This window comes from Cryptomeria japonica, chromosome 11, assembly GCF_030272615.1.
Source record: "Cryptomeria japonica chromosome 11, Sugi_1.0, whole genome shotgun sequence".
NCBI lineage: Eukaryota > Viridiplantae > Streptophyta > Pinopsida > Cupressales > Cupressaceae > Cryptomeria > Cryptomeria japonica.
Window position 1 is genome coordinate 649,768,970 of NC_081415.1, and position 72,089 is coordinate 649,841,058.

At 35.9% G+C, this 72,089-nt stretch overlaps 2 protein-coding genes across 2 annotated transcripts; both read right to left on the reverse strand.

Annotated features, from left to right (window-relative positions):
- Positions 1-14,155: 14,155 nt before the first annotated feature.
- On the reverse strand, positions 14,156-14,686 carry LOC131039953 (RING-H2 finger protein ATL5-like). Its single transcript, XM_057972805.2, has one exon. It carries the CDS (start codon positions 14,684-14,686, stop codon positions 14,156-14,158), a length of 531 nt encoding a protein of 176 aa, XP_057828788.2.
- Positions 14,687-17,725: 3,039 nt separating this feature from the next.
- On the reverse strand, positions 17,726-47,394 carry LOC131860382 (RING-H2 finger protein ATL57-like). The gene is made up of 2 exons (XM_059214787.1): positions 47,186-47,394; positions 17,726-18,230 (listed from the first exon to the last, which is right to left on the reverse strand). Exons 1-2 carry the CDS (start codon positions 47,392-47,394, stop codon positions 17,726-17,728), a joined length of 714 nt encoding a protein of 237 aa, XP_059070770.1.
- Positions 47,395-72,089: the final 24,695 nt, after the last annotated feature.

A 72,089-nucleotide genomic window follows, 5' to 3' on the forward strand; every position in this document is an offset into this window, starting at 1 on the left:
CACTGATTCAGATCCCTCTTAGTGGTACATTGTGTCTAACAAACCATTGGTCCCAACACCCCTAGTTAGGAATTATTACCTTAGTAATTATCCTATTTTAACCCCCTTGGTCAAATGCTCAGGGTCATACCCTATCAACATCATCCCTTGAGTGCCCTAAGTGCAAAAAATTGTCGAAATTTGAAAGACTATATCTCAAAACCTATGGCACCTATGAATGATTTGTTTGAACCTACAAGGTCATGTGAGGGCTACCTACAGTAGCCTATCTCATATTTTCAAGATTTGAAATATTTTTCATAGGAAAATGTTTTTTTGGTTGACGAAAAAATTGTTAATTTCATTCAATGAAAAGTTTCCATGGAGCCAATTTATTATTTTTCTCATCATGGGAATGAATAGTCAGTCCCAACACCTCTAGTTAGGCATTCTTACCCTAGGCATGCTCATGTTTTACCTTCCCTCAGTCAAACGCTATGGGCCATACCCTACTAGTGTCGTCCCTTGAGTGTCCTAAGTACGAAAAATTGTCAAACAAGCCTATATTAAATGATAATGAGGATGGAAAGGATAAATATAGACTAACAAGCCTATATTAAGTTGTAATGAATTTAGGAAAGCAGTAATGATCATGATCATCAATATTTGCATATATTGTAGACACATAATTACCATTAGACTTACATGTGACATCCTTGAACATACATAAGTGGACCATACACATAAGATTTGTTAGTCTATGCATCTTTTTTCATCATTATCAATACAACTACACCAATGTATTCATGTACAAATACATTGTATATCATGAATACAACTAAACCGGTTTACTTATGTACAAATACATTATATATCATCAATACAACTACACCAACGTGCTCATAAGTACAAATATATCATATATCGTTGTAACAAAGTTGCATCAATGTACTTATATACAAATACAATATCCCACTTCATGTGCATCAGTTATCCTCATGTCCTAAGAGAAAAGCTTATGTAGGGCAATACCTACATATAAAGACCAACATAAGCAACGTGAACAACATAAAAAAGACCTACATTTTCAAGAATTGTTAATTTATATATTAAAAAACATGATATTAAATGGAGAGGTGGGATTATATCGAGTTTACCCACTATGTTGATGCAAAAATCATGATGCAATAGTATTGTATATCATCAAAAAGACCTATATTTTTAAGAATTGTTAATCTACACATAAAAAGTATGAACATAAATATTTTATGATCATTATTTGAAATGAAATGTATGATAATAAATGGAGAGGTGGCATTATATACCATGAAGATACATCCCTTTGAATTATATTGAGTGTACCCACTATGTCGATGCATTATTATTGTATATGATCGAAAAGACTTGCATTTTTAAGAATTGTTAATCTACATTAAAAAAAAGCATGAACATAAAGGTTTTAAGATCATTGTTTGAAATGAAAAGCATGACAATAAATGAAGAGGTCAAATTAATGAAGAGTTAGGATTATATAAATTATATCGAGTGTACCCACTATGTTGATGCAAAAATCGTGATGCAATAGTATTGTTCATCAAAAAGGACCTGCATTTTTAAGAATCCTTAATATACACATAAAAAACTTGAACTTAAAGTTTTTCTGATATTATTTGAGATGAAATGCATGATATAAAATAAGAGATAATAAAGACCTACTACTCAAGTGTGCTTGAAGGGTCATCTCTTAGCTTAAGAATATCTAGTATTGCTTTATGATCAACACTACTCACTATCCATAGTTCTTTTGTCTTCAGTCTTGCTTCATGCTTTAATAACTTGATATTTGTAGCTATAATAAGGTGCAAATACATGAGAATGGTTTTGTGTTTCTCGTAGTATTTAAATGTAGGTATGTCATTCTTTCTAATCATGTATGTTTGCAACCAAGTTCCCACAACAACAACTGGACCTATAGGATACGTGAACCCATCATCATTTGTCACCAACTGTGTTATCTTTTTCTCTCCTTGTACACACCATTCCAACCAATATTTTGATCTCCCTTCATTCCCCTACGATGCGATGCAACCACTATAAAAATATGTCTTGGATATACAAGGTCCGAAAGATGGTCATACTCAACTGAACTTTCCATGTCATCATTTGACATTGATATTATTTGAGATAAAGGAGTTAGCTATTATGGAACCCACATATCAACCCACTCACTTGACTCGTACTGATCCCAACCACACTGAACACAACTTTGACAAAAACAAGCCAATTCTCATGTCCAAATGGTCCATGTACTTGCATCTGAGCTACAAAATGAATGCATCTTGGAAGATCTTTAATTGTTTGACAATCTTATTTGTCTCACATTGTGCCCTCCTCAACCAACCAAAAGAATCTACACATTGTTGAATCAAGAGTCCCTCCCTGTCACATTGTTGTATTACACCAATCAATAATCGAATGTGCATCAAAGAAATTTGTACCTGAAATCCTTAATTTATCCTTAACTAGAACTCTCTTCAAACATTTACATTATCCATCATTCTCCCCCTTCCCATGTCCTTCTTAAAAAAAACTCCAAATATGAGGTACACACCTCTCTACAAGCATTATACTCAACCAATAAAACATACCAGCATTCTTGAATTGACCCGTGTAGTTATCTGACCATATGAGATATCGTTGTATTGCAATACCTTTCTCTTGCAAGAACTAAAACAAATTCCCAAATCAATGGTGCACATACTTAGAGAAGTGAGATCTATCATCACTCATATAAAAGTGACACTCCCTAATTATCTTCTTGTCCTCTTCTATACTATCAGAGGTGTGTCTATATGCTTAGTGAACAAAAACAACAATCTCAATTGAATTACAATACTGAGCCTGTACCTAATTTTGTGGTTGAAATGTATAGTTTTCTGCAAAATCGACCACTGATATAATAGTGCCAAAGGGAAAGAGTTCTTACATATCTTGAACTGCTAATCCAACCACCGAGACCTATGTGTATCCCTTGCATACTTGTAGAAAATATTTTCCTTAAAATACAAAATAAAATCAGCAACACTAATTTCTCTAGAGACCAACTTGCATCTAGAACCTTCACCTCGACTCTTCAAAGTTTATTTCACTATCTCATCTTTTTTTCTCAACAATATTCTTTCCAAACTCATTTTCGCTGCCCTCATGAAAACACAAATCAAACTTTGACAAATCACCACATTGTGAGAACTTCTCATTCAAATAATCATTTTTATAGAAAAAAACATACATCATCTATAGGACACAAAAATAGATCTAGCAAGTCTCTTGATGATCTTAGAAATTGCATTACAGTGCACTCCTACAACATATCATTAGTATGCATCATAGAATGAGTATAGCATAAAAGTTCATGGTAAATTGAAAAATCCACATGGTATTTGCAATAAGTATTACAAATCTTAAGACGTACACAATAAAATGGCTTCAAATATTCAAAGGCCCTTTGCGATATTTGCAAAGTTGGATGTGTTTCACAAAATATTTTGTACAACATTGTTTGGCTTGATTCCAAGAAATGTTTGGGATGCGGTGTGTGGTCTCAATTGCCAATTATTAACTTCAAAACATCCTTTACATTGGGTGATACTGTAAAATTAGATTGCCAAAATTGTTGAATTTCCTCCTTCACATTGTCGATCAACTTTTAATCAATGCGTGGAAGCCTCCCACCAAAAGCCCATGTATCATGTAGAAGGGGGTCATCAAGTCTTTCTCTTCTTGCAAATGCTATATCCAAAGTTTTACAGTTTATGTTCAAATCAACACAAGTTTGTCTCATAAAATGAGCCTTCCTCAATTGATGGCTTACTAAGGAGGTTGTAATCACTCTTTGAGTGTCTCTATTATCTTTTTCCTTTCTATTCTTTCTAATAGAATTGAGAACACTAAATAGATTTTTGACAATAATATAACTTTTTTCCATTTCTTGTTCATACAAATCTTCAATTTGGTTAGCAATGGTCTCATCTTTAGCAATTGAACAAAAAATTGGCATTGCTCGGTCAATGTCTTATTGCTAAAATATTGGTTGAAAAGTTGTGTAGTCCACAATCGAATGGTTTGTGTTGACCTCTTGCCTTCAAGATTGGTAATAATTTTCTCATCAATTTCAAGTAACTATTTTTGAGTTCTTGAAGGTCTTGAATTTGGAATTTGTCTTTCATCCATGAGAGAGTTTTCATTTCTCATGTAATTTGTTGTTATATACTTTTCACTTGGTTGAGCCACTTGAAGAGTGATTACAACCTCCTTAGTAAATATGTTAGGATTAAGGTTCTATTTACCTTATAATTTTATGTATAATATTTCTCCAACACTCTTGTAATGTATAATTGAAAATTAAATTACAACTGAAATTCCCTAAAAATCTTGGCATTAGTTGTCATATGCATTCATGAAGTAGTTACAAATTGTGGTAGCTATAGATGACTTTGGACTCATTTATTGCGCTTTGCCAATTTTAGGTGCTAAAATTAAGAAATGAAGAATCTTATATGATGGGTCTAGTACTTGCATGAGTTCTGATTAAGTAAAATGGGATAGGACCCAAACCCTTACATAACAGACAACCAGGTGGAAAAGAGGGATCTCGTGACTAGTGAGACATGAAAACCCTTACATAATAGCCAACCAGGTGGAAAAGAGGGATCACATGACCAGTGAGACAACCAAAAACCAAAACAATATAGGCACTTTTTTGAAAGAGAGGCTTTTGACTAGAGCAACAAATTGGCTAAAAGAAGAGTGAAACTCATGAGAGGATAGAATGAGAAGGAGGAGTAGAATATCACGGGAGCTTTTGACTGGAGCTAGGAATTGGTAGGAGACAAGGGCATCGATCCTAAGAAATAAAAATCTCTTTCACCTACCTTGAAAGAGTAAGGGGAGGAAGAGAAGGACCTTTCAAACATCGACAAACAACCATCCAAGAAATACTATCATCCAAAACCCCAATAGCAGGTGACATAAGAGGTGATTCCACAACTGGACGACTAACAACAACTAATGTAGGGGTAACAAGAGAACAAGGAAAATCAGCAACCATCAGAGAAGATGGTAGCTAGGATGGAGTAATCTAAATATAAAGAGATGGGCAAGGAACAAGACGAGGCTCCAAACAAATACCAGGAATTGCCAACGTGACATCTGGGAATGGAAGGGACACACCCAAATCATGATGCTTAATAGTAACGTGGTCGAAGATCACCTCAAAGGAACCCTCAATAGTTAAGTGATCTTCCTTAGCATCCTTCCACCAAGTAATAGTAGATTTCCAACATGTCAAAGACCAATCCAAAGACAAATGACCAATAGCGAAGCAACAATAACAACAAAAGGGGAGGCCCTCATAATCCAGCGGTTGTGACCAAATCCTATCCCCAAGAATCAAAACCACTTCCCTGTCAAGAGGTTTTGAGATGTAGATATTGTAGAGAATGCATGTAAATGTGGGATGACCCAAGAGGGGAGTGGAATCATCAACCATCAAAAAACTGCCAAGAGAGTTTTTGATTCCTCATAATAGGAATCCACCCAAAATTAGACAGAAAGGTTAGGCATTCTAACCCAAATCAAACACACCAAAAGAGGCTCAATAAGGGTTAAGAGTCTAAGGTTTGACAAAAAGAAAATGCTCTCCCCAAGCCCAAGGAAAACCTAGCACAATATTTTGATCCCTATTCAAGAAAAACTCAACAATGAAAAAACCTTTTACATAGAGAAGGTGTTTGATCTTAACTGAAACCAAAGGATTCCAAGAGGTTAGAAACTAGCTATGCAAGTTAGGAAGAGAAGGCCGAAGGGAGGGGAAATGATACACCAATCCACAACTCTAGAAGAATTTTTTGTTTTTAGCAACTTCATCACCATAGATAATTATTTGAGAGAGGATTTCACACAAGATATGAGTCTAAATGTGTGCAGGAAGTGAGGAGGACCAAAACTAGACCAAGAAATATGTTCATAACTGTAGTTCTTAGCAGAGGAATGTCCAAGGCAAGCCCTAAGATACATGATAAACAACCTTGACTCACCCTAACCTAGACCACGCCTAGTAGAGTTCATGAGCACTGACTCAACACAACTAGGAGCCTCCCCATTGAAAACCTCCTTCACACCACAGGAAACCTCCCCATCCAACCAAGTAGTGGGAGAAATAGATAAGGCAACATTCTCAAATGTTCTAACAACATCACCTATAAACTCAAACTGGGCATGAGGAATAAGTTGGAAGGGAATTTCAAATGTGGTCGAATTCATCTATTTTTTCAACAAAGTTTAGTACTGGCATGAGTTGGCCACTCTATTGTGAAGTGATGTACTTTGGGTTATGATTCATTGAGGATGATGGTACCAAAGATGCTTTTTGTTACATTTACTATTTTAAGAGGCTAATTGATTACACCCATGTGATTTTCATGTGAAATTATTAATGCATTTATGTAGTTTCTATTCTTAGAACATGCTCTCCAATATGAGCATTGGGTTTTTGCATGATAACATGGTTTTTGTATCTAATATTTTGGAAAATCATATATGGTTGTGTCCTCATTCCTTGTCTATATATTAAGAATATGAGATGGTAGTTTTATGTGAGATTATTTTTAAAGTACACAGGTGGTGTTGTAGTGTTCCCAGAGTGAAGGAAGTGTTAATGTATTTGATGCATCAATCATGTTTCTTGTGCAGAGTTTTTTTCCAAAAAAGTTTCTTCATGTAAATCTTGTGTTGATAAAATTTGCTGATTTATTTTGCATTGTTGATTTTATACAATCACATCATGCAAAAGCTATCTTTTGAAAAGAAAAAGTATATGAGAAAGAACAAACAAAGATCGCATGCCTGCTAATTGAAACTCAATGATTTCTTGCTCATTGTATTCATATTTATAGACAAAATACATGATTTTTCAATTCTAATTAATTTATTATAACATCTATAAGTTAAACTATTATAGAGAGGAAGAACCAATCAGTAATGAGTAATCATATCTGTCCCAATTATATCATAAAACCAATACATGATAATCCCCTAAAACAATCATACCTCTATAAACCTAAACCTCGGTACAGTGAAAAACTTTGGTAGCCTGTTGTAATCAACATTTATTTTCATTTCCTTTTCAATCAGGAAAGATTTCTGGTGCTGGGCCCTGGCGGATTCAGCGCCTTAATCACGTCCAATCTTTCTATCAATGCAATGCACTTTCTAGCTCCAATTACATCCCCTGGTGAGATTTGTATGGTGGGATGCCTTGCATCTACCTTACCCCTGCTTGTCATTTTCTAGTCTATCTCTACTTTCCTAAAGCATTTTTGCTTAAGAAGCGCAATCTGCTTATGTCCTTGTATCCTTTTTCCTTGGAAAGATACAAGGCCTTTCGTAGAGACTCTGGAAAGGTCTTGTATCCTCTTTCTTTTGAGCACCCAATACAGCCTGCTTATGTCTGCACCCGATGCTCAGTACGGTCAAATTAACATACACCAAGACTAACATTGTACTATCTCTCTCGAAGCGAGAAAATTCAATGAGGATAGATGATCGTATACGGGGGCATTTATTCAAGTATCCCAGGAAGGAAGCAGGACGATCAAGGGATAGTTTATATGTCTTAGCGCGAGAGCTTTCGATGCATTCAATGATCATTTCAGTGGGGTACGTTCAAATGCTATGATGGATTTGGAAATCATAGCTATAGAGGAATTTATGGGGATGGGTTTATCAGATAGACCAATATGTTTTTAACTATGAAGAGACCCAATCGGTCAGGTTGAAGCAAGAACAAATCTCTCAAGAAGAAAGGCAGTTCTCAAAGTGGCAGCACAACTCAAATTGTACAATTTTTTCCTACTTTGTTCGGGGTATGATGTATTTATAGGCTGCCTTGATGTTTGGGCTCGAGCAGAGATTTTCAATAGCTATAGTAGCAATGACGTAGAAGATGGCCTGGACTGTCAAATTGAACTGAAATTGCAATACCTACCAACGACTTTCAGGCTTTTGATAGATCTGTCTGTGAAAGTGTCAATCCAAAGCAAGCGAACAGATAGTGATCCACTTTATTTCAAGCCAATGGTGTTAGGATGAAGAAATGGAATTGAAAACAGCAGATAAACACAACTAAATATACACAACACAAACAACAAGAACACATAGATTTATCGTGGTTCGGCAATTGCCTACATCCACATTTGAAGCAGGGGAATCACTTTATTATTCACCAATCTAGTTTACATCTACACAGCTGCAATCAGCTCTGGCAATCAACTTTAGAAAATGAATTACAATCAGCTCTTAAAGAGCTTCTAGGAAGAATATGAATAGCCAAGAGTTTTGGCGGCAAACAGGGAAGGAGTCCGTTGGACTTCAACTTCCAACAATCTCCCACTAAAGGCCAATGAACTGCTGCAACAAGTAAATTCCCCCACTTAGTTCTGCTATCAGTTATTGGAAAGACTGAGAGAAGCTCGACAGAAATCGAACTTCTCCCACTTAACTACTTTAGTGAGTACATCAGCTGGATTCAGATTGGTATGAATCTTGTCTACATGAAACTTGCCTTCTTCAACCATATGGCAAACATAATGACTATGAACATCAACATGTTTTGACCTCAGTTGAGATGTTTGATGTTTAGTCATAAAAATTGCACTGTTGTTATCACAAAACAAAGCAAAATCTGATTGCTTCAAACCCAACTCACTAAACAAGAGTTGCAACCATACCATCTCTTTTGCTCCTTCAGAAAGAGCTATATATTCAGCCTTCGCGGTTGATTGAGCAACTGTATGTTGCAATTTTGAAGCCCAACTAATCGCTGCCCCGACAAATGTGAAAGCATAACCAGAAGTAGACTTTCTTTTGTCTAAGTCACTGGCAAAATCTGAATCGGTAAACCCTTGCAAAACTGCCTTGTCCTTTCCAAACCATAAACAAAAATCAGAAGTACCTTTGAGATATCTCAAGATATACTTAACCGCCTCCCAATGTGATTTGCTTGGATTAGCCATAAATCTACTCACCAATCCGATGGCATGAGCAATGTCCGGTCGAGTAGACACCATAGCATACATGAGGCTTCCAACTGCAGATTTGTATGGAATTTTATCCATAAACTCCTTATCTTCTTGTGTTTTAGGACACAAATGAGAAGACAACTAAAAATGAGAGGCTAAAGGTACACAAACAGATTTAGCATCTGCCATACCAGATCTATCCAAAACTTTTTTAATGTAGTCTTGCTGAGATAGTTTGAGTTCTCTCTTTTTTCTATCCCAAAAAATAGTCATTCCTAAGATTTTCTTTGCTGCCGCTAAATCTTTCATGGCAAATTCCTTTGCTAAATGAGTCTTAAGTTCACTCACAATCCTCATGCTTGTGCCAACTACGAGCATATCATCCACATAAAGGAGAAGAATGACAAATTCGCCATCAGGAAGCTTCTTGTAATAAATACAAGGATCAGATTCGCTGCGAGTAAACTTGTGATCAATCATGAATTTGTCAAATTTAAGATACCACTGCCAGGGGGCTTGCTTAAGCCCGTACAAACTGCGTTTCAATCTGCAATAAAGGTGTTCCTACCCCTTTTTAATGAACCCTTCTGGCTGATGCATAAATAAATCCTCATCAAGGTCGCCATGGAGAAATGTCATCTTCACATCAAGTTGTTCAAGTTCAAGATCCCACTCTGCAACTAATCCCAATACTGCTCAGATGGTAGTCATTTTAACTACTAGCAAAAAAATTTCTTTGAAGTTGAGGTCTTGCTGCTGAGCATATCCCTTTACAACTAGTCTTGCTTGAAATCTTTTGTGACCATCGGCTTCATCTTTTAGTTTATACACCCATTTATTTCTCAATGCCTTTTTGTCAGGCGGAAGTGGCACCAAATCCCATGTCTGATTTCTCACAAGTGCATCCATTTCTTCACACATTGCAATGTGCCAGTTATCATGGTTTGCATTTTTACAAGCCTCTTTGTATGTTGCAGGCTCTGTTTGATCAGAGATGAGCAAAGAAGGTCTAGCCTCTTCACAAAATAGTAAGTCATAATCGGAGAACTTTGCAGGAGGTCGTGTATGTCTGGTTGATTTTCTCATTTGACTCTCTGTTTCAGTGGTAGAGTCATTCAATTTTTGTTTTCCCTGTTTAATCACATTAACATCACTCACTCTGTTTTTGAGTCTGTTAGTGTCCCTGTTAGCATGGTAATCGAAATCCAGTGGATTTTTGTCCACATTGTGTGAAGGTCGATCAGAAAAATCCCTCTTGTTGTACATGGGAGAGAGATAACACTGATGTGGGTTCACAGAGGAGGTCACACCAAGATTGAGCCCGCAACCATGTGAATTTTGCTGGGGGCAGTGACCACGTGAATGGTCTTCCATGAGACCATCACCATCAGCGGCATAGGTCTGTGGTGGCGGTGAACCCATGGAGTGGGCCTGCAGAGAGGAAGAGGGAGCAACTAGGGGGTTGCGGGAAGTCTGCAGAGAGGGCCCGCGTGGTGGGGAGGCATGGAGACCAACAGGGAGGAGCACGGGGAAGGTAGCAAGGAGCTGCGGAAGACTCCCAAGAAGGACTGCGGGCTACGGGGTGTGGGGACAGCTGTCGTGGAGGGTGAGGTGTATGTCGTGGGGAGAATACTCTATGATTTGCAGAATGTGGTGGAGGTGCAGAGAACCATGGAGTATGCTCAACCAAGGTTGAAAAACGTGAGCCAAGATGCTCACCATAAGAGTGATCTTCCAAACGTGCTCTGTTTTGCAAACCCACAAATTCTGAATTAAAAGAAGACCAATTATTTTCAACACTCACTTCATCATTCTCATTCTAAGAATTATATTCAACAGATGTAGATGTCATAGGAGCTCCCACTGAATGAGAGACTGGAGGCAAAGTGTTGGTAGTTGCATTCTGAAATAGAGACATAGGAACATATTCTGTCTCTGATTTACTTGCATCTTGCAGTGCGAGAAAGGAGGTTTCATGAAAGACTACATCCCTACTGCGAACAATCTTTTTATGAACTAGATCTCACAATCTGAAACCAAACTGCTCTTCTCCATACCCCACAAAGATACATTTTAGCGACTTTGGATCCAATTTCATTTTCTTTTCCTTGGGTATATGTGAGAAGGCTTTGCATCCAAACACATGAAGATGCGAATACGAAATCCTCTTCCCTTGCCATTCCTCTTCTAGAATACCAAAATCCAATTTAGATGATGGACTTTGGTTAATTAAATACATTGTTGTGTTACACGCTTCTGCCCAAAAATCTTTGCCTAAACCTGCATTAGACAACATACATCGTGCCTTCTCAAGGATTGTTCTATTCATCCTCTCGGTTGCATCATTTTCTTGAGGAGTGAAAGGAACAACGTTGATTCTTCTAATCCCATTATCAGCACAAAAATGATCAAATTCATGTGAACAAAATTCCCCACCGTTATCTGTTCGTAAGCATTTAATCCTATGCCCAATCTGATTTTCAACTAATGCCTTGAAAATTTTAAATTTTGAAAACACTTCTGATTTCCTAGAAAGCATATAAATCCATACTTTTCTTGTGCAATCATCAAGAAATGTTACAAAATAGTTAGCTCCTCCAATGGAGGTTACCTCGGTTGGTCCAAAAACATCCGAGTATACAAGCTCCAACGGTGTTGTCTTTGTGTCACTACCACCTTTCAAAAAACTGGCTCTCTTTTGTTTGCCATAGAGGCAATGTTCACAAAAGGCTAAGTCCACAAGCTTGAGGCCCGGTAGCTAATTTCTTGTATGCATAACATGGAGACCTTTCTTGCTAATGTGCCCAAGTCTTTGATGCCAAAGATCCGCTTTGTTGTCCTCAATCACCATTGCAGCTCCCACTTCACCATGAGTCTTAAAAATGTAAAGATTCCCACTTTATTACCATTTGCAATCAGCATGGTACCATGTGTTACTTTCCATGTATCCGGAAGAAGATTGACATTTAGACCTTGACCAAAGAGCTGTCCAACGAATATCAAATTCTACTTCAATTTTGGGACATGGCGAACATCTTTGAGCAGCCATGTTTTACCACCTTCTAATGGCAGCAATAAATCCCCTTTGCTTGTAATTTCACAAGCTTTGTTATCTCCTAAAAAAACATTGCCAAATTGCCCTTCATGGTAGTTGATGAATGCTTCAAGACATGAGGTAGCATGATAGGAGGCACCAGAATCAAGCACCCATGAATCCAAAGTAGTGTCGGTTGTTGAAAGGATTAAGATGCTACCATCTTTATCATAAATGGTATTTTCTTCGCTGTCCCGCACTCTGTCTTGTGCTCTTTTGAAATTTCTGCAATCCTTTTTCACATGACCCGCTTTGCCACAAAACCAACATTCACCATTTCTGTTTCTAGACTTCGATCTCTTTGCCGATTTCGAACGTCTATGATAATTATTTCTACCTCTATTATGACTTCTACCTCTATTATCGGTGTTGACCACCGTTAAAGTTTCACCGGATGAAGGTTCATCATTCTTTCTTCTCAAATCCTCGCTGAGAAGAGTAGCTGCGACATCATTAAAAACTAATTTATTTTTACTAGATATAGATGTGTTAACTACTGTTACAACACCATCCCAGCTGCTTGGTAAAGAACACAATAACAAAACAGTCTTGCTTTCATCATCTTGTGTCATCCCCACCAAAGTCACTTGACTAATCAATGTATTAAATTCATTGATGTGATTTGCCATAGCACAACCTTCTTTCATTTTTAGTTTGTACAAGTTCTTCATAATAAAAACTTTATTTGCAGTCGAAGCCATTTCATACATGGTTGAGAGTCTATCCCATACTTCTTTTGTTGTTGCATCACCCGTGACATTGAAGAGAACATTATTAGACAGCGAGAGAAAGATTGTCGCTCTCGCCTTCTTGTCCAATTTTACAAAATCTTCATCAGCCATCCCAGCTGGTTTCTTTGCTATCCCTTCAAGCGTGATTGAAAGGTCTTGCTTTATCAGCAAAAACTCCATCTACACTTTCCATAATCCGAAGCTCTGACCAGAGAACTTCTCTATCTTCAATTCTTCCATGATTCTGGAAATTCAAACACCAAAATCTAAACAGCGATCTAACCTCGGTCTGATACCAATTGCTAGGATGAAGAAATCGAATTGAAAATAGCAGATAAACACAATTAAATATACACAACACAAACAACAAGAACACACAGATTTATCATGGTTTGTCAATTTCCTACATCCACACTTGAAGCAGGGGAATCACTTTATTATTCACCAATCTGGTTTACATCTACACAACTACAATCAGCTCTGGCAATCAACTTTAGAAAATGAATTACAATCAGCTCTTAAAGAGCTTCCAAGAAGAATATGAATAGCCAAGAGTTTTGGCGGCAAACAGGAAAGGAGTCCATTGAACTTCAACTTCCAACAGATGGAGTCCCATACAGCACCGATTTCGTACAACCGACAAGCCATAGAAGCGATTCCTAGCAGGACATTGGAAGCAATGCTGAACATTTTGTCTATGCCTTGCAACTGCCAGTATTGTGAGTCGATTGGTGTATGTTATGCACAATGCAGAAGCAGCCGCATACATTATTATGTTCATTTCTTCATACGTAAGAATGAAAATTAGAATGAATAAATCACTTATGTTCATAATTTTACAATACTTGACATTTGTATGTAAATCTAAATTTTTTTAATACGTAGGAGGTATTTCCACGGCCAGTAATTTTAAGCACAAGGTCTTAAAGCCCTTTAGAAATTGTTGAATTCACATTAGAGAACCAACATACTTCAAATTCAATCGGTTTGAATTTACATGAAATCTTGATTTAAACCTTCTAGAGTGTAGCCATAACATTGGATTCAATCCATACCCTCTTTTTCTTTTGACCAAATATTCAATATATCCATTTAGCTCTTGTTCTGTTGACAAACTCTGGAATCAAGAACAGTGCATGTATTTCTTTTCTTTCCTTCTCAAACAGACGATTATCTGAGTCATTTAGGGTTTTGCTTGAAGACACATTCTCTCAATTTAAAAAAGAAAAACAACCAAAGACACACTGAAAACAAAACAGAAACAGAATATTAGTTCAATCCGCCACAGGGGGCGTAGGTGGAATTTGAAGCGCAACATCATTTTGAGCGTGGGATCCAGATTTATAAAGCGGACATGCGTTGCAGAGGGGACACTGAAGCTTGCACTGTAGCCACCTTCGAATGCAGTCCACATGAAAATTGTGATGACACGGTTTTAGTGCCACCACCGCATCATCCTCTTTGTATTCACATAGGCAGATAACGCATTCCTTCTCTCCTTCTTCGTCACATCTGTAATTGAATACGCCCATTTCCATTTCCATTTCCACAGCAATCTTATTAACGATCGGAGAAGACGATGGAGGCAATCGCTGCTGTGGGCCTGCCGAATTTTGAGTCGACTGCTGCCGTACCGGCATACTTGCCCATGTATTCACAATGAACGATAGAAACGTCCACACAATGATAAACGCGAGTATTAGAAGCCACAGTAAACCTCTGTGAAAAACAATGAGGAGTACCGCAAACGTCCCACCTCCCATGAGGTACGTCAAACACAGCAACAATACCCTTATTACCCGCATGGCGATTGATTCCTTTCCGCTGCTTTTATCTATGGTCGCACATTAATAATTATATATGGATTTGGGGATGGGAAACTTAACTCAGAGGCGCCCCTCGCTATCCATGTGAACTGCGATGCTCTGTTTTATTTGGTTGGGGAGCATCATGACAATCCCTCATAAGAATCTTCAAGACCAGTTTTCTAGATCATATTCTTGGTCAATATTGAAAGACGGCTTTAACAATTGGCACTCTTGTTGAATGTTTAATAAAACGAAGCCCTATGTGCTTTTCGAAGCACCGTCATTTCCAATGAAGAGAATGGCATCCAAAGCTTAACAAGTACGACTATTTCTATAGAAGTCAACCTTTGATTCGACGTTTTTATTGAGGTCGACATATTATTTACAAGATATAATCGACATTCATTTCATCAACCAATGTTTTTTATTTGTGCTTTTGTGGTTTACTTTTTCATAAAATGTATTGCTCACCTATTATTAAATTGTTAGCCATATTTTTAAGTGGAATATCAGAATATTATATGATTGCCAAATTGTTTTAAGTGGAATATCAAAATTTATCATTAATGTTAAGAGTTGTAATTCAATTAATTAAGTATAATTGATAGGATGGTGATATGTTATTTAATTTTACCATCTAGAAAGGTTCAAATCTTGAAGTGTGATTGGACTTTGTTCATCTCTTGATGACTTTGACAAACTAAAATCCCTCTACCCTTACTAACTTAGATAAAGGATGACTCCATACATACATACATACATCAAAAAGAACTAAAATGTTAATATCTATGTGATTCATTTTTTTTAATATTATTAATAATTATACTAAATTATTATTCTCCTCATTAAATTATTGAATTAAAAATGATTTGTCTTTATTATACACTTTAACCAAGCACAATTCATAGGAACGTAATATATGTAATTGGTCAATCCTCCCATCCAAAAATACAAGATCAAATGAGAAATTGAATATTCAAATAAAAAATTCCTTCACATTCCATGTTGTATTTGTCTTGTGCTGAATATGTCAATTTTGCAAGAGGGTGAACGCACATTAGGGGAGAGCACTAGTAGTCGTTATAGCTAACTTCGCACACCCATAGATCCTCAACGCGACATTACGTTTTGGCAATCTTTTCGTTGTCTCCATATGCACCTTAACTTCTTATAGCTATTGTTATGGGTTTTAGATAGTAACGACAAATGCTGTAGGATTTGTTATGCATGCAAGGGTCAAAAAGTGGTTATTTCAAATTGTTGCTTGATACCTACTTAAAGATGCCCCAATAATTGTGCACTACAACCACTTAAAAAATTCACACAACTAACCCAATACATATTCCTCTAACACCCAACACATTATCCTCTAATAATTGCTTTTGCCAATACTTATGCACAAATGCCCTGATAGTCATGCACTACAGGTACTATATAATATTGCACAACTATGTTAATTAAAGTTTATAAATTTTAATGAATTGGGATGCAAATGGGTGACTTATTGGTATATGTGAAATTTATTAATGAACTTTTAATAACATTATTTTTATTTCTTTAAAATTAGTATTGGGGGCTTAGGTGAGCAAGGAGTGAATAGTCATTGGAACATAGGTAGGACCCCTTCCCCTATAGTATTTTGTGATTCATCATGGTATTTAGAACTTATACTTTCTTGGCTTATCTACAATAAACAAGAGTTCATCATAGCAGGTAGTAAATTCACTTGTTGTACAAATTGATGAAATCACAAGAATAAATTTCTTGGGCCATTTCAAGGTCTTCAACTTTGTCTTATTAATTTCCATACCATACCAAATTCTATCCGAACTTCAATCATAAGATTATTCCACGTTTTCATGAAGCCATTCTGATAAGTAAATATTTAGTCAAATTAAAAAATAATCTTTATTTCTTCAAAAGATTTGTTGTGAGATTATGGACTTCATATATCAGTTAAAATATTTTGAAATGGTATGTAACTTTATTTTAAAAATAACTAGTAAAATGTAAGATGGATAAAGTAAATTTATAAATTAGAAAAGATCTTAAATCTAAGATAAATAAAATAAATGTATAAAATTTAAATATAGTCGAAATCTTGCAAATTCATTAAGAAATGGTGTTAAATGTGACTCAATGGCTCTCACTAGGTTTAGTACAATGCTAATTTCTGGTTTCTACTTTAGGCTTGTTTGTTTTATATTTCATGTTGAGTCGAGCTCTCGTCTCCTCTTGGTTGCTAGTATTCTTAGCCATGTAGATATAATTTTCTCTCATATGTATTTTATCTATATTTTTATATTTATATGTACTTAGTGCTTTTTACCCTTAAAGAAAGAAAAATAGCAAAAAATTATTAGTAAAGTGCATGCTCAAATAACTAATAAATGACCATGGTTTGTTCCACTACGTAATTGAATCAAATCCAAATTGACAAGAAAATACTATATATGACTTCAATTTATTTTTTGAAATCTTTTAATCTTACTAAATTTTTACTCAACCATTAAATTTTATACAATTTTAAACATATTTCTATATTAAAAAACAATCAAATATCAATAAATAAATAAAATCTTTACAATTTTTATTATTTGAAAAATAATTAATTAATGTATACCACCAAAACAACAAAATTAAATTAATTTGATCTCTTCAAATTATATGAATTCTTGGTCATCAATCTTGATTGAAACCTTCTAAAGATATAATGATAATGTTTCTCTTATCATATAGTGATTTTATTCAATAGAATACTAATGAATACATATTACCAATTAAACAGAATTAAAATTAATCCAATCCTCTTACTCATCAATCTTGATTGAAATCTTGCCATAGCATTGGATTCAATCCATACCCTCTTTCTCTTTCGACCAAATACCCAATATATCCATTTAGTATTTCTTGTATTTCCTTCTCAAACAGATGACTATCTGCGTCATTTAGGGTTTTGCTTGAAAAAACATTCTCTCAACTTAAAAAGGAAAACAACCTAAGACACCAAAAACAAAACAGAAACAGAACAAAAATTCAATCAGCCACAGGACGTGGCGTAGGTGGAATTTGAAGCACAACATCATTTTGAGCCGGGGAAACAAATTCCTGAAGCGGACATGCATTGCAGATGGGACATCGTAGTTTGCACTGCAGCCACCTTCGAATGCAGTCCACATGAAAATTGTGATGACACGGTTTTAGTGTCACCGCCTCATCATCCTCTTCATATTCACTCAGGCAAATAACGCATTCCATTTCTTCTTCCATTTCCACTTCCACACCAATCTTATCAACGTCAGAAGAAGTCGATGGAGGTGATTGCTGTTGACGTCCTGCCGATGCATCAACTGGCAAAACACTAATAATAACTCCCTCAATAAGCACCACACATATATAAGCAAATCGTACATATGGCAAATGGAAAGATTTCGTTTTTAGAAATATTAGATATAGCGAAAATCCCATGACCACCCACAAAAACACTAACACTGAGCTTGTTCGCCGCATAGTGATGCCCAGGATCAAATCTTCTCCGGTGCTGTTATATACAGTGGCAGAGTAACGAATATATACATTTGGAGATGGGCAACTTCATTCAGAGGCGCCACTCGCTATCTTTGTAGCATGTGAAATGTAATGCTCATTTATTTGGTTGGGCAGTATTATAATAATCCCTCATAAGAATCATCAACACCAGTTTTCCAGATCATATTCTTGTCTAATACTGAAAGACGGCTAGAACAGTTGACCCAGAAGAAAAGGGCATTCTTGTCGAATGCTTTATAAAACCTAGAATCTTCTCTGTTTTTACAAGAACCGTCATTTCCCATGAAGAGAATGGCATCCAAAACTTACCGAGTACGACTATTTCTATAGTGGACGTATCAAATAATTTGTTGTTTAGCTTTTCCTTAAATGCCTATAAAAACGTATAAAATGTATTATTCAGCTATTAAAAGATTGTTAGTCGTATAGTTTTTAAAAATATTATATGATTGTAAAATTGTTTTAAGTGGAATGTCAAATTTTATTATTATTGTTAAAGAGTTGTAGTTTAATTAATTGAGTATAATTGATGAGAATGATGGTGTGTTTCTTAATTTTACTATCTACCAAGATTCAAATCTTTAAGAAGTATGATAGGACTTTGTTAACCTCTTAAATAACTTCAACAAACTAAAATCCCCCTAACCGTACTCGTTCGGATAAAAGATGACTTTATATATCGAATACGATAGAGAGAGAGAGAGAGAGAGAGAGAGAGAGAGAGAGAGAGAGAGAGAGAGAGAGAGAGAGAGAGAGAGAATTAATGATAATTTCTTTTCAAAAAACGTAGAGCAAATAAAAAACTTAGAGTAGAACAACAAATCCACAACCCGTCCCTAATGCAAATAATTCTACAAACACCTTTAGTAGCTAAATTGTACATTTTATTTTTTTGATCTAGTTGATAAGGACGTTTCAACCCTCCACCAAATGACAATAACGAAGAGATTCCTCAATGTCTTCTAGGACAGAAAAGAAAATTTTAAGATGGAACAAATAGAATTGTGACAATGGAGATAACAAAGTTTATTTTCTACCCAAAAATTTCTTCTTGGTCAATCTCAATAATGCAGAAGACAAAGATGCAATCCTAGACAAAGGACCTTGGAAAACAAGAGACCTAAATGTTTTTGCATAGAAGTGGACTCTAAACTTTGATGTATGGGCAAGGTAGCCTTCAAATGGCCCAATTTGGATCAAATTATACTTGTCATGCGAGTACTGGTCTACAAGCTACCTAAAATGAATTGGAAAATAGTTGGGCAAAACCCTAGAAATTGACATGGGCGATGGTGACTCAACCCTTTTTGTGTGAATACGGGTCATATCCACCACTAAATTATCATAATTGTTTCTACTTCAAGCTTCTATTAGGACAAGTCTAGACCGAACAGATAGTGTGAGATTTTGCCAAGATCAAGAGCTCAATGAAAAGTACAATGGAGAGACAAAATATTGATAGGAATAAACTATATTCTATCAAGATGAAAATACTGATCAACTGGATCATCAAGCATTACATACAATGAATACGAGTCTTCTTATATAGGCAAGGCGATATGGATATGTGAGCACACAAACATGACATGTGGCTAAATAAGAAACAAGGGTAGGTAGGAAATAGGTGTGGGTAGGTAGGAGAAACAATATAATATTCCACATGAGGTGGATCACCCACTGAATGTGGAATGTAACAACAAGATAAGTCCACAAAAGGTGGATATTCTCCTACACACACTATCCCAACATGGCACAAACACCCAAGTGTCTCATACCCAAACTACTATGAAATGCATTTCCTAAGTAAACTTAATTAAGGTGTAATAATATCCACGATGAATGATTATTTACACCAATAGATAGAAATTGAAGAAAAGAAATTATTTTGTGCATGATGTGGAATCCAAGTCAACTCTAAGTTTGGATACCTTAGGCCCCCATTACACGTTAAGTTCTAAAAAAGGTAACTGACCATGGTAAAAAAAACATGAATTTTGCACAAGAGGAATCACAAGAGAGATTGAAGAAGGACAAATTGAATATAATCACTGACAAGGGAAATTAACCATTAAGACAAAAATGCTTTAGAGGGTGCTTTGATTATGGCCAACACTCTCACTTTGTAGACACAATAAAACCCTCATAATTTAAACCCTCAAGAGGTAGAAGTTAAGGAAGATATTTCCTTGGCAGAGGATTTGATGTTTGACTAGGAGAATGGTGATGATGTCCTAGATATAGTGGAACGAAGAAACATAGCCCAATGAGTTGTGAAATTGCTAAACATGCAACTAGCAAAAGTGAAAACAAGATGGAAATCCTTTAAATAAAAGATAATAGAAGATGACCTACTCAAGGAGAAAACCTCAATTAGGTCTTATATGCTACAATCTAAAGGAGGTGAGCCCTCCCTTAGAGGGAAATTAGGATTTTCACATGAAATCACTAATACATTTGGCCTCAAATTTTGACGAAGGTTTTTGATGGACAAGGCATTTTGTGATCAAAATGGATTTAAAAAGAAAAAAAATGCTCGATAACGTCAAAATGTCGATGACGTTTTCCGACGAAGCTCGTGTTAGTCGAAATTCAAACAACCATAGGTGTTATTAAAAAAAAAAAAAAAGAGCAGGTTCATTTGAAAACCACGTGTGACGGATTGAATTAACTCTTGACTTCCTTTGCCTTTGCCAATTCTTTTGTTTCTTTTGCCTCTTCCTCTGCCTCTGCCTCCACAAATTAGGTTTGATGTGTCCTTCTCCCTTTAACTCTTGACTTCCTAATTAACAATAACAGATTTATAGCCAAGTGTTTTGTTATCTTTAAAACCTAGTAGGGATATTGAAGGATTCAGTTTTAACTTGCTCTTGAACAAGACTATCACTTCAAGGGCATCTATATGAATAATCTTTTCTTGGTCTGGCCATCTTTTCCTGATTCAAAATTGGGTTGTCTAGCAGGTGATATCTAAGGATTAAGTACCTAGTTTGGAGGGTATCGAACTATTCGAGGTGAGGAAATTCCTGTAGATTTTCGCATGCCTGTAAATTCCTGTGGACTTGTGGGTTGTGTGTTTGAATCTTGTAAAGATGGTTGCAGACAAGTTCATTTCAGAGTGCGTGTCTCATAAATTTGAGCTTGTCATCCTACCAGTATGTTCTCATTTATCTGCTTTTCTTTACTTTCCTAATGCTGCAGTTCGTAGTTATTGAAAAGCCTTCCAATTATCGATTATGTTAGATAAAGGCAAAAAGTATTGTATAAAAATTAAAAAATAAGTAAACCTTATTTACTATACCAAAATCGGGACATAAGCAGCAGTGATGTCCACATATTTATCTAAGTGGTGTTACAAAATAGACTTCAAATTCCAAGTTTTGTCAAATCCACAGAAAAATCTTTTAAAATCAAATAAGGTGATAAGCATTTGAATCTTCAATAGTTCAATTTGACAGTAGTTGTAAATTGTGTTGGGATTCAATCTAACAGTTGAATTTTTTTGCTTGAATGCCCCCTTATTCATATAGCCTTATTTTGATCATCATATATAACAGATTTGAGAAATCTTTAAATGGATCTCCCTTGGTCAAATTTGCCTAGGTGTCATTCCTCTTCATTCCACCTGCTATTATCATATGCTGAAAGTTGCAAAAGCCCGAAAAATTTCTCCGTCCAGGAAGGTTTTGGTCATTTTTCTCACTTTTTGTGGAGTTTGCAGACTTTTTGTTGACTACTATAAGTCCCACATGAAGCTTTGCTAAGTATATTGGGTTTTTCTTGTCTTCGTCTATTTTTATTTCATCGTTTTTGGGGTTTTTAACGAACAACTAAACTTTTGTCTCTTTCTCCCAATATTCCATTCTCTTATGCCCCTAATAACCTATTTGAGGTTGTAGAATGAAGAGTTATCTTTAATTCAAGACAGGTTTGAAGGTCAGCCATGGATTATAAAGAAAGTTCTAATGGTTTTTGTCAAAACTGTCATAAAACCCTTGTTGACAGGGTTGCAGCAAAAGAATTGATTAACTCTTAATGTAACTGCTTAATTTTTTTCATATTTTGGATTCTAATAGTCAATTAAATTCTCTTTCATATGAAGTTGGTTTCATGTTGATTGGTTGTATAAATTATAAGAAATCTTATGCCCTAGTAGGCTAAATATGGAATGAGCCTAAATGCCATTGACTCAAAACCACATTATGAATGATAAAACCTTAAAATTCTCAAATTAAAACCTTAATAAATTATGAATGACTTGATTGACTTCTTCATAAATTCATCATTCCTAATTTGATTCTATTAGATGACACAATAAAAAGGTTTCTCTTTTTTTTAAAACTCAAATATTTTTCATCAACTTGCCAAAATCAAGCTTATTTTTCAGCCAAGAAAACTATCTAAATAAAATAGTCTTCATAATTGAAGAGAGTCTAAGTTTAAGTAACATTTCAACTTCTATATAACTAGTTCTAAGAAGACTTCCATACTTGCAATATCCTTTTGCGTAGTTTATGAAGGTTATGCACAAAAATTTTAATAGCTCAATTTTTTTGCATGTGAAGAAAGACCTGTTGGCATTATAACGACCAAGGAGAGATTGTTGGCATTTCAATAAGGATATTGAGAAGGATGTTGATGATTATGGATATAACTAATTAAGGATGTTTTACTGTCTTAATATTATTATTTTATCATTGATGTCAAGAAATTGATTTTCTAATTCAGTATGATGTTGCCATATCTTGAGAAGTATGATTTGATGAGTATAAAGATGTTGGTAAAAGACATAGAAAGAATATGATGAGTACGGGGAGAAATAAGTTATTCAATGGGCAACTAGTACGAGTTAGACAATGATGAGATTATGATGTTTAGATTGTTTTGATATCATACATATGTAAGGTTAATACTATACTATGTTACCGAGCAAGAACCTAGTTGGTAAACCCTAAGGTTATCGCTATCGGTTAATGAAGGCAAAATGGCTACCGAGTGAAGTTTGGTATTTACTGAGTTGCAACCGAGTAATAATAGAATGCATTAAATGATTACATGCATTATTTAATGAAGGAAGCTGATGAGCTGGCTATGATTAAATGATTGGTATGCCATGAATGAAGTTTGTTAAAGAATCTATGGCAAAGGAAAATCAGCAGGAAGATCTACAGCTTATATTGAACTGCAATACCCTAGCACAAGTTCCAAGAAATATATGCAAGTTCCAAGCCGGGGTAAAACATTTTCAGATCAAAGGATACATTGAACTAGGTAAAAGTTTGAAGATCTGATAGCTATGATTGATCATGGGAAATGTGATCAAGGAGATTAAGCGGTTAGCTATTGTTTATAAATAAGGAACTATTGATAAACAATGCATGTGGGAAAGTGTATGCACAGGGATGCTACATAGTGATTACCGAGCATAGAAGCTTGAAGACCTGTTTGAATAACAAAGTATAGAGCCCAACAAATGGACAAGATAAGTCCTAAATTGTATTGAGCAAATAAGAATCTGCTTTAGCATTTTAGATGTGAAGTTGCAGATAGATTTTTATTACTGTTATTTGTGAAGTGACAAAAAATCTCTTAACCGAGTGGACTTAACAGTCTTATTTGTAAAACCTTCTAGCAAGGTGACATTCTGATTTAGTGTTTGAAATCGTTTAACAAGGTCACTTCTAACAAGGTGAAGATCCTAACAGATCTGAGAGGTATCCCTTAACTGGGTCACATCTAGCAATGTGTTTGTAATCTTTAATAGGATTTTCTTTTAACCGAGCATACTCTAGAAGAGTATATTTCTTAGTGGGTCTGAAATCCCACAGTGGTTTTTCCCTATTTGGGTTTTCACATTAAATCTGGTGTTATGAGTATTATGATGTTTATATGCTTTTAGTTTGCATGTTTAATAGTTTTGGTTATATTACTGAAGCATATGTTACCGAGGTTGAATTTGATGTTTTTATGGAAGATTAAGTTTGTATGATTCACCCCCCCCCTCTCATCTTATTAGCTTGGAATCTGTACTTATTTTTAAGTATAAGAACTATCAATTGGCATCAGAGCTTTGGACTCCGAAAGAAAAAGTTTAAAGGTACTTGAGGCAAAGATCCAAAGATGTATAAGAGGGATGCACCGAAGCTGAACGAGTCAAGTTTCTCTACATGGCAGAAAATGATGAAGCTACACCTATCAGGAGTTGGAGAATATGTTGTATATTACGTGGAGAATGATTTCATTACACCGAGCACCTATCCATTGACAATGGAAGAGATAAAGGCAAAGCAAGAACATATCCAAGCAATGATTGAAATAACATCTGCATTGATCGATTCAGAGTTTAATGATCTAGAAGGCTACAATGATATAAAGGCTATGTGGGACAAGCTCATATCTGTGTATGGTGGAGATGAACATGTTCAAAGAGAAAAAGTGGATAGTCTAAGAGGACAACTTGAATCTATTAGGATGAATGAAGGTGAGAACATAACCCAGTATAGTACAAGACTAAAGGAGATTGTCAATCAAATCAAAGGAGCAAGTGGAACTATTGAAGAAAAGGATATAACAAGTAAGTTGTTAAGAACCCTTCTACCAGCTTATGCAATCCGAGTCTCTACAATCAATGAATTGAGGTCTGTACCTAATATACCAGTTTCTTTAGATGCTACTATTGGTAAGCTACATGCATTTGAGTTAAGTAACTTTGATAGTAATGGGTCATCAGTAAATAAAGTTGAATCTGCATTTAATTCTTTTCATCTTGATGAATCTAATGATTACAATGAAGTAAAGTATAAGTACTCTGAAGGAGATAACAGTGGAGCAAGTGAAAGATTTCGCAAGAACATGGAGGAAGTACACAAACTCTATGAGGAAATCAGAAAGCAAGAAGAGTTTGAAGCACTATTAGCCAGAAGGTTACCGAGAGGCAAAGGTAAGTACATAAAGGAAAACTACCTTTGAAATGTTTCAATTGTGATAAGATAGGACATATGGCTTCTAACTGTCCTAACAAAGATTCTATTGAAAAGAGAGATTACCGAGATGATAGACAGAAAGATAATCATTACAGAGGACACCGAGACTTCAAAAGAAGAGATATAAAGACATGCTTAAAAGCTGATGAAGAATCCAATGATGATAAATCAGATGAAACTGATATAGATGAAGTAGTTTATGTGGCTATCAAAGATGGATCAGATGAAGAAAGGTATGAAGAAAAAGTCCTAATATCTCACATAAATACTAATGATTCTTGGATCATAGGTAGTGGATGCTCACATCACATGATAGGTGATAAACAAAAATTTGTTATGTTAGAAGACTATGATGGAGGCTATGTAAGATTTGGTAATGATGCACCATGTCCAGTAAAAGGTAAAGGATCCATAAAACTTCTTGACAATGCAAGATGCAATGATGTTTATTGGGTTGAAGGTTTGAAATACAATTTGTTGAGTGTAGCATAGCTAAACAATACAAGATATTGAATAGAATTTCGGAAAGGAATTGTCAAAGTTCATGACAAAAATGGAAAGTTGGTTGCTACCGAGACACAAACAAAAGGTAACACATTTCACCTTGACTCAACTCGGAATAAGTGTCTGTATGCAAAGATAGATGATACTTGGTTATGGCATAAAAGGTTTTGTCATGTAAATTTTGATAATATAATCAAAATAAGTAAGAAGCACCAAGTAAGAGGTCTACTGAGTCTTGAAAAAACCTAAGAATTCTATGTGCCGAGGATGCCAAATGGGCAAAATGACAAGATCAAGCTTTACAAGTAAGTCTTACACTTCTAAGGGAATTTTAGATCTTGCGCACACTGATCTTTATGGTCCTATGAAAGTTCAAAGTTATTATGGTGATAAATATTTCATACTATTTGTGGATGATTACTCAAGGATGATGTCAGTAATGTTTTTAAAAGAAAAATCAGAAGCTTTTCAAATGTTAAAATGGTACAAGGAAAGAGTTGAAAATGAAACAGGAAGAAAACTAAAATGTCTTAGATCAGATAGAGGAGGAGAGTTCACATCTGATGAGTTCAACTTATTCTGCAATGATCATGGTATAAAAAGACAAGTTTCTACACTGAGAACTCCACAACAAAATGGAATAGCTGAGAGAAGAAATAGATCTATTGTGGATTGTGCCAAAACCCTGATGATTTAAAAGAAAGTGCCACAAACATTTTGGAGAGAAGCAATAACCACAACAGTTTACACCCTGAACCGAGTACAACTGAAGAAAGGTACTTTGAAGACACCATATGAAATGTGGTATGACAAGAAACCTAATGTACGTTATTTTAAAATCTTTGGAAGTAGATGCTATGTACACAAGGACAATAGAAATGGCAAGTTTGATTAGAAAAGTGAAGAAGGAACATTTCTTGGTTATTCTTCTAGAAGTAAAGCATTTAAATGTCTGATCAAATCATCTAACAAAATAGTAGAAAGTGCAAATGTGAAAATTGATGAATTTGTAGAAAGAAATGATGAAGGAAATTCCAAGGAACCAAAAGATTATGATGAATTTGTCTATGTTCAACCAACAAGTCTTACCGAGAAAACTGTTGAAGGAAAAGAAGAGAATATTTAGTTACCGAGTGATGAAGAAGATCATACAGAGCCTACCGAGCCTATATTAGCCAAATATGTCAGAAGACATCATGCACGAAGTCAGCTTATAGGAGATAAGGATGATCCAGTGATGGCAAGGAACAAACTAAGACAAAACACATTGATATCTGAATTTGAATTGAGAATAGTGAAAGAGGCATTTAACAGTAAAGATTGGATAAATGCTATGATAGAAGAGATTGAACAAATCAAGAAGAATGACACATGGACACTAATCCCAAGACCGAAGGACAAAAATGTAATCGGTACAAAGTGGATTTTTAGAAACAAGCTTAATGAAAAAGGTGAGGTCATTTGAAATAAAGCAAGACTAGTTTGCAAAGGTTATGCCCAAGAAGAAGGAAATGATTATGGTGAGACTTTTGCACCTGTGGCTAGACTTGAAGGAGTAAGAACATTGTTGGCATATTCTGCTTACAAGAATTTCAAGGTATATCAAATGGATGTCAAATCTGCATTTCTGAATGGTATATTAGAAGAAGAAGTTTTTATTGAACAACCTGAAGGATTTGCTGAAGACAATAATAAAGATTGGGTATGTAAATTGAACAAAGCTTTATATGGTCTGAAATAAGATCCTAGAGCATGGTATGAAAGATTGCACTCTTATTTAATCAAGATTGGTTTTATAAGAACAAGTGAAAACAACAATATATACATGAAGAATGATGAAAATGGAATATTGATCTCAGCCATATTTGTTGATGACATTATATTTTGTGGAAATGACTCTCTATGTAAGAACTTTGGAAATGAAATGAGCAAAGAATTTGAGATGTCATTAATTGGTGAGATAAAGTATTTTATAGGTTTACAGATACTACAAATGAAAGATGAGATTTTCATTACTCAATCCAAGTACATAAAGGAAATCTTGAAGAAATTTGGAATGGAGGATTCAAAACTAGTAAGTACTCCTATGACTACCAACTGTAAACTATCAAAGAATGATGAATCTGTATCTATTGATGAGACACTTTACTGATCCATGATTGGAAAGTTACAATATGTTGTTCATAGAAGGCCAGACATAGCACATGCAATAGGTATAGTTGCAAGATTCTCTACAGATCCTAAGGAAAGACACATGACAGCAATCAAGAGAATTTTCAAATAATTGAAAGGCACTGAAAATTATGGCTTAGTATATCAGAAAAGAAATGATTTTGATTTAAAAGTTTATATTGATGTTGATTGGGAAGGCAACATTGATGATAGGAAAAGCACAAGTGGAGGAGCTTTCTTTTTAGGAGAAAGACTAGTGAGTTGGCTTAGCAAGAAACAAGGATGTGTTTCACAGTCAACAACAGAAGCTGAATACGTTACTGCAGCATTGAATTGTACCAACATAGCATGGATCAAACAACTGTTGGAAGGTATAAATGAGAAAGTTACCGAGCTAGTAACTATATTCTGTGACAATACTAGTGCCATTAACATTTCAAATAATCCTGTTATGCACTCTAAGACAAAGCACATCTCTATCAAATATCATTATCTTAGAGAAGAAGCTCAAGAGAAGAAAGTGGTGTTGGAGTATGTTAGCACAAAGGAACAAATAGCAGATATCTTCACCAAGCCACTGCCAAGGGACACTTTTGAGTATCTTAGAAGTAAGTTAGGGCTCCTACCCCTATCTTCTACTCACTGACCGAGTTCGGTGAAGGCATCAATTCGATGACTCTACAGAATATCTTTTAGGACTTGATGCTGATTTACACACTTTAGGAGGTTTTCTAAAGGTGTGCATGAAACAATACAAGGAACGGGAATTGAAGACATAAATTCTTTGACCGAGACTAATTTGATACATAACAATAGGAAATCACTTCATACAGGAAGAAATCATGTTTTAGTTCTTTACTTTTTGGCATTGTTGTCAAAGGGGGAGAAGACTGAGGAAAAAGAAAGACTGAAGAGAAAATAAGAGAAGACTAATGTATGGGGGAGAATTCTGATGACAGAAGGAGAGCATTTCAACATTTCAGAATCTCACAGCAATCCGAATCAATTAGGTCAAATCAATTGGTTTTGCCATCAATGCCAAAGGGGGAGATTGTTGGCATTATAACAAGCAAGGAGAGATTGTTGGCATTTCCATAAGGATATTGAGAAGGTTGTTGATGATTATGGATATAATTGATTAAGGATGTTTTACTGTCTTAATATTATTATTTTGTCATTGATGTCAAGAAATTGATTTTCTAATTCAGTATGATGTTGTCATATCTTGAAAAGTATGATTTGATGAGTATAAAGATGTCGGTTAAAGACACAGAAAGAATATGATGAATAAGGGAAGAAATAAGTCATTCAATGGGCAACTATTACCAAGTTAGACAATGATGAGATCATGATGTTTAGATTGTTTTGATATCATACATATGTAAGGTTAATACTATACTATGTTACCGAGCAAGAACCTAGTCGGTAAACCCTAAGGTTATCGCTATCGGTTAATAAAGGCAGAATGTCTATCGAGGGAAGTTTAGTATTTACCAATTTGTAACCGAGTAATAACAGAATGCATTAAATGACTACGTGCACTATTTAATGAAGGAAGCTGATGAGCTGGCTATGATTAAATGATTGGTATGCCATGAATAAAGTTTGTTAAAGAATCTATGGCAAAGGAAAATTGGCAGGAAGATATACATCTTAGATTGAACCGCAATACCCTAGCACAAGTTCCAAGAAATATATGCAAGTTCCAAGGTGGGGTAAAACATTTTCAGATCAAAGGATACATTGAACCTGGTCAAAGTTTGAAGATCTGATGACTATGATTGATCATGAGAAAAGTGATCAAGGAGATTAAGCGGTTAGCTATTGTTTATAAATAAGGAACTGTTGATAAACAATGCATGCAGACAAGTGTATGTATAGGGATGCTACATAGTGATTATCGAGAATAGAAGCTTGAAGACCTGTTTGAATAACAAAGTATAGAGCCCAACAAATGGACAAGATAATTCCTAAATTGTATTGAGCAAATAAGAATCTGCTTTAGCATTTTAGATGTGAAGTTGCAGATAGATTTTTATTACTGTTATTTTGTGAAGTGGCAAAAAATCTCTTAACCGAGTGGACTTAACAATCTTATTTGTAAAACCCTCTAGCAAGGTGACATTCTGATTGAGTGTTTGAAATCCTTTAACAAGGTCACTTCTAAGAAGGTGAAGATCCTAATAGATCTGAGGGAAATCCCTTAACTGGGTCACATCTATCAATGTGTTTGTAATCTTTAACAGGATTTGCTTTTAACCGAGCATACTCTAGAAGAGTATATTTCTTAGTGGGTCCAAAATCCCACAGTGGTTTTTCCCTATTTGGTTTTCCACGTTAAATTTGGTGTTATGAGTATTATGATGTTTATATGCTTTTGAGTTTGCATGTTTAGCATTTTTGGTTATATTACTAAAGCATATGTTACCGAGGTTGAATTTGATGTTTTTATGGAAGATTAAGTTTGTATGATTCACCCCCCCCTCTCATCTTATTAGCTTGGCATCTGTACTTATCTTTAAGTATTAGAACTATCAAGACCATGTCAAAAAATATCAGTGAAGAAAACAATAAGGAGACAATTGCTATATTGTGGTCTAACTTGAAAAGAAAAGGTGATGGAAAATGTTCTTGTCCCTACAAAATTTGTAAGGGGTTAAAGACTAGAAGAATTCTAATCAAAACAACTAAGAAACATTGTAGGTAGCATGGTCACATTTAAGGGGGACATGATTACCATCCATTGATAAGTTGTTCATTATATCGTTTTAACAATTTATATACATAAGAAATCACTTCATGATGAGGTCATGATCATGGTTTATTTATGTTGATCATTTTTATAAAGGTCGAGCTCCCCAAGGCACATGATATGGACCAACACAACCCAAAGAATATGTTTTTCAAAGTGGAGGAACATGGAGGTGTAAATATCAAAGCTAAAGATAATGATCCCATTGAAGATGATGATCATTCTCTAGAAAGCACAATTGAAGACGATGGTACAAATACATTGATCCATGACACATTTAGTACTGGCACAGTCGATCATGATGGTCAAGATGACTTTGATGTTGTTCATGATTTACCTATACTTGAGAAGGCATATGAGACCCTTTATGAAGGCTCCCAAACAACTCTTCTCTCTATTGTATTGTTGTTGGTGAACTTCAATGTTATGAATGGTTTATCCAACATCACAATCTCACGTATGTTAAGGTATTTTATATAAGTCATTATAGGTAATAAAGGGTGAATCATGTACCATTAATATTATTTATATTAACAAATTAATACTCTATAGATTGATAGGTGAGTTTTTGTTACCACCATAAAATATTCTAACTTGCTCATACCGAGAATTATCTTCCATTCGGAAAGGTATTGGAATGGAGTATCAAGAAATAGATGTTTGTCCCAATGATCATAATATATATCATAAACAACATGAATTTGCAACAGATTGCCCTGAATGTCATATCAGTAGATATCGAATAGATCAAATAATAAAAAATGTGCCTCGCAAGGTTCTTCGTTATATTCTCATTATTCCACGTATGCAACGATAATTAAGGTGCACTAGCTTGTCACAATTTATGGATTACCATGCACGCAATAAAATTTGAGGTGACATTATTCGAGTGCCTACTGATGGTTCAACATTTATGGAAAAAAGGAAAAGTGGCCACACTTTAAAGAAGAACCTTTTAATCTCAAGCTTTCATTGGTAGCAGACGGTGTCAATCTATTTGTAGAGATGAGATTTGTTTACTCGGTGTGGCCAGTTTTTGTTATCAACAATACCATTCCTCCATGGATGTCAATAAAGAGGGAGCACACAGTGTTGGTGATGATTGTTCCAGGTATTTTATCATTTAATAGTCATCTACATTGTATTATAAATATTGCAGTAAAATGGTCATAATAATTATGTAATGTTTTTGTTCATTCAGCTAGGTAAGTACCAAGTTAAATATATGAATGTATATATTGAGCCTCTTATCAATGAGTTGTTAGAGTTATGGAATGGTGTCACTATGTATGACATCTCTAGACCAATAGGACAAAGACAATTTCAATTCCATACAATGCTTGTATGGACAATACATGATGGCCCAGGGCTAACACATTTTTGTGGTATGTTACAGTGTTCAAGTTACGCATTATAATTATAATTATAATTATAAAATTTAACATATTTAATCCAATTATACATTATCTTGTAGGTCTTCAAACAAAGGGAAAAATTGCATGTCTAGTTTGTGGTCCAAGGATGAAATCTCGTCATTCAAAAAATTTAGGAAAGAAGGTGTTTGATGAGTATAGGCACTTCCTCCACAGAAATCATAAGTATCGAAATACTGAAAAAACATGATTTCAATGGGAAAGAAGAGACTACATCAAAGCCACAAAGAATGACATCTTCCCTATGGAAGTTGGAAAATAATAGAATTAATCATCAAGGTAATGTCATTCCATCTAATGGTTTATATTTGGAATTTGTATTTTTCTATTGTGTTTTGTTTACTGATGATGTAATTGATGATTGTGAAGGTTGTCAAGGCATTAATGACCACCTTCCAAAGGGACTAAAAAGTTATCAGAGATAATTTAGTAGGTTTCCCTACTACAATAAGCTACAAAATTATGCATTTGTTTGATACTATGCATATTGGAAAGGATATAATAGAGACATTATGGAAAATATTGGAGGGAAAGCATGACAAAGAAAAAATTGTCAAAATTTGTAGTGACATTCAGGAATACAATCATGCAATGAAAAATATCATTCAATCAAACAGAAATGGAGACCAGATTAATATAAGTGCCCTTCCTTGGTTATTAACGAAACAACAAAGCAATGCTATAAACTAAGTCATACAAAAAATTTGATTTCCCACAGGATTTGTTGTAAACATAAACAATCTCATATCAAAGAAAAATGAATTTGGGCTAGGGATGAAAACACATGATTGGCATACCTTCATTGAGGTAATTCATGTTCTTGTGTATTTACTAAGTATTTGTATACTACACATGTACTTTTCATTGTATTATGTTAGAAAACAATGAAAAGATCATTTGCTAATTGTTGTAGTACGTTCTACCTCTATCTCTCCCAGAGAAATTTGACAATAATGTCAAGCAAGTCATATATGACCTTGGAAAATACATGAGGTAAGTAGTGATCTTTGTTCAATTTGTTGTATAGATAATATATTTGTGATTTGTTTTACTTGTTGTGTAATATATTGTATATTATTTTTGTAAAGTCTCGTTTATATATTTTTACATATTGAATCTCTTCTAGGTGGTTATCATATATAGATATCCATCAAGAAATAAAATATTGGAAGAGAAAAATTCTTCATTTCATGTGTGAAATGCAAAAGTGTCTACCTTCAACATTTTTCAATGCACAAGAACACTACCTCATACACCACGTTGACGAGATTGAATTGTGTGGACCTATACACACTAGGTCAATGTGGATGGTGGAGAGGCACTTGAAATTTTTGAAGGCTTGGGTTTGACAAAGAGAACATCCTGACAGTTCTATGTTGGAGGGATATATGGTATACCAGACTATGGTGTACATTACTGAATATCTTCCTAAGTTTGCAACAAAGATCCACGTAGATCGCATTTGGGATCCCAACCCCATTAACAAATTTGAAGGGGAGTACTTGATGGGGAAAGGTAGATTGAGGAAAGTGAGAGGTAATTATAAGATGTTAGTGTAGTTAATTAATTCTCAATCTTCTAAATAAATCCATTGTAAGTCATCTATTAATTATTTGTACAATTGGTTGGTAGTGGGATGTGCTACATTTGTATATTGCAAACAATCTTGATTGGATGATGGTGTAGATTGAACGATGTCAACATTCTGGTTGCACATTAACATGGGAAGGTGTGGCTTCATTGGTTAAAGAAGCTCATCGTAATGTAGATTCCAATGTTACGCAAAGGAAAATTGATTTAGCATATGCTTTAAGAGATAAACAGGTATGTATAATTTTATAAATCATATGCATCTTTATCAACTCACGATTTAATAATATTAACATGTTAGACATATTGCAGGTCAAACACCACAAGGCTATGTGCTGCAATGGTCATAAATTTTGCATCAAAAATTTGGAGGACACGAAGAAAACTTGTGATTCTGGGATAACTGCAGCCTTTTAGGTGAACTATATTTCATCTAGAAATGATATACATCCTCAAGATTCTCAAAATCAATACTATGACATTTTGGATGATATACTTGAGTGTGACTTTAATTCCTTCAAATTAGTTATGTTTGTCATCAAATGGTGTAGGATACAACTGATTAAAAATGATCTTGATAGAACTGTTATTGAACATGATAATGGAGTTACAATGGTTAATACAAGGTCATTTCAGCTAGCTGGGGATGAGCCCTATGTTCTTCCAAGCCAATGTGAGAAGGTATTTTACTCAGAGGTTTCACATAAATCAGGTTGGTCATTTGTTGTTAGACATGATCCAGGAGGAAGACCGATAAAGTACAATGAGATAGAAGAAGAAGATATCGAAGAAGTAGAAGATGATGATGATGATGATGATGATGATGATGATGATGATGATGATGATGATGATGATGATGATGATGATGATGATGGTGATGATGATGATGATGATGGTGATGATGATGATGATGATGATGATGATGATGATGATGGTGATGATGGTGATGATGATCATGATCATGATTGTCACCATGATGAGTTGGATGAAGAAGAAGATCAATGACATGAATGAAATGTATGACATTTTTAAAAATTTGTGTTTATTTATGGAATTTGAACTTTTTATTAGCTATCTGATGGATGGTTATTTAAAATACATATGTGATTGATTACATGTTTATGATGATACATTTGACGTTTTTTGAACTTTGTGTTTATTTATGGAATGTGGACTATCTATTAGCTATGTGATGGATGGTGATTTATGATCCATATGTGATAGATTACATATTTATGATGATACATATGTAATTCCTATGATGCTTGATTACATATATGATGATACATATGCGATGCTTACGATTCTCAATTGTTGGTTCTGATTTCATGTATATATTTTGTGTGATGTTGCCACCCTTGGTGTAAATAGGTAATTGACTATAGACATCATCAACCCTTTAGTTCAGGATCCTGCATAGTCTACATAAAGTAAAGGTAAGGAATAGAAAAATATACAATGATTATGATGATTGCATATTCATCATGTTGTGTACTATGTAATTTTTCATATACATATCAATAATTTTTAGCGAACATATGATAATTGAATTACATATGCAGGAACCTGAATCCCTTTGACAAGGATCCTGCACAGTCTCATGGATTGACAGGTATAAGTCAATACACCCTATAGAAATAGTTTATTTTTTAAAAATTACTAGGAAAACAAACTTCCTCAGTTCTTCAAACCTCAACATTAGCAGCAAATCTAATACAGTTATCAACACTTGAGACCCCAGTTGGACTTATTCAATTTTTAATCTCAACGTCAACTTCAAGGATGTCTTCTTCATCAACATTACCCTCATTTGTAAAATATCTCTCTCATTACCAACTAACTCTCTCATTTGATGGAGTGCAGGTACCACCAAATAGGTATTTGTCAGATGTGTCTTCCTCGAGTGAGGGAAATGTAGGAATAGTCGACAAAAGTGAGACATGTAGTAGGTCTAAAATAGGGAGATCAACTAGAGGTCAACAGATTAGAAGAAAATTTAATAAACACATGGAATTTTTCCTTGCTCAAGGGGGGTCATGTTCTTGTGATGATGAGACCAAAGGCAACATCGAGGTTCCCTTGAGGTACAAAAATCTACAGGAACAATGGGTACCCAAGGAACTTCCTCCAATAAACACCGATTTTTGTGTTAACGAGAGGATATATTGCATAGAATCTTCGTCGTTACATGGTTTGAGCCTATTCTCCATGGATGACATAAAGGTCTATTACAAAAAAGTTGTTGAATTGATGGAGTATGTCGAACCTTGTTATAATTACAAAAATTAGATGCAGATTGTTTGATATTAAAAAAAGTGTGCGTAGGTATACATTGTCAGCAAATTATATACAACGAAAAGATAATGATCAAAGTAAATGATTGGCTGTATACATTGAAGGAAGGCCAAAAGCAATAGAGAATATTCCAGGTTTTATAAATAGTACGTGACCTAGGTCAACTAATAAGAAACCTAATTGCATATTTGAGGCACACGAGAGAAATCGTGTATTCGTATGTGCAATAAAGTCAATAAGTGTAGGGGAAGAGCTGCTAATTGATTATAATTTGAATCGTATAGATACAAATAAAGTTACTATCATGGGGGTGGTACGTACTATATATCATTTAAACCAACCTCCAATTAATGACTCCAATATACCATCCTATTATTAAGTTTTTTTGCTAAGTCTATTGGCCTCATCTCGCTAATGTGTTTATATTTTTTCTTTTTCACAAGGCAACTTGGATCTGTCACATGGCAAAGATAGGGATGTAGGTCCCGACACTTCTACTGAGCAGGTAAACCTCATTGTAATTGTACAAATTAGATAGAAGCAAACTGTTACATTATTATGTTATTTTGTTGAGTGTTTTGGAGTAATTTTGATAGTGTCAATAATATTCTTGTCATAGAAGGATGTTCGGGGAAAGGGAAAGGAACCTTCCTTACATCAACACCTCAACACAATATTAAGTGATGAGGACTACACAACTACCACAAACCCTGTAGAAGTGATAAAAATGTCTATCCCAAAAATTAATAAAGAGATTATTGCTTTGGTATGCATGATCCCTCAGACTGATGAGATAAAAGATAGGATGAATCAAGCAGTAGAAAACATGTCAGTAAGTAGTAATGAAAGCTTTAATTATAACAAAAGTTCAATAATGGTTTATATTTTATACTCTTTTATGTCACTAACTAAAATATGTACATGTTGTTTTTACAAAACTTCATGTGTCATCGTCAACTTGGTGGACGTGATCAGGGTATTGCAAGTAGTGCAGGTGATGACCATGTTCTATATATTAAAACTACTCCTTCTTTGGACTTGTGAACCTACTTTTTTAATTCTACTGTTATTTACACGGGCCTTTCGCTATCTATACTATTTTTCTCTCTTTAGAATGAATAATAATAAGTTTTGTGAGTATATATGATTGTAATAATAGTTTATTAAACTGTTAATAAAGTATTTAGTTGCACAATTCGAAGTTCTCATTTGATCTAATCAGATCACTTGTATTTTAATTTACTATTATTAAATTATATTTCAAAGTAGAGACATGACAAAGACCAATAAGACAGTGTGAAGTTTGACAACATGAGATAGCACATTGAAACAATCTAAATAAATAGATTCCATGGACTATCATTTGTAAAGACTATACTAGTTTATCACTTACACTGCCCTCTTGTCACAAATTTCCATACCTTTATCCCGCATCAAAACCTACCTTCCTTATTCTCCTTCATACTGCTGTATCATTAAGATTAGCATTGAACACTTAATAAAGGTTCATATTTCTTTACATCTCTTAATAATGGTTCATCCTTGTTTACAATTCTTGCAATTTTCATATATTTAATGTATTATTCTCTAGATTCTGTCAATGTTCCTGTGGAAAGGCCACCCCATTCGAGGTTATCCTCATCTGTATTGCCGACTGCAATGTTGGCAATAGGCAACATGCATACGTCCTCTAATGCTCATCATGTTGACCCACCCACTATTGGTAGATCCCTCTTTTTCTCTATCTTTTGTTATGTGTTTATTTCCCTTGAAGTGATCTTTCTTGGGGGCATTTCATATTGGATTTTTTTTTGCAATAGGAGATGCACATGAGGATGTGCCAGAGGTGAATACTAGTGATAACATACCATTATTTCCTGGATCTTCCTGTATTTCTAGTATGGGAACATTGCAGACCACATTGGTGGTGAGCGATGAAGAATTGATTCGCTTGAAGATATAGAAGGTTCCAGGTACTTTGAAATTATTATTATATATAGTGTAATTGTAATTTACTTACTGGTCACTCATTTTGGACTAATTATCCCATGATTTTTTTGCAGGAAATGATATTTTTAATAAAAATCTTAATAACATTGCATTGCAGATCTTTGGGCCCACCATACGTAAAAGGTGGAATATCATATGTGAACTAACCCTAATCCACTATTTTTATTTCACATTATTTCTAGAATAGTTTTCCTTTGATACATTTATTGAACTATATTAAAGGTAGCTTCAGTTCATTTCTGAATCTAATAAGTTTTTTTGGCTTAAAAGGTGGAATGACCAAGAAAATAGGTTAAAAGATGAACTCACAAACCATATGGTTGAGTTGTTCAGAAATGACACATTCGACAAAACCAAGCTCCTTGAAAAAGATGGCACATATCTAAAGTATGTGAGGGACCAATACATGATACATTTAGAGAAGAACATAAAGTACGAGCGTCCCCCATGATTCCAGAGAGGGAGTGGAAGGACCTGAGTTTGGATGCGAAGGGGAGAATTGAAAGGAAAAAATGAAATATGCCACCAAACACCAAAAGAAGGTATGTGATACTATTAAGAATGCAATTATGTACTAATTACTCTTTATATTTATATAATCTAACATATTTCAAACTTTTCATAGACTGAGTGACACGTCAAAGGCAACCAAGGCAAGATAAGAAAAGCACAAGCAACACAGACTCGACTCTAGTAGTTATATGAAACTTGTTGCACAAATTGTAAGTATCAGTAAATGAAATATCGCATCAAAATATTTACAAATTAGAAACAATTCTTTTTTAATCAAACAATACAAGCAAAATTCACAATACTAAAAAAAAATGCAAGGCTCTAAATTCAATAGAGTGCCCACACAAGATGACATCAGAATTGCCTACCAGGAAGGCTATACAACATGGTTGAACGGTTATGAGAATTGAGTGAGTAAACATGAGATTTTGGTGCATCCGTCACACAGGTAAATAAGCTATATGAAAACAATTTCAAATTGAATACTTTACCAGTAATCTATTTGGTGTTAAGTTCCAACATAAAGTGAATTTATTTATTTTAATTAAGAAAGAAATTATAAGGATGCGCATGACATTGGAATGCAACCAGATAATTGTGGAACACAAATTCCACATGAAGGTTTGGATGTGCATCCCAGTAGTGGAGGTATTCATTTGCTATTCAATTTTTTTAATGTAATTATTAATACAAATAAACATCTTAAATTGTAATTGGTGTAGAAATTAATGTAACCTTTTTTGTTAACATTTTAGAGCATGTAGTCAGTGGTGACCAGGGTATATGCATGAAGTTGTGGTACCAAAAAGGTGCCACACTTTAAATAAAATTAAAAATGGTCATAAGGCATGCACCTTATGACTTTGCAAACTTAAAAAACACCCAAGTCCGCATTTAGGATGCATTTTGCATTCCCAAACCCACGTTTTGGCAATTTGGGGTGCCATTTTCTTGCGCTCGCCCTTTGTAGAAGCTTGATATTGGGCACTAAGTTATCCATCTCTCATAAAAATGCTTCCACACCATCGAAGAGCTCGAAGAAGTATGTATTTTTGTTTTCTTATTGTCATTATTTTATTAATTTGAAGATTAAACTAGGTTTATTGATTAAAATTTATTTTCATTACCAGGAAATGAGATTAGAAAAGAAAATGTTGAAAACACTCAATCATCTCCTCATGAAGACAATATTGAAGAAGAAGAACATCAAGAACCTCCAACAATCCCTAGACAACCCATAGGTACACAAGAAAATCTATTAGGTCAAATAGAAAATAGCCAAAAAGAGCTTGAAGGTTTAATCACAAGGCTAAAAGATCCCACTGGAACAAACTCCCATAGGACAAACCTTGCCAGTTATTTGAAATCTATTGTATCTCACATACAATATGTGAGTGGGCAAATAAATTTTTGGTCCAGTAAGAAGGAAGAACAAAAGTAATTTTATGCTGACAAATTATCATATGCGGTAGTGAAGAAAAAGAAAATTAATAAATTTGACTTGTGTGCTCTTTTTACAGACCCCCAAACGAATCAACCTTTACACCCTAGATGTAGGAGATTCCCTATTCATTGGTGTCATCATGAAGGGATTAAGAACCATTTTTGGGATAGGTGGTGGATGGTATTTGATTAGCCCCCATGCAATAATCATGAGGTACCCCAATACTTTTTGAGAAAACTGTATTGTGAGTTTGTCCTTAATGAAATTCCAAACTATTTTGATTTTCTAGATTTCGAAGGTAGAGGTGGGGGTTCCTCACATGATAGAGAGGGTGCACAACATGACCCAAATCTCCCACCAAGACCCTTGTCCAGACCTATGGTGGAGGATGTTATTATTCCTTCCATTGTGAAGGAGAGTATTGAGGGAGAAACTCTAGACTCCACTAGCTCACTCACTCAGACCCTTATGCAGTATGCTAGGCCTCTAGTAGAGGGTGATGTGAGTGATGATGGTGATTCTTATAGGCATCTAGTTCTAGCTCATTTTTGTCAATCTTGTGGTTCTTTTTGCACTTATGATCCTAATAGTTCTGAGAATGCACGTGCACGAGCGGAGTTTGCTACAGAGAACATTGTCATGACAGAATCCTTACTAAATGAAACATTTGGCATTGATACCTAGGTGAATTTCATTACAATTTTATTTCATTCTTTTTATTAAATCTTATATGGAAATTTGAGAATATATCTAAATTAGTAAATTATTATGATAAAAAATCAAGGTCAAAGTGTTCACAATACTAGCAACATTCCTGCAGCACCCTTTTTCACAACTTTGTCGACTCCACAAGTATACAACAAGTGAAGAAATATAATTATTATATGTAGATAGTTGAACCTTATGTGAATGATTTTCTAATTACTCATTTTGGATGTCAAATAGTTTGATGCTAGAGCTTCGACATCAACACCTCGTAGTGTATTTCATCGACAATCTTTCACCCAGGTAAGCAATTTATCTTTAATTTTGTTATTAAATAATATAGATAGCTTTGGTGATTAATCAATATACTTTGTTTAATTTTCAGATGTTGACATCACAGACTCCTCTTGCTGTTCGCATGTCAATGGAGCGCGGTTTCACTATAGCAGTAGCAAGTTCAACTGCTTTGACAAAAGTATGAGACATATTTGTAAATTTAGTAAATTTAGCATTACATTTGTTTTCTTAATAATATGTTATTGAAAATTTTAATGACACTTGTATTTAGTTTAATTTATATTTTGATTCTTATAGGAAGGACTTGTCACTCTAGATCATGAACGTGCACCTGTTGTGGATGAACATCATGATTATTTGTATGCGGTAAGTGACTATTATATTATATGTCATTCTAAAATTCAATTTTTTGTATATGCTAACATCATTCTTTTCATTGTATCAGGTGGAGTTACAAAAAGTCTGGAGAGGAGGTCAAGTGGACATACTTGAAAGACACCTACATCATATACATCTCCATCCCCTCGATAGGCAAAGATATCTCATGATCTGTTTCCTTCCCCTAGACGGAAATGAATAGAATAGGGTCCTATGTTGTATGCCTATATGGCACTTTTGAACATATGTTTTGTATTACGAATATGTGACATTCTATGTCCATATGGCTTTTGGCAAGCTTCTATTTGACTTTATTGGATACCATGTTGTATGCCTATATGGAAATTTTGAACATATATTTTGTATTAAGTATATGTGACATTCTATGTCCATATGGCTTTTGGAAAGCCCCTATTTGACTTTATTGGATATCATGTTGTATGCCTTTATAGCAATTTTGAACATATGTTTTTTTTTTATGAATATGTGAAATTCTATGTCCATATGGCTTTTGGCAAGCCTATTTGTCTGTATTGGATATATTTGATAGTTTTAACGATATACAATGTTGTATGGATTTGTAGCTTTTTGATTAATGCAAATCATTTATCATGGTTATCCATAATTGCAGTACAAATGATTAAATGAATAATTGCACAAATTTTATTGTTACTTAAGCTTTGAACCTAAATATGTGTTTGTAATCCAAGACACAAGCTTATGGAGATCAACACAAATTCAATATTTATAGTCAAAATAAGACTATATAAAGGAAACATGGAAAGAACCAAAATTAGACAATGTAGGACACCATTGTACCAATACCCATTCTAAAAAAATTGCATAGCCCATACACTTCTATTCATCTAATGCATGCACTTAAGTGATTTTGCTGCTAGGGTGTGGTCCACAATGATCAGACAAGTTGGAGAGAAAAACAAAGGCATTCCTAGCATAAAACTAGCCACCCTGACACATACGAGGGGATTGAAAGATGAGGCATCGTGCAACTTTTCATTGAACTCATTTGACACTTTTTGTCGCAACCGAGAAAGTGTCACCACAAGCAACTGGATCCATCTACCTAAACCGAGAGAGGATTTTTTAGAGTTCCATAACACGACCCCGTAGGATTAGATGACTCATTCTTATGATTAACGAGCACCATGAAACATGATGCTGAATATTGACAACTTTGAGCAACTTGAGCACTTCGGCAATTTTGCTACTAGGGTGTGGCCCACAATGATTGGATGATTTGGAGAGAAAAACAAAGGCATTCCTAGCATAAACTTAGCCATCCTGATGCATACGAGCTGACGGTTCAGTGTCGCAACAAGCGGATTGAAAGATGGGGCAATGTGCAACTTTTCATTGAACTCATCTGATGCTTTTTGTCGCAACCGAGAAAGTGTCGCCATGAGCAATTGAATCTGAGTCTACCTAAACTAAGAGAGGATTTTTTAGAGTGTCATAACTTGACCCCATAGGATCAGATGACTCATTCTTATGATTAACGGGCAGAAATAAATGCAATGCCGAATATTGACAACTTTGAGCAACTTGAGCACTTAAGTGATTTCCCTGCTAGGGTGTTGCCTGCAACGATCGGGTGAGTTAGAGAGAAAAATGAAGGAATTCCTAATGTAAACATGACCACCTCGATGCATACGAGTTGACGGTTTGGTGTTGCGACGAGTGGATTGAAAGATGGGATATTGTGCAACTTTTCATTGAACTCATCTGACGTAGTTTGTTTCAACTGATAAAGTGTCGCCATGAGTAATTGGATCCGAGTCTATCGAAACTGAGAGAGGATTTTTTAGAGTGCCATAACATGACCCTGTAGGATCAGATGACTCATTCTTATGATGGGCACCAAGAAATGCGATGCCAAATATTGACAACTTTGAGCAACTTGAGCACTTAAGCGATTTCGCTGCTAGAGTGTGGCTCGTAATGATGGGGCGAGTTGGAGAGAAAATGAAGGAATTCTTAAAATAAACTTGACCAACCCAATGTGTATGAGTGGATTGAAAGATGGGGCATCATCCAACTTTTCATTCAACTCATCTGATGCTTTTTGTCGCAACCGAGAAAGTGTCACCATGAGCAATTGGATCTGATTCTACCTAAACTGAGAGAGGATTTTTAAGAGTGCCATAACATGACCCCATAGGATTAGATGGCTTGTTCTTATGATTAATGGGTGCTGAAAAACGCAATGCCGAATATTGACAACTTTGAGAAACTTGAGCACTTAAGCGATTTCGCTGCTAAGGTGTGGCTCGCAATGATCAGGTGAGTTGGGGAGAAAAACAAAGGTATTCCTAGCATAAATTGGCCACCTTGACACATATGAGTTGAGGGTTTGGTGCCGCGATGAGCGGATTGAAAGATGGGGCATTGTGCAACTTTTCATTGAACTCATCTGACGGTTTTTTTCACAACCAAGAAAGTGTCACCACGAGCAACTAGATCCAAGTCTACCTAAACTAAGAGAGCCTTTTTTAGAGTGCCATAACACGACCCCATAGGATCAAATGGTTCATTCTTATGATTAAAGGGCCCCGAGAAACACGATGCTGAATATTGACAAATTTGAGCAACTTGAGCACTTAGGCAATTTCACTGCTAGGGTGTGGTCCGCAATGATTGTGCGAGTTGGAGAGAAAAACGAAGGAATTCCTAGAGTAAAATCGGCCACCATGATGCATATGAGTTGATGGTTTGGTGCCACGATGAGAGGATTGAAAGATGGAGTATTGGGAAACTTTTCATTAAACTCATCTCATGCTTTTTGTCACAATTGAGAAAGTGTTGCCACGAGAAATTGGATTCGAGTCTAAAGAAACCAAGAGAGGCTTTTTTAGAGTGCCATAACACGATCCTATAGGATTAGATGAATTGTTCTTATGATTAATTGGCGTCGAGAAATGCGATGCTAAATATTGACAACTTTGAGCAACTTGAGCACTTAAGCAATTTCGCTGCTAGGGTGTGGCCCACAATGATCGAGCGAGTTGGAGAGAAAACCGAAGGCATTCCATAGCATAAACCCGACCACCCTAATGTGTATGAGCTGGTGGTTTGGTCCACGACAAGTGGATTGAAAGATGGGGCATTGTGCAACTTTTCATTGAACTCATCTAATGCTTTTTGTCACAACCAAGAAAGTGTCACCACGAGCAATTGGATCTAAGTCTACTGAAACCAAGAGGGAATTTTTTAGAGTGCCATAACATGACCCCGTAGGATTAGATAGCTCATTTTTATGATTAACAGGTGTCGAGAAATGCGATGCCAAATATTGACAACTTTGAGCAATTTGAGAACTTGAGCGATTTCACTGCTAGGGTGTGGCCCGCAATGATCGAGCGAGGTGGAGAAAAAAACAAAGGCATTCATAGCATAAACCCGACCACCCTAACGTGTACAAGTTGATAGTTTGGTGTCGTGATGAGCAGATTAAAAGATGGGGCATTGTGAAACTTTTCATTGAACTCATCTCACACTTTTTATCGCAACCGAGAAAGTGTCGCCACGAGCAATTGGATCCGAGTCTACCTAGACTGAGAGAGGATTTTTTAGAGGGCCATAACATGACCTCGTAGGATCAGATGAATCATTCTTACATGTCACTAACATCAAGGAAAATGATTCCAAATTTTGACAAATTTTCACACTTTGAGTGATTGACAACAAATGAGCAATTTTTACATCTTTTACCATATTAACCTAAAACTTCACGAAATGATCCCATGTGATCTCTAATGGTCCAAAATGACATTATTTATATAAAATCACACAAAACAAGAAAAAAGCAAAAATTTAAATATTACAATGCCTCGAGTAGTTGAAAATACAAGTCATGTACATATATCAAAATATGATTGATATTACATTTTTTTACATTTACATTTAATCCAATGAACCATTTGGATCTGCTCTACTCTTTATCATGTCTAGTATGGCCTCATGGTGAGACTCACAAACCTTCCATAGGTTCTTTTTTAGTGGTCTACCCCCATATCTGATCAAATGAACATTTGAAGCTACGAAAAGGTTAGAATAATTAAGAATCTTCCTATGTGTCTCGAAGTCCTCAAGCAACCACAAGTTAGACTTCTTCACTCGGTACCTTCTAAGCCATGTACTAGTAACAACTACTAATCATGTGGGGTACTCAATATTTTCTCCATATACCACAGGGCCATCCAATTTCTTTTTTGCATCCACACAACGACACAGGTAATAATGTGTTCCTTCTTCATTGTCTTCAGCTGCAATAACTACATAAACATGCCCTCCAATGATAAATGAGAAGAATTTAGCAAACAACTAAGGTAAAATATTAAAGTACATAAAATTGCATGTGGATAATTTACCTGGTTGGACTAAATCGGACACATGGTCAAACTCAACTGATTCATCCATCTGTGTTAGTTGTAGTGCACTCGGAGGTTGATATGTCTCAAATGGGATTAGAGGCCTCATACACCATTTGTCCACCCACTCCTTTGACTCACACTCATTATAGGCACCATCTCTACAAGAAGAATAATAACATGCCATTCGTCGCGTATGGATAGTCCATGAACCTACATTAGAGATTTTGAAAGAGTGTAGCTCACTCGATCCTATCAATGTACAACAATCTTCTAATTTTGCAATGTTTGTATCATCTACCAACTAAAAAATCTGTGAACTAAAGACTTACCTTGATTACCTAGACCAATTGTACCATTGCACTACTGAACAATTGATTTTACATCTTTCAAGTTTGCATTCCCTTTGTACTTTAACTCTTCTCATGCTAAATCTCTTTTAATACATTCTCCTGCACCATCATGCTCCCCTTTTCCATGCCCAGCCTCAAATAAATTCCACATTCGTTGAATAGCAGTAAACTTATGCATCCTACTCAACCAATAAAACATCCGTGAGTTCTTAAATTGTGATGCACAATTATCTGACCATATGATATGTTGATAGAATGATATGCCTTGGCTAGCCAAATCATCGTAGAATATCTGAAAACAACCTTGCACAAACTTTGTAGAGTGTGTGTTAGAGTATTCGGGTATTTACTTGATTAATTAAACATTCTTTGTTTAATTATTTAAGTTCCCTTTATCTCTTTTACACTTAAGCTAACTTTAGGTGCATTATTTTAATTAATTATTATGTGCAAACCTAGGTTTTCCCTTTTTAGGGTTTCTTGACCTATTAAAGGTTGAGTTCTTTCTTTTCTTTGTAAGAATCACATTACATATTTTTGTGAATATTGAGCTCTCTCTTTTCGAGCATATTCTCTATGTTTTGTATGTTCTTCAGATTTTGCTTCATTGCTTCTCCTTGTAACAGGTTATTCGACTTGCAGAAGATCTTCAGGCTACTATGGGGTTGTATTTCTCAACTCCTATATGATATCAGAGCTTCAGATCTGTAGCTACTTGTTCTTGTTTTGAGAATTTTTGCTTTGGAAGCAGATCTGGGGTTTCAGGAATTTTTTATGTGCCTAGGGTTTGAGCTTTTTTTCTGAGCACTTTGGGCCTAAATGGACCTCACCATCATGCTTAGAAGGCCCAAAAACTCCTATGGTCATATAAAATTTGACCTTTTTTGGTTCTTGAGCCTCTGGGTGAATTTTTTTCTCAGATCCAGGCCATACGACCCTGGCACGCAGATCGAGAAAAAAAATTTGAAAAAAAATATTTTTTGCCTTTTTATGGCATGTAGGCTGATTTTTTGATTTTACAAAAAAACTAATTCAAAAATTAAAAAAATTGGGAAAAGGCGTATGTTTTTTTTTGGAAAAAAATCAATCCAAAAAAAAAAATCTTTTTTCTATGCTGACGCAGGATTCTGTACCCTGCAGCAGGTCTGACAGGTTTGGCCCCCACCGAATTGTCAGACTGGGTCCGCCACCGCCGGTCTCTAGCCTTCCTGACCCTTGCTACTGCACTTTTCGGCGTATGTTTTCGGCCTTCTCCGGCGCCTCTGCCCACACGCCACCGCCGCCAGATGCTCCACCTCGAGCCCCGTGTCATTGGTCTCCCGGCCCCCGCCGGCCCTCCCATCCTATCGGCCACCGCCAGAATCCTCCCGACTGCCCTACCTATCCCCACCGCTGGAATCCTCCCAGCCACCCTACCTACCACCGCCGCCAGCCTCCATGCAGCCCACAGTCACCGTCAGAAGCCCTTACCACCGGGAAAGCTCCGCCCAGCCCGACCTCCTTTGCCGCTAGGAAATCTCCACCTGGCCCACCGACCACCGCTCTGCCACCGGGCCGCCACCCGTCCACCATGATTGCACCACCAGAGCTCTGCTCCCTGGCCATCGGACCACCCACAGGCCACCAGACTCCCTTTTTTGGTTTTTTCAGGTGGGGGTTTGGTTTTTTGGCCCTATCTTGGGCATACAGAGTCATTTTTTTGAAAATGAATAGGCATCGGAAAGATGGTTCTGAGGTCGACCTCATGGTGTTGGTAATTTTTTTCAATTTTTCTATTTGACTATGTTTCTTTGCAGTCAAAGTGAGGTCTCTTTTTTGCACTCCGGGAGACGTAGAATGAGCATCCAAACTCCATTTTTCAAAAACTTTATATTTTTGGAAAGCTTGTGCTGTCTACTTTCCAGAAAAAATAAGTTTTTTTTCTAGATTCTACTCCATGCATATTTTATTCAATTTTTTTCTTTTCAGCACTCTAGTGGATATCGTGGTTGTTTCAGGTCCTGGGATCTCTTTTCTGAGTAGGGCGCCTTTGTTTTGATTCTCGTTTCTATTTCTAGTCTTCTTATCATTGTAGCTTGTAACTAAGATAAAGTGTCATCATGCATTGTTTACTTGGAATCTTGCATATCTTGTGTCTTGTTATACATGCACTATTGATCAAGTGCCATGAGGGGGTTGATGTTTGCCTTTGTTTGCCATCTTCCTTTGTCAAGTGAGTGTTCCTTCCATGACATTCACCTCATGATGATGTGTCTCAGCACCATTGATGTTCTTGGTTCTTCGTCATGCAGTTGTTTTTCACTGTCCTTTTTAGTGTTCCTGTCCCTCTCCCACTTTCACATTATCGGGAGGTTTATCCTGTTGGTTCTAATGCTTCCATGGTTCGATTGATCAGCTCTTTAGACTTTGGTTTTTCATGCCATCTGCATCTTCAATTTCAGTTGTTTTTTCCTTGTTTGCCTCTTGATTCGAGTAGTGTCATTTGATGGCACTCATGCAGATTACAGTCTTCTCTACCTGGTCATGTTCTAGTTCAGTGGATGTTCTTCAGATCAGCAGTTATTCTTCGACAGAGTTTGCAGGGTCTTCATGGTTCAGTGATATTTTTTCCATCTCTTTTTGGAGTAGAGTTTTGTTCCCATGTGGTTTTCTCTATTTCTGCAGTTCATAGAGATTTCATTGTATTTAAGTACCTGATCAGGCCTTGTTGTCGGGACCCATCTTTATTGCTTTCAGTAGTTGTTCTAGGTTTTAGCTTCTCCCTAAGTCTAGCTTAAGGGGGGGTGTTAGAGTATTCAGGTATTTACTTGATTAATTAAACATTCTTTGTTTAATTATTTAAGTTCCCTTTATCTCTTTTACACTTAAGCTAACTTTAGGTGCATATAATTAATTATTATGTGCAAACCTAGGTTTTCCCTTTTTAGGGTTTCTTGACCTATTAAAGGTTGAGTTCTTTCTTTTCTTTGTAAGAATCACATTACATATTTTTGTGAATATTGAGCTCTCTCTTTTTGAGCATATTCTCTATATTTTGTATGTTCTTCAGATTTTGCTTCATTGGTTCTCCTTGTAACAGGTTATTCGGCTTGCAGAAGATCTTTAGGCTCCTGTGGGGTTGTATTTCTCAACTCCTATAGTGTGAGAGATCATCACTGATGTAAAAATGATACTCCCTCAATATCTTCCTATCCTCTTCCATACTATCATGTGCATGAATTAATGCTAGATGCACAAATATAGAAACTTGTGTGGAGTTGTAATATTGCAATTGCACATCATTCTACAATTGTAGTGTGTAGTTCTCTGCAAAATCAACAATTGAAACAATTGTATGAAGTGGAAATGTGTCCTTGCATAACTTAGATTGTGAGTCCAACCAACGAGCTCAATGGTTATTCCTTGCATGCTAATACACTATATTCTCATGAAACATGCCCATAAACTCATACATTGAAATCTTCTCACTAACCAATTCATACCTTTTTGCTTCTTTCCATATTTTAACATGTAGGCCACTGTCTTATATTTTCCAAATTCCACTAATTCATTACCAATTTCTTGTCCAATATCCATATGTTGACAAATTTGTAAATGTTGCAATCCACCACAATGAACACATGTGCCATCCAAGAAACACTTATTGTAATATACTTGACCATCTACTCTTTCACATAAGATTCTAGATATGAATTCCCTTGAAGATGTCAGTGGACCATTTATGTTGCATTATTGCAAAACATTGTTGGCATGCAAATCTATACATATGTGTTGATAAACATCATAATGGTTATAAAATTCGATATGTACTCTACAACAACAAGTTGTGCGTGTGTGATTTATTGTGACATAAAAAGGCTTTACCATTTCAAAGAATCTTTGACTAATTTTAATTTGAGGATACATACGTTGAAACTTGGCAAAAAATTATGTTTCAATCATATCCAAAAATGTTTCAGATGTGGATCATGGATTTTACAACCAAACCTCCTTCTTACAACATATCTTTGATTTGGAGAGACCCTTGTGTTATTCTTCCAAAAATCTTCAATTAGGGATCTCAAGGATTCAACAATTTCTTTATCTTTATGTGGTAATCTACCGGAAAATGCCCATAACTCATTGTTATATGGATCCTCCACTCTTTGTTGCCTTCTTGTAGCTCTCATTAGAGTTTGTCTACTTATCTTCAATTGTTTACTTGTCTTTCTAATGAGGCAAGATTTCTTATTTTGAGTGCTTACAATTGTTGATGTAATGACACGTCGTGTGGCATTACTATCTTTTGTGCGTGAGTTAGAACCAACAGTATCATATGCATTCATCAGATTCTTCACAATAGATTTGTCACTTGATTCAATCGATGTTTTTAGCCCAAGAATATTCATTATGGGCCTAAATTTCAGATTTCTCATCATTTCAACAAATAGTTGACATCTTCCTATCTCATTTAAAGGCTCAAAAAATATTTTCCATATTCGGTTAGCATGTCTTTGACAAGTACACTTCAAAATCTTGTCAACTATTGGTTTCAAAACATTAACATCAATATCAATCAAATACTTAGGCTTTCTTTGCAAAACTCTAGGAGGTGTTCTCAAACTTTGAGTTACCTCAAGATTAGGAATGTCAACAACATTAGGGATAGGTGGCATACCTTCAACTGGAGATGAAAATGATGACATACCTTGAAATTGAGGTGTACAAGATAGTGTAGCTCCAATACTTGATGTCAATTGTGAAGTACTTGAAACATCAAATGTCATAGATAGAGTGCATTAAATATGAGATGTTGTAGATGCCAACGGTGTGCCAATAAGAGATGGTGTGACTTCAACTTGAGATGTAAGCAATGTGGTGCCTTCAACTTGAATTATGGTAGACATTCTATCAACCTCAGGATTCAATTGTCTCATTGCACAGAGGTTTTGCATCCATTTCCTTTGTGTGGCCAATTATGTCTTTCTCTTAGATTGGATGGATATTTCACATTCCTCTTCAATTGGCACCTCTTCTTCTATGGTATTCAATTTCCTTTCTTCATGAAGTTGCTTCATTCCTTCTCTTTTTTTGCATTCTTAGCTTCAGGCTCTTCTGGTGTTACTTTTTTTGGTTGTTTCCTCGGCATGATGATGATTTCTACATGTACATGCACATAAAAGAGAATAAATTTAATTCATAAAGAGATTTCAAGAGGCGTAAGGGGCAGTCATAATGGATCTATGACTATCCTAATTATGTTAGGATAGTCCTAATGCATCTATGACTATCCTAATTATGCATATGTTAAAATGGATATATGAAATTGAAATTATTTCATGTATTCCTTTTTTAAATTATTTCATAAGATCTTAAAAAGGATGTATGAAATTGCAAATTTTGTTTTAAACCACTAAACAAATAATTTTCTTATGCAACTTCCTTGAAATGCATTGTTAAATATAATGTAAATCTAATAGGATTATAATCAATTTTGACTCACACTTTTATTCTAACATTTAAAAAAAATAACATTTAATAAGTATTTGAATTCTAAAAACAAGAAAATATTACCTCAATTATTCAAATTTGATAAAAAAAGCTATGTTCTTCCTCTTCGACGTTGCCAAATTAAAAAAAAGGTGGTGGAGAGCTGATGGAATGTATAAAATAACCTTGCATAAATGTCAACACCATGCAAAAAGAATTTTTTTGTCTGATCATGCGTAGAAAGCAGACAAAATGAGAGAATGTGGGCTTGGATCACGGGTCAAGGGTCCCATATAACCGTTTTTAGTGTAGCTCATTTGGCTTTGGCGCTAGCCAAATGACTTCCAATGAAATTTTTTAACCTTTGATAAATTTCTACTCTGTACCCTATAATCTATACTTTATACCCTATAGTTCGATAGCCACAACCATAAAAATTAAACCATTTCAAACCTATAACAAATACCCTAGATCGTATGACCCAATATGCTAAATCCTTGACCCTATACAAAAACCATAGACCCTATAACCTAATATGCTAAACCATATGAGGTAAGGATGGAGGGTGAGATATGGAGAGAGGGGGGGAATATGGTGTCCTAAGGGGTCCTAGGACACTATATGACCCGTTAGGACACCATATGACCCCTTATGACACTATATGACCCATAACGACACTATATGGTATTCTAAGGGGTCACATGGTATCCTAGAGGGTCATATTATGTCTTATGACCCCTTAGAACACAATATGGTGTCGTTATGGGTCATATGGTGTTGAATGACCCCCCTAGGACACAATATGTTGTCATTATGGGTCATATGGTGTCCTAAGGGGTGATTTGGTGTCCTATGACCTCTGAGGACACCATATGACCCCTTAGGACACAATATGGTGTTGTTATGGGTTGTATGGTGTACTAAGGGGTCATATGGTGTCCTATGACCCCTTAGGACATAATATGGTGTCGTTATGGGTTGTATGGTGTCCTAAGGGGTCATATGGTGTCCTATGACCCCTTAAGACACTATATGACCCTTTAGGTGTCATTTGGGATCATATTGTGTCTTAACAGATCATATGGTGTGTTATGACCCCTTAGGACACCTTATGTTGTCATTATGGGTTGTATGTGTTAGGAAACTCATAGATACTAAGAGGGGGGGGGTGAATCAGTATCTAACTGGTAATTATAATTTCTCAACTTAAAACATACAGAACATATTGTAACAGTGTACAGATATGCAAGAAATAATGCAATAAATAGAAATGAAAGAAACCACATGAAAATCACACCATAACACAATGATTTAATGAGGAAACCTAGTGTGGGAAAAACCTCGGTGGGATTTGTGACCCACAATATTCACTTACTGGCCAATAAGAGAATATTACTTACAATAGGGACCTGCACATGCAAGAAGGCCAAGTGCCTAGAGATCACTGCTCAAATGGGAAGTCTCACTAACTTACAATGTGGATTATACAAATCCAATAACTTGTACTGCTTTACAATAGCATCTTCAATGCTAGATTCAGTACCGGTTTCTGCTCTATTCTTTACATATACCCCTTAACCTATATTTCGCATAATAGGTTTGCTTAATCTTTTTTACCTTTCTTACAAAAAATTTCCTAAAGTGACTTCTTATATATATAAGTCATTTTACAATGATATCAAGTTGGCTTACAAAGTTTTTCAAATAATAAACAAAATATAATATATCAAAAATCTTGTCGTCCTCTGTGCCGGTGCTAGTGTTCTAAATGCCAGTGTAGAGTGTGTTCTGTTAATGCTGGTGTAATGCCTTGCCGGTGCCATAGGATTGTAAGGTTTCCACCAATGACAAAACCTCCAATCACATACAATGTCTCATTGGAGTGTGCATATGCCAACAATCTCTCCCTTTGGAATTGATGGCAACACTCATGAGAAATTTTGAAAGTGTATCCAAAAATGTGAAGTCCAAAAATGTTACCAAAAATGTGTGCTCCCCCTGAGAATATGATTCCTGTGATATTTGAATTTTCTCATACCACTACTCCCCCTTTGGCATCAATGACAAAGTTTGTCAAGTTGTTAGTAGAGTTTGTAGTTTCAACCTTGTAACTGGGTAGTTACAATTTGAAATAGATCCGCCAAAATCAAGTTTATACTCTACATAAACTTTTTACTGTCTCTTATTGTTGTCTCTGTTCTTTTAACTGTATCGATGAGATGCTGCAAATGCTATGCCAGTGTTTTCTGTCCCTGTATCAGTGCCTCCAATATTTCCTTCCGCAATGATGCTAGATAGTCCAATCTTGGACTTAGTTTTAATCTCAGATGCTTTGCCTTATTCACTATTCTCTCCTTTTCTCTTTCTAATTTAAGTAATTCTTCCTCAAAATTTGTTATCTTTTGTTCAAAAACTGATAATGTATCAAGTGAGTTAACAAAATTATCAGCAAGTTTATTGATTTCATCTTGTACCTTGCTTATTTTCTTATCTATGTCTACAATCAAAAAGATTGTCTTATAGGTGTCTTTGTATAGAGTTTTGTACTCTTTCAATAAGTTACACAGTTCTGGTAGAAGTGTGTCAAAATCCTTGGTACACTTCTTTATTTGATTATCCAAGAATTTTTGTTTTTCAATTTCCAATTTATCCTTCAATGCCTCTTCCTTTATTTTCTCAATGTTTTATGTGATATATTTACACAAGGTATCAAGTTGTCCTATAGAATATTTATTGTCTATATTATAGTTAGGAGCAATTACCTTCAAAATTGGTATGGTGTCATCTATTGCCTTATAAGCTTGTGAGCTGCAATATGTTATCCTTTTAATTGAATCTAAGAGTACTTCAGTCACATTAGTTGATTTGTAGCCTGATGATGAGGAACCTACATTCTGAGTACCACTAGTGGAAGTAACCAATCTTGTATTGACCTCTGGTAGGATTGTTTGTGTTTGCATTTCCTTAAGCAATGGTTTTTCTACTTCTCTAGTTGCTGGTTGTACTGTTTCATCATGAACCTATTCCTGTACCTGTTGCTATTCCTGTTCCGGAGCCTTTTGCTCTATTTGTTTCTCTATTTTTTGCATTTTCTCAGTCTGAGTTTGAGTTTCTACCTGTTTCTCTTTGACATCTGTCGGTTTCTCCTATGTGTTTTCAGTTTGCTCATCTACTGGAGGCTCACTAGCCATGTTAGTCTTACCAGTTGTATCTTTGTCTACCACAATGTTGATCTTTTGTGTATCAACATCTACTATGTATAAGACTTCAGGATTAGGATTTACATCCTCTACATCCATACTTTCAACTACCAGCTGATCTTTTGTAGCTGTTGTTGTTACCGGTGGAGTAATCAAAGGAGGTGGGGTAAGTTGTCTTTAACCTTGATACTAGGTGGTCCACCAACTTTACCTTTACCCTTGTCTCTTTCTTTCTGATATACCTTTATAGGTTTACGGCTCATGTATTCTTCTTGTTTTTCTTTTTCCACTAGGAAAATGTCCCATGCATTTTCTGTCTCCTAAGTCACCTCATTAATTCTTCCAACCATTAAAGCAATGTGCCGGTGTGCAATAGAAAATACTGACCTGTTGGCTTTAGCAATTAAGTCATCAATTTCTTTGGGTGAATTCACCGGGTATACAACAAGTAGCTTTTCTATCTTTATTTTCTTGTCAAGTTCTACTACTGCTTGTCTTCTTGCTGCCAATCTCTTAAATAGTTCTTCAGGTAAATCATCTACTACTTCCATTAGAAATTTCTTATACATATCCATATGTAATATAACACTATTTTCTACTTGTTCTTTTTCATCAGCTGTCAGAGTGTCATATAATTTCTCTATATTCTTCAGTTTCCCTTCCTCTGTAATTTCATTCAACAGTATGTCAAGAGGGGCCATGTCCTTGTTTTTCCTCTTCTTCTTCTTGGGTGTTAGTTTCTTCTTTGGTGTAGCCTTTCTTACTGGAGATCTCACTGCTTGTTGTTTTTATCTTGTCCTCCTAGGTGAGGGTGTGGTTGCTGGTGAGGGATCTCTTTTCCTTACAACTCTCTTGAAAGTTGCAGGCATGTCATTCTCTAAAGATGTGCCTACCATTGATAGGTGAGTTTCAGGTTGTGGAGCTGCTAACTCATCCTCTATTATATCGGTTTGTTTCATTACTTTATCCTTGATTTCCTTTGCTTTCCTAGAACCTCTTCTCAAAACTACCTCAACCTTTTTCACTCTTTTATGGGATTGTATTTGGATTTCAATAGTTTTTGCACTACCACATACTTCTTCCTTTGGTTCTTTAGGGGCTTCCAGAAGTGCTTTAGCATATGTTTCAATTATATGATCATCTATTTCGTAGCCCATCTCTATTACCCAGATTGTTCTTGGGATGACTGCTTCCATCCAGATTTCATCCTTTTTTATTACAAAACATATTTCATCCCTATATTTGTCAACAATATTTTGTGATAATCTGATTCTCTTCTTCATTTTGGCCTCAAGTGCTTGAAAGAAATCATGGATATTGTTTTCCTTATCTTCTCCCATATTATTGAATAGTTCTATTAGTTGTTTACCTACCAGTATATCATATCCAAGTTCTTTGTAGCCTATACTGGGAACCTATTTGGTTATATGTAGCATCAGACATACTAGCAGATTTACAAATCTAAAAGTTCCTGTCTTGTCCTTAATCTTGCCTAAGTTGTCAATTAATTCATCCTTCAACCATTCACATACATCAATCTTTGCCTTATCTATGACCATGTCATAAGCACTCTTAATGCATAGACTTGACACTGAATTGAGTTTGTCTGCATGAGTTGCCTTATATCCTAATATCATGCTAATAAATCTTACATTAGTATCTTTTACATAATTGACTCTTAAGGACCTTTTATCAGGTGTGGCGCCAGTTAGTTGAGTAACTAGATCATTTGAGACCTTCTTAGTTTTGTCTGGCCTTTTACCAGTGGTCGGTAACCCTGTGACAGCTTTCATAGCTTCCTTGGTGATTTTGTGAATTGCAGCTAACCCAAAAAATTCACCATGTACCCTGCTTAAGACTATCCTAATCACATCCTTGGGGAATTCAGGAATGCTAAGGATCTCTGTAAATCCTAGGGTTTCAATAATCTTATGTTCATCTTTTACATTTCCGGATTCATCACATATGATAGATTTAAACATGGTTTTAATCTCTTCATCTTCTAGTTCCTCAATGTTGCAGTGAATGTAAATTCTGGGGTCTTCAGCATAAACAACTCCCTTAGGAATTTGAGAAAAAGAACCTAAGTATCATCTTTCTTTGCTACCTCGAGAACTAATTGAAATACGGGCCTAGGTCTTTTTACAACTTCGACAATAGTAGGGTTTGCTATATATTCAAGTGTAGAGGTGGATGCCATGATAAAATACCTTTTACTGCCTTTAGGATGGATGATTGCTTGAAGTGTTCTTGCCTCTTGCTTGAAATGCCTTAGCTCGGAATCTTCACGCTCTTCGTAGGTTTGAAATCTCGGTGAAATGAAATGGAGCCAAAACCTCAAATTTATAGTGTTAATTTTCCATCTACCACATTAAATGCATGTCGGTTAAGTATTCACTTAACATTGTTTGCTTGTAATAAAGTAATTTCCAACTTCTCAAACTGAGGGAATAATAGAACATGTGTCATTAGATCACCAAACCATCAAGGAAACTTTCTTCAATTCGATGAAGAACTTCTTGCTAGTGGAGCATCACTCTGTCCTGTCGGTGAAGCATCACTCTATCCTATCGGTGAAGCATTGACTGGTTCTACCGGTTGAGGTGTATTCCTAATATTTAGATCAGCTTTTCTAATCCATTGTTTTGAGAATTCTTGCTTAACCTCTTCAACTTTTTCTTTACCTTTCAAGCTAGAACTTTTGTTGTCTACCGGTGATCCTTTACTTCTATAGAATTTTGCAATATGCCCAATATTGTTACATGCATAACAAGTTACATTATTCTTTTGAATAGCTTTCCCATAACCTATGCCGGTTTGTGTTCTACATTGATTAGATAAATGTCCAAATCTTCCACAAACATAACATCTCACATTCATTCTACAATTCTCAGAATTGTGACCAACTTTGTTGCATTTAGAACATTGACCGGTGGGTGTGTTGATATTATGATAATTTCTATATCTACATTCATTTGCTCTATGACCATACTTATTACAGTTAAAGCATTTTCCATTGAATTTATAAGCATTATGTTGCCTTACCGGTTTGCTATGATCCTGTGTGTTTGCAGTACCAGAGCTTTCACCAACTTCAAAGCCAATTCCAGAAGTGTCACCTTTAGGTTTTGATTCTTCAGCAAGGTGCCAAGTTCTTCTAAGCTTTTCTTGAATTTTTCTTTATGTTGATTTTTATTTTCTAGTTCTCTTTCTAAGACTTCTTTCTGTCTCATCAGTTCATTGGAGTCATTTTGAGTGTGCATCAGATCTGTCTTTAATAGATCATTTTCATAGCTAAGTCTTGTGTTCTCATTTGCTGCATCACTTAGTCTTCTAGTCAATTCTTCTTCATTCTTCTTCCTATCTTCAATCTCTTTACAAAATCTCATAGTCATAACCTGCATCTCATTCTTTGTAATTATGTTCTCCAATTTTAGCTTACTTAACATATCATTAAGTGATTCCTTTTCATCATTCTCATTTTGCATCTTTTCACAAAGTTCTCTTCTCTTATTTCTTGCAATAGTAAGATTCTCTTGAAGTGCTTGAATGATATCTTGAGCTACTTTTAGATCATCTTCTAGTTTGTTATTTTTCAATTTTTTTGCATCATAGTCTGAGAGAGCTGCTTCAAGTTGCTTCATCAGAATTTCCATCTTTACCGATGTCAAGATCTTCCTCAAGCTATTAGGCTTCTGAAAATAGAGGACCAGGCTCTGATACCAATTGTTAGGAAACTCACAGATACTAAGAGGGGGGGGGTGAATCAATATCTAACTAGTAATTAGAATTTCTCAACTTAAAACATGCAGAGCATATTGTAACAGTGTACCGGTATGCAAGAAATAATGCAATAAATAGAAATGAAAGAAACCACATGAAAATCACACCATAACACAATGATTTAATGAGGAAACCCGGTGTGGGAAAAACCTCAGTGGGATTTGTGACCCACAATATTCACTTACTGGCTAATAAGAGAATATTACTTACAATAGGGGCCTGCACATATAGGAAGGCCAAGTGCCTAGAGCTCACTGCTCAAATGGGAAGTCTCACTGACTTACAATGTGGATTATACAAATCCAATAACTTGTACTGCTTTACAATAGCATCTCCAATGCCAAATTCAGTACTAGTTTCTACTTTGTTCTTTACATATACCCCTTAACCTATATTTCGCATAATAGGTCTGCTTAATCTTTTTCACCTTTCTTACAAAAAATGTCCTACAATGACTTCTTATATATATAAGTCATTTTACAATGATATCAAGTTGGCTTACAAAGTTTTTCAAATAATAAACAAAATATAATATATCAAAAATCCTGTCGACCTCTGTGCCAGTGCCAGTGTTCTAAATGTCGGTGTAGAGTGTGTTTTGCTGATGCTGGTGTAATGCCTTGTCGGTGCCATAGGATTGTAAGGTTTCCTTCAATGAGAAAACCTTCAATCACATACAATGTCTCATTGGAGTGTGCATGTGCCAACAGTATGGTGTCCTAAGGGATCATAAGACACCTAATGACCGCTTAGGACACCATATGACCCATAATGACACCATATGGTGTCCTAAGGGGTCATAGGACACCATATGATCCCTTAGGACACAATGTGAACCCTAACGACATGTAAGGGGTTATATGGTGTCCTAAAGGGTCATAGGACACTATATGACCCGTTAGGACACCATATGACCCCTTAGGACACTATATGAACCATAACGACACTATATGGTGTTCTAAGGAGTCACATGGTGTCCTAAGGGGTCATTTGGTGTCCTATGACCCCTTAGGACACCATATGACCCCTTTGAACACAATATTGTGTCGTTATGGGTTGTATGGTGTCCTATGACCCCTTAGGACACCATATGACCCCTTAGGACACAATATGGTGTCATTATGGGTCGTATGGTGTCCTAAGAGGTCATATGGTGTTCTATGACCCCTTAGGACACCATATGGCCCCTTAGGTGCCATTAGGGATCATATTGTGTCTTAACAGGTCATATGGTGTGTTATGACTCCTTAAGACACAATATGACCCCTTAGGACACCTTATGTTGTCATTATGGCTCCTATGGTGTCCTAAGGGGTCATATGGTGTCCTAAGGGATCATAAGACAACATATGACCTCTTAGGACACCATACGACCCATAACGACACCATATGGTGTCCTAAGGGGTCATAGAACACCATATGACCCCTTAGGATATAATGTGAACCCTAACAACACATAAGGGGTTATATGGTGTCGTAAGGGGTCATAGGACACTATATGACCTGTTAGGACACCATATGACCCCTGAGGACACCATATGACCCATAACGACACTATATGGTGCTCTAAGGGGTCACATGGTGTCCTAAGGGGTCATATGGTGCCCTATGACCCCTTAGGACACCATATGACCCCTTAGGACACAATATGGTGTTGTTATTGGTTGTATGGTGTCCTAAGGGGTCATATGGTGTCCTATGGGGTCATAGGACACCATATGACCCCTTAGAACACAATATGGTGTCGTTATGGGTCGTATGGTATCCTAAGGGGTCATATGGTGTCCTATGACCCCTTAGGATACCAAATGACCCCTTATGTGTCGTTAGCGATCATATTGTGTCTTAACGGGTCATATGGTGTGTTATGACCCCTTAAGACACAATATGATGCCTTAGAATGTTAGGACCCAGGAGGCAACTAAGAGGGGGGGGTGAATCAGTTGTCTATTAATTTCAACCCAAATATAACTTAATCAAACATGATACTCAATACCAGTAAACCAAACTTAATGTCGGTTAACAGATTAAAAGTTAATATCAATACCAGTAAAACATAATGCATGAAACAAAAAGAAAAACAAAATCCACAACACATAACACAGAGATTTTAATGTGGAAACCCTGTAAGGAGAAAAACCACGGTGGGAAACCTTACCCACAATCAGATGATAATACTGCAGATAGTAGGTGTATATAAATGGGGTCTGCACATGTAGAAAGGCCAACCGCCTAGAGCACACTACTCAAATAAGAGTCGCAATGACTAGAGTAGGATGGTTAAATCCTAGAATAATGTACTGCACAAAATAGCATCTCTAATGTTGGATTCAGTATCGGTTAAGCTTTGATAATCACCTCCAAACCTTCCTTGAACCTTCTCTATGGTCTGCTCATATGATCTTCAATATTTGCACATACCATGTTACAATACCATAACCTTACATACCATATACCTGTCATCTCACAAATGAGATCTTACATATATACCAAAATCTAAGGCCAAATGTGTAGGTTGACTCACTAAGAATATTACAATTAAATCAATTACAGATAAGTCAACATGTCATGCATCATGTCAGCTCAATACAACAACAATATCCAATCAATAAGTCATCTCCATAATGTGTTGTGCTGATCTGGAATACATAATGCATATCAGTCCATAACCTTGACCAATTTGCCAGTAACAACAAATATGTCAACCTGATTAGACCAATAACCAAAACACTAAAACCAAGCATCCAAACCATGTCTTCGACATAAACAAGTGATCTCTAGATGATAACAAGTCATCATTAGTGTCGGTGAACAATATATCGGTGACTGTGGATAAGTTACTGAACTTGTCGATGAACACAATGTGTTAGTTCAACATAACCAAATATCTCTAGAAGGATAAGTGTTGAAATAAATGACAAAACTAATGAAATGCATCCATAATACCAACATAGGACACCTTATGTTGCCATTATGGGTCATATGGTGTCCTAAGGGGTCATATGGTGTCCTAAGGGATCCTAAGACACCTAATGACTGCTTAGGACACCATACAACCCATAATGACACCATATGGTGTCCTAAGGGGTCATAGGACACCATATGATCCCTTAGGAGACAATGTGAACCCTAACGACACATAAGGGTGTTGGCAAATGCACACTCCAATGAGAAATTGTAGGTGATTGAAGGTTTTGTCATTGATGGCAACCTTGCAATCATATGATATCGGCAAGACAATATACTAGCACTGGCAATGACAAACTCTACACCGGCACACAGAACATTGGCAAAGGAAGGATATCGACACCCTAGCCGACAAGAATTTTGTTTATAATGTATTTTGTAATTAATTGTAAAATCATTGTAAGCCGACATGGCGAGTTGTAATATGACTCATATATGTATGAGATGATTGAAGAACATTTGGTAATAATGTGATAGGCGAAATAAGGCAGACCTAATATGCGAATTATAGGTTAAGGGTTTATGTATGAAGAAGAGCTAAAATCGGTACTGGATCTGGCATAGCAGATGCTAATTTGAAGCAGTACAAGACATTGGATTTGTATAATCCATTTTGTAAGTTAGTGTGACTTCTTATTTTGTAATTGAGCAGTGAGCTCTAGGAACTTGGCCTTCCTGCATGTGTAGGCCCCTATTGTAAGATTAATATTCACTTATTGGCCAGTAAGCAAATATTGTGGGTCACAAATCCCACCGAGGTTTTTCCCACATTGGGTTTCCTCATTAAACTACTATGTTATGGTGTGCTTTTCATGTGGTTATTGTTATTCTTGTTTACTGCATTATTCTTAGTTTACCGATATACAGTATTGATATGATTTACATGTTTTAAATCAAGTAAATTCAATAACCGGTTAGATACTGATTCACCACCCCCCCCCCCCTCTCAGTATCTTTGGGAATCCTAACAATTGGTATCAGAGTTTGGTCCTCTATTTTCTGAAGCCTAACAGCTTGAGGAAGATTTTGACAATGGTAGAGATGGATAACTTGAAGAAATAATTGGAAATAGCTCTTTCAGACTATGATGCAAAAAAATTTCAAACTTGAAGATGATCTAAAAGCTGCTCAGGATATTATTCAAGCACTTCAAGAAAATCTTACCATTGCAAGAAATAAGAGAAGAGAACTTTGTGAAAAGATGTAGAATGAGAATGATGAAAAGGAAACTCTTAATGATCTGGTAAACAAACTAAGACAAGAAAGTAGTACTACAAAGAATGAAATGCAGGACATGACTATGACATTTTGCAAAGAAATTGAAGATAGGAAGAAAAATGAAGAAGATCTGACTATAAGACTGAATGATGTTGTGAATGAAAACACACGACTTAGTTATGAAAATGATATGTTGAAGACAGATCTAATGCATACACAAAATGACTTAAATGAACTTATGAGACAGAAAGGAATCTTGGAAAGAGAACTGGTTACTGCAAATCAACACAAAGAAAAATTCAAGAAAAACTCATAAGAACTTGGTGACATGCTGAAGAATCAGAAACCTAATGGTGACACTAATGGCCTTGGATTTGAAGTTGGTGAAAGATCTGGTATTGCAAACACACATGATCATAGAAAATTGATAAGACAACCAAATGCTTATAAATTTAATGGCAAATTCTTTAACTATAACAAGTATGGTCATAGAGAAAATCAATGTTCTAAATACAACAAAGTTGGTCATAATTCAGAGAATTGCAGAATGAATGTAAGATGTTATGTTTGTGGGAGATATGGACACTTATCTAATCAATGCAGAACACAACCGGCATAGGATATGGGAAAGCTATTCAGAAAAATAATGTGACTTGTTATGCTTGTAACAAGATGTGACATATTGCAAAATTCTGTAGAAGTAAGGCACCACCGGCAAATAATAATGGTGCTAGTTTGAAAGGTAAAGAAAAGGTTGAAGAGGTACAACAAGAACTCAAAACAATGGATCAGAAAGTCAAAACAAAATGTTGATGGGAATACTCCTCCACTAACAGAATAGAGTAACACTCCACTGGCAGGAGACTCTTCATCTAACTAAAGAAAATTCCTTTGGGGGTTTAGCAGCTAAATGAAAAACATGTTATTATTCCCTCGGTTGATGGTGAGAAGTTTAGATTAATTCTTTACTGGTAGATAAGTTAAGTTGTGACTTAATCGACAAGCATTAAATGTGGTAGGTGAAGAAAATAACATAATAAAATAAGTGTTTTGGCTCCATTTTCATTTCACCGAGAATTCAAATCTTTGAGAGTGCAAAAATCCCAAGCAAAGGCATTCTAAGAAAAGAAGCAAAGAAATCTATCAAATCTTTCATCCCTAAAGCAGATTGAGGTATTTATAGCTATGGCATCTTCATCTACTCCTGAATTTATTGCAAACCCTATTATTGTTGAAGTTATTAAATGCCCTAGACCCGTATTCCAGCTAGTTCCCGAAATAGAGAAGAAAGATGATAGCTTAGGTGCATTTTCTCAAATAGCTAAAGGGGTAGTATATGCTGAAGACCCTAGAATGTATATACACTATCATATTGATGAACTAGGTGATGAGGAAATTAAGAATATGTATGAATCTGTGATTTGTGATGAATCAGGAAATGTCAAACTTGAACATAAGATAATAGAAACCCTAGGTTTCACTGAAATTTTCAGTATCACAGATTTCCCCAAGGATATCATAAGGATATTATTAAGCAGAGTACATGGTGAATTTTTCTGGTTGGACTCAGTTCATAAAATCACAAAAGAAGCAATAAAGGCTATGACAGGGATACCCTCAACCGACAACAGATCTGACAAAACTAGGAAGGTCTCAAATTATCTAGTGACAAACCTAACCAGTGCAACATTTGATAAGAGATCACTAAAGGTAAATGATGTAAAGGATACAAATATCAGATTTATCAGTATGATCTTAGGTTACAAGACTACACATGCAAATAGGTTAAACTCAGTTTCTAGCCTATGTATTAAGAGTGCCTATGATATGGTAAATGATAATGCAAGGATAGACATATGTGAATGGCTTAAAGATGAACTAATAGACAATTTCACAAAGATCAAAAGGGAAAAGAAAGGAACATTCAAATTTGGAAACCTACTTGTTTGTCTGATGCTATATATAACCAAACAAGTACCCGATATTGGCACCAAATATTTTGGATATGATATACCAGTAGGAAAACAACTATCAGAATTGCTAAACAATATGGGAGAGAATAGGGAGAAAACCATAAATGAGCACTTTCAAGCACTAAAAGCTCAAATGAAAACAAGAGTAAGGTTATCACAAGCTATTATGGATAAGTACCAAAATGAAATCCGTTTTGTAATAAAGAAAGATGAAATTTGGATGGAGGCAGTTGTTCCTAGAACCATATGGGTTACTGAAATGGGGTATGAGACTGATGACAACATAATAGAAACCTATGCAAAAGCCCTCCTAGAAGCTCGTAAGGAACCTGAAGAAGAAGTATTTGGTAATGCTGAAACTATAAAAAGTCAAATTCAATCAAAGAAAAGAGTTAAAAGGGTTGAGGCAACTATTAAAAAGGGAACCTGACAGGAAAAATCTATTAAAGAAGATGTGCTAAAGCAAACTGGTATAACTAAAAGTGAGTTGGAAGCACTCCAACCAGAAACACACCTTTCACCAATTGGAACTTTTTCAGAAAGTGACATACCTGCAGTATTCAAGAGAGTTGAGAGGAAAAGAAAACCTTCACCGACACCTTCTCCTACACCAAAAAGATAGAAGCAACAGGCAGTAAGGCCCACAACAAAGAAATTAACTCTAAAGAAAAAGAAGTCGACTCCTAAGAAGAAGTCAAAACAAACTATAACTCTTATTGATAAATTACTAAATGAAATTACTAAGGATGGCAAGTTGAAGAATATCAGCAAACTGTATAACACACTATCCGTTGATGACAAAGAAAGAGTAGAGAATAGTGTAATATTACACTTTGATATTTTCAAGAAATTTTTGATGCAAGTTGTTGATGAAATATAGACAAATCTATATAATAGACTAGAAGCTAGAAGAGTAGCTATTATTGAGCTAGATAAGAAAATAAAGATTGAAAAACTCCTTGCAGTGTACCCTGTTAACTCACCTGATGAAATAGATCAATTTATCTTTGAGGCTAACCAGTCAGTATTCTCAACTACTCATTGGCATGTAGCACTGATGGCAAGAAGAGTGAATCAGATAACAGAGGAAACAACAGATGCATGCGATATATTCTTGGTAGAAAAGGAGAAATAGGAAAAGTATCAAAAACCTAAAACCTTCAAGGTATATCAAAAGGATAGGGACAAAGGAAAAGGCAAGGTTGGTGGACCTCCCAGTATAAAGATAACAGACAACTTACCCCCACTGCCTTTAGATATTCCACTGGTAGACACTACTAAAAATCAATCAGAAACAGAGAGTATGAAGACAACACATGAGGACACAAATCCTGATTCTGAGGTGTTGTACACAATGAATATCGACACACAGGAAGTCAACATTGTTGTTGATAAGGAAACAAGTGAGAAAAAAGATGTGGCAACTGAGTGACTAGTAGAAGACACAACAGTTGAGACAAATGTTGAAGATACAGTTGGAGACACTAAAATTGGGAGTGAGCAACAAACTGAACAGACAACGGATATAGGAAAAGATGATAGCACTGGTGTACACAATGTATCTATTGAGAAACCAACAACTGATAATAATGAAAATTCTGTTGAGATACCGATTGTAGACATTTCAGGAGCAAGCATAGAGAAACTAGTAGAAAATATAGAGTCACAAACAGAAAAACCGGTAGTGGATACCACTAAAAAATCATCAAAGGTACCATCAGAGAAACCATCAGTAGAGAGTACAAAGAAACAAGTAGAACAATAGGTTCGTTCACAAGTACATTCAGAGACAGTGCCACCGACTACAACTGAAAGACCTAAACCTTTGGTAGCTGAAATGCAGAAACAAACTGATCCTCCAGTGAAAGAGGAAAGCAATGCTATTATCACCATCAACGGATTACAAATTGTGAAGCCAGTTGGATAGACATCTAGAACATCCATGTCTGAATTCAGACCAACAAATGTGACAGAGGTATTGCTAGATTCAATTAAGAAAATAACAGATTGTAATGCACTAGCATATAAGGCTATTGATAACACCATACCAATTTTGAAGATGATTGCACCCAAGTGTAACATAGAGAATCAAGATTCTTTAGGACAATTAGACACATTTTCTAAATTCATCATCGGTAACCTAATCACTATTGATCAAATAAATGAGGATACTTTTAAGGAAAGGATGATAAAAGAAAAAGAGAAATTCTTTATGGAAATTGTGAATAAGAACAAAGAGGAGATGGATACTCTTTTACTGGAACTCAATAAAATCATTTTTGACTTCAAGAAATTGTACAGGGATACATGCAAAATGGATGTATTAATAGAAGATCTTGACAATGAAATCAAAAAGACATAGGATAAGATTAACAATATTGCTAACAATCTGATTGGAACATCAGATTCATTTTTGGAATTAGAGAAGAAAATTGTAGAGCAGGAAGAGAAAATCAGGAAACTAGAAAATGAAAAACAAAGAATAAAGGACAAAGCAAAGGACTTAAAATGCAGACTTGGTCCAAGACTAGAGTATCTTATTTCTTTGAGAAAAGAAATATCTGAGGCTCTGGTTCCCAAACTAAAGACACTGGAAGAGAAAATGCACATACTCATCGGTATAGTGCAGAGAACCCATGAGGCTATAAAAGACAGTAAAACATTCAGCAACAACATAAATTTAATTTTGACAGATACCTTTCAGAGTGTAACCCACCAGTTACAAGAAACTAGGCAGGACTCCACTGACAGCGAATGACAACCTTTGTCATTGATGTCAAAGGGGGAGTAGAGGCTATGAGAAAAATTATTAGCTGATGGCTCATCAGCTTAGGGGGAGCTCATATTTTTTTTGGTAAGATAATTCTGGTAGACTCATTTTTGGATGACACTTTTTGGATTATTCTCATGAGTGTTGCCATCAATGCCAAAGGGGGAGATTGTTGGCAAATGCACACTCCAATGAGAAATTGTAGGTGATTGAAGGTTTTGTCATTGATGGCAACCTTACAATCATATGATACCGACAAGACAATATACCAACACCGGCAACGACAAACTCTACACTGGCAAACAGAACACCGGCAAAGGAAGGATACCGACACCCTAGCTGACAGGAATTTTGTTTATAATGTATTTTGTAATTAATTGTAAAATCATTGTAAGCCAACATGGTGAGTTGTAATATAAATTATATATGTATGAGATGATTGAAGAACATTTGGTAATAATGTGATAGGCGAAATAAGGCAAACCTAATATGAGAATTATAGGTTAAGGGTTTATGTATGAAGCATAGCTAAAATCGATACTGGATCTAGCATAGCAGATGCTAATTTGAAGTAGTACAAGACATTGGATTTGTATAATCCATTTTGTAAGTCAGTGTGACTTCTTATTTTGTAGTTGAGCAGTGAGCTCTAGGTACTTGGCCTTCCTACATGTGCAGGCCCCTATTGTAAGAGTAATATTCACTTATTGACTAGTAAGCGAATATTGTGGGTCACAAATCCCACCGAGGTTTTTCCCACACCGGGTTTCCTCATTAAACTACTGTGTTATGGTGTACTTTTCATGTGGTTATTGTTATTCTTGTTTACTGCATTATTCTTGGTTTATCAGTATATAGTAATGATATGCTTTACATGTTTTAAATTAAGTAAATTTAATAACCGGTTAGATACTGATTCACCCCCCCTCTCAATATCTTTGGGAATCCTAAAAAAGGGGTTATATGGTGTCCTAAGGGGTCATATGACACTATATGACCTGTTAGGACACCATATGACCTCTTAAGACACCATATGACCCATAACGACAATATATGGTGTTCTAAGGGGTCACATGGTGTCCTAAGGGGTCATATGGTGTCCTATGACCCCGTAGGACACAATATGGGGTTGTTAAGGGTCATAGTGTCACGAGGGGTCATATTATGTCCTATGACCCCTTAGGACACCATATTACCCCTTAGACCACAATATGGTGTCGTTATGCGTCATATGGTGTCCTAAGGGGTCATATTGTGTTCTATGAACCCTTAGGACACCATATGACCCATTAGGTGTCGTTAGGGATCATATTGTGTCTTAACATGTCATATGGTGTGTTATGATCCCTTAAGACATAATATGACCCCTTAGGACACCTTATGTTGTCATTATGGATCATATGGTAACCTAAGGGGTCATATGGTGTCCTATGGGATCATAAGACACCTAATGACCACTTAGGACACCATACTACCCAGAATGACACCATATGGTGTCCTAAGGGGTCATATAGTGTCCTAAGTGGTCATAGGACACCATATTACCCCTTAGTACACAATGTGAACCCTAATGACATGTAAGGGGTTCTATGGTATCCTAAGGGGTCATAGGACACTATATGATCTGTTAGGACACCATATGACCCCTTAGGACACCATATGACCCATAACAACACTATATGGTGTTCTAAGGGGTCACATGGTGTCCTAAGCGGTTAGTTGGTGTCCTATGACCCTTAAGGACACCATATGACCCCTTAGGACACCATATGACCCCTTATGACACACTATGGTGTCGTTATGTGTTGTATGGTGTCCTAAGGGGTCATATGGTAACCTAAGGGGTCATATGGTGTCCTATGGGATCGTAAGACACCTAATGACCACTTAGGACACCATACTACCCAGAATGACACCATATGGTGTCCTAAGGGGTCATATAGTGTCCTAAGTGGTCATAGGACACCATATTACCCCTTAGTACACAATGTGAACCCCAATGACGTGTAAGGGGTTCTCTGGTATCCTAAGGGGTCATAGGACACTATATGATCTGTTAGGACACCATATGACCCCTTAGGACACCATATTGCCCATAAAAACACTATATGGTGTTCTAAGGGGTCACATGGTGTCCTAAGGGGTCATTTGGTGTCCTATGACCCTTTAGGACACCATATGACCCCTTAGGACACCATATGACCCCTTATGACACAATATGGTGTTGTTATGTGTTGTATGGTGTCCTAAGGGGTCATATGGTGTCCTATGACCCCTTAGGGCACCATATGACCCCTTACGACACCATAGTCATATGGTGTCCTAAGGGGTCATAGGACACCATATGACCCCTTAGGTGTTGTTAGGGATTCAATATTGTCTTAACAAGTCATATGTTGTGTTATGACCCCTTAAGATACCATATGACCCCTTAGGACACCTTTTGTTGTCATTATGGGTCGTATGGTGTCCTAAGGGGTCATATGGTGTCCTAAGGGATCATCAGACACCATAAGACCATACTTACACCATATGGTGTACTAGGGGGTCATATGGTGTCCTAAGGGGTCATAGGACACCATACAAACCATATTGACACCATATTGTGTACTAAGGGGTCATATGGTGTCCTAAGGGGCCATAGGACACCATATCACCCCTTATGACACAATATGACCCCTAACAACACCTAAGGGGTCATATGGTGTCCTAAGGGGCCATAGGACACCATATGACCTCTTATGACACAATATGACCCCTAACGACACCTAAGGGGTCATATGGTGTCATTATGGGTTGTATGTTGTCCTAAGGGGTCATATGGTGTCCTATGACCACTTAGGATAACATATGGTGTCGTTATGCATCATATGGTAACCTAAGAGGTCATATGGTGTCTTATGACCCGTTAGGATACCATATGACCCCTTAGGTGTCGTTAGAAGTCATATTGTGTCCTAAGGAGTCATATGGTGTCCTATGACCCCTTAGGACCTAGAGAGAGGAGGGAGTGAGGAAGAAACTAAAGGAAAGAGGTGAGAGAGGGTATTAGATGGGTGTAAGGATGGAGAGGGAGATAGCTCAATGGATAGGGGAATAAGGGAATTGTGAGAGCTAGGGAGGGGAGGGACAAAGAAGAGTATGTATCTATAAGAATGAAGAGCCCAAGAAGAGGTAAAGGGAGAGAGAGAATATGAGATCTAGTTCATAGAGAGAGATGGAACTACAAGAATGGCAGATAAAGAAAGGATAGGTGAGATGGGGGTTCCTATGTACACATTTGGTGCTCTCCCTATTTGGCGCATGCCAAATGTGGAATATGGACCACATTTGGCATGTGCCAAATGGGAAAACCCATTCATCACATTTAGCGCATGCCAAATAGGGTGAGGGCATATTTGGTGCGCATCAAATAACCCACTTTGGGAAACACCAAACCTATGAGTTGGATTTGGCCTGGGCATCCAACCCACAGGTTTGGATGACCATTTCAGGCTAGAGACGTGTTTTTATTAGAACATTGAAAATTTTGACATATTTTTGGTCGTGCTCTCCATCAAGTTTGCACGTGTTTCAATGAAGTTAAAAAAAATGCCATGGTAAACTTGAACTCCCTCTTATCTATCTAAAAATGTAATTTATTTAAAATTTTGATTTCGTTAAGTCTTTCATCTATAATTTATTTTGTCAGTGTGTCCATTTTTTGTCAAAAACCAATATGCACTATTTTTGGTATAGATTTTTACATGTTCATCATATTTTGAAAAAAACTTACATTTTTAGAAACTAGACTCCATTCTACACAATTTTTAAAAAAAAGTTTAGATTTTTTATTAGTTTTCAATGATTTTAGGGGGGAGCATGCTCAAATTTTTGTTTTTCAGGATGTGTCCACTTCAAAAACTAGTAAAAAATCATATACTCATTAAAAAATTAGCTAGAAAACCTGGCATAAACTAAAAGGTGTTAGCTAATTTCTCACCAAAGTGATTTTAAAAATTCAAAAAGAAAGTTAACATTTTAGGGGGGCCACAATAGACGCTATGTTATGTTTTTTGCATAAAAATAGGACCACTTTTTGTGTCCCCCCTTTTTGAAGACCTTAATCTCCACCATTTTCAAAATAAATCAGTAGTTTAGAAAGTAGACTCTAAGCTCTGACTCTTGTTCTTGTTGCATCTTCAAATTTGGAGTGTAATTAGGTTCCATTTTTCATTGAAGTTTAGACTTTGCTGATTTCAAAAAAAAAAAGTGGCATCTTAAGGCCCCCTTTTGGTACAACAACTTGGTGCACATACCCACCAAGTGGAGCATGACCTAGGCAGACAACATGAGGACCACTGTTATTCCTTTAAACATATTTAATTGCAATTGGTGTATTAATTAATGCAACCTTTCATATTTCAACTCCACAGGATCTAGAGGGTGTTCAGCATGTTGAGGTTGAGGCTAGAAAAAATGATTTTGAAGATGATGTGGCCCCATTAGGTAAAGAGTGCCATGGTTATGTTCTTTAAATTAATGGAATACTTATAACAAAAATTAAAAAAATGATTTCAATTTAACCCATTTCTTTGTTATTGCAAAGGACCCCCCTTTGCATCGGTGTCCTCATCCTCAGAAGATGACTAGGCATACATCGAGATCACGAGTAGAG

Excerpts from the sequence above, each read along its gene's own strand:
- LOC131039953 (XM_057972805.2), bottom strand. The coding sequence starts at position 14,686 with ATGCGGGTAATAAGGGTATTGTTGCTGTGTTTGACGTACCTCATGGGA.
- LOC131860382 (XM_059214787.1), bottom strand. The coding sequence starts at position 47,394 with ATGGGAGGGCCGGCGGGGGCCGGGAGACCAATGACACGGGGCTCGAGG. Across the intron at positions 18,231-47,185 it reads CCTGTCAGACCTGCTGCAGG|CACCGGAGAAGATTTGATCC; the intron begins GTACAGAATCCT and ends TGTATATAACAG.